This window comes from Mus caroli, chromosome 15, assembly GCF_900094665.2.
Source record: "Mus caroli chromosome 15, CAROLI_EIJ_v1.1, whole genome shotgun sequence".
Taxonomy (NCBI): domain Eukaryota; kingdom Metazoa; phylum Chordata; class Mammalia; order Rodentia; family Muridae; genus Mus; species Mus caroli.
Genome location: NC_034584.1, coordinates 43,054,262 through 43,107,187, shown reverse-complemented (window position 1 = coordinate 43,107,187; position 52,926 = coordinate 43,054,262). Strand labels below are relative to the sequence as shown.

At 37.5% G+C, this 52,926-nt stretch overlaps 1 long non-coding RNA gene and 1 pseudogene across 1 annotated transcript; one reads left to right on the top strand and one right to left on the bottom strand.

Annotated features, from left to right (window-relative positions):
* Positions 1-25,546: 25,546 nt before the first annotated feature.
* LOC110310605 lies at positions 25,547-33,162 on the top strand. The gene is made up of 3 exons (XR_002379854.2): positions 25,547-25,652; positions 32,230-32,359; positions 33,073-33,162. It is a non-coding gene; the product is annotated as an uncharacterized LOC110310605 (long non-coding RNA).
* Positions 33,163-34,083: 921 nt separating this feature from the next.
* Positions 34,084-35,785, bottom strand: LOC110310825 (annotated as a pseudogene).
* Between the last annotated feature and the right edge of the window lie 17,141 nt (positions 35,786-52,926).

Below are 52,926 nucleotides of genomic sequence, written 5' to 3'. Positions count from 1 at the left end.
GAGAGAGAGAGAGAGAGAGAGAGAGAGAGAGAGAGAGAGAGAGAGAGATGAGATGAGATGAGATGAGATGAGATGAGATGAGATGAGATGAGATGAGATGAGATGAGATGAGATTGAAGATTGCTCCCAATGGCATTCTGGTATCTTAAGAGAAGCTTCCCTCTGCAGCAGATGGGAAAAATAAAGAAATCTACAGCCAGACATTTCTCTCTCCTCTCTCTCTCTCTCTCTCTCCACACACACACACACACACACACACACACACACACATATATATATATATATATATATATATATATATATATATATACATACATACATACAGAGAGAGAGAGAGAGCACTCAACTCTAAATGGGATCTCCCCCTACATCACTCCTCTTAGGCCTCATAGAACCCTGGAGAACAGGAGGCAGAAAGAGTATAAGGGCCAGAGGGAATGCAGAACATGAAGAAAACAAGGTACATCTGAACTTACAGAGACTGGAGCAGCATACACAGTGCCCACATTGGTCTGCACTGTATCCTCTATATATTTCTATGGGATAGTGAGTGTGCAAAAAAGTCAGTCTCTGACTCTTGTGTCCTCTCTTGAGGGTTCTTCTTTCTGTTTGTTTATCTTGTCTATGTGATAGTCTTTGATTTATCTTATGACATTTTATTTGAATTTGTTTCATTATTATTCCTTATAAGGCTGTTCTTTTCTAATGAGAGACAGACAGGGAATAGCAGTGTGGATGAGAATCTGGGAAGAGTCAGGGGCAGGGGGGTAGTGTAAATAGGATATATTATGTAAGAATACTTTCACTTTTAGTAAAAGGAAAAAATATATAGTCTCAAAAATATAATCTGTAGTAAATATCAGGTGAGTACAGAAAACTGTAACGTAAGTGGTTTCATAAGAAAAATGACAGAGAATCACAGAACATCAATTACAAAACAATAAAAGCTCTACGGTTGGTAAATTTATTTTAATACTACATACATGATTTATAAAACATTAGAGCTTAAAATGTCAAAGTGAGACTTGCTTTTTTTCCCTTTCCCACGAAGGAAACACTGAATACCTACTTCATATTCACATACTCAAGGTCAATGAGAACTGGCTACCACAATTCTATCTTCAGGGTGACTCTGGGTACATAATGCAGGTAAGTCTTGCTTTGAATACTATTAAAAATGAATAGATTTTTTTTCATAGACATATAAAAATCTAATTAAAATAATGAGAATTTTTAAATGTCCCACTGGTTTTAAATACCCAGTTCATTTACTTGTTAAAAACACAATAATTATCTTGTTATACTTTTTTAAATAATAAAAGTAAATTGCATATGATTTTTTGTAAAACAATTAAAGATTCAATATATTCTTTCACATAACACCTATATACCAACCAAAGCTTTAGGTCCCATTGAATTAATTGCTTGAATTTAGGTAAAGCAATGCTGTGCTGTTAAAAGTTTTTCTGAATGAGCTAAAACTTTTTATTTTAATTTTTAAAAAAGATGCTTATCTCATCTTTTTCTATACAATATTTGAAGTTCCAAAGATACACATAATAAAATAGAAAGCATGATTAATAAATAATAAGCTTTTACCAGGGAAAATTAATAACTGGAAAAGTACTTTCATAGGATTTAAAAGTACTTATATGAACCACAGGGTGTTTTTATTAGAACAAACTTTGAGATTTAAGTTTGAACTTCCTCAAAGTTAAAGAAAAAAGCCAAAGTAGATGGTTACAAAATCCATACTGTACTTAGATGAGGAAATTACACTTTTTTTTTTTTTTTTTTTTTTTTTAGCTCTAAGGAACTTTACAAGTTTGGAATTATCCAAGGTTTAAAACCAAGTTTTAAACCAAGTGTTACACAGGATTGTTCAAAGTCTTTCAAAGCAAAACCATTCTGATCCATGCCTACCAGCAGATTGTGGAGGCAAACAAAGTACATGAAAGCTGTGGCCTTTCTTACTATGTTGTGCTAGATTGTCATGGTTAGTGAATAAAACCTTCTTGATTCTGGTAGCTTGCCTCATTGTCTTAAATTTTCACCTCAACTGCTGGAAATTGAGCAGGCAATTCAATGTCACTTTTCTCAGACTGGAATCTGAATTGTAGAGCCAATGAGCTTTTTGATTTATTGTACTTTTTTTGATTTGTTGTTTGATTTATTGTACTTGAGTACAATATTTTGAATAGGCAGTGAGTCAGTAACAAAGGGCCTTTTGTGAGTTAATGTATAGTAACAATGGCTAAAATTCAAGTTGAGCCTGCAGTGCTATCAAAGGTCTGAGGTTAAGAGGAACATTATGATGACTGTGATCAAAGTGGCACATTAGTATAGTATCAAACAAGTGACTCATTTAAGTTAATGCTAAAGCAAAAGTATGCAATGTATAGATGAAAAATATAGGCAAATATGATGGTCATAATTTGAATCAGGATATGAAGAGACCCTAGAAAGGTTTAGAATGGTATGGATTACATGATGAAAACAGTTTTAAAGATAGAATGAAGTAATGTAGATTATGCAGACCAGCAGCTACAAGGTGAGTCTGAAATGCTGGAGAGTGGACAGACCACACAGCCAGTGCCTGAGCACACTGAGTATTGAAAGGATTTCCACATAGATGTCTGTTGCAGATATTGTTTTGTTAAATTGCGATTTCAACGTGGCTACAAATAAGCGATATATATCTTATTCCAACTGATTAAGCTTTGTCTAAACCAATTCAAAAATGTATCTTCCTTCAGTGACTCAAATAGATTTGATACTATACTAATGGCCTTTTCTTTCTAGCCTCATTGGCAACCTTTCTCTAGGCTGCTCACAATGTATAACATAAATATGCACATAACATAGTTTCTATAGCACTCATTGGTCTGTTCAAAATTTCATGTGACAGCCCATGTTGGTGATGTTCCCATGGTAATCGAGTGCTTCTTTATGCTCTCCTGGGTACCATGTTCATTCCTGAAGTATTGCTCTATCTAGATTTCGGTGATGAAAGGCTCACTGAGATTAGGAAAGGGCACTTAATGATTGCCGAACACAAATACTTTTACCCTGACAACTTTGAATAAATTTGAAAACTTTTTTTCTGGATTTCCTAATGCAAGTTGCTCTTTCTGAAGTATTTTATGGAAGAAAATATAAAGAGGACACTCTACATTAATGTGATAAAGCTAACAGGAACACAAGAAGCTATGGGATAATGTTTTATATTTACAGGCTAATGAACCCACTTAACTCATAATTACTCACTCATTATTCATTCAAACTTTCATCAGACTCTAAATCATGCTAGGTATACTATTGGGTGCAAGAGACATGCATGTTTTCTCCTTTTTAAATCTCTGCATTTGTATAGTAAAAATGAAATAACTTTTAAGTTATAGGCATCTGTATAACTGCAAAATCTATGGTCATTACATTTCATTCCAGTGTCCTCATACACATTTAAAAATAACTTATCTAAGATCAATTGCCCTTTTAAACTCTGAGTAGGGTAATCACCCTTTAAGACTTTAAGTACACACTTTCCTCTTGAAGCATCCTGAGTCCCTTTCACATTTTGTCTGGATTGCTAATAAGACAAAATTTTTTCATAGTTAGTCCCCAAAATATGGGATATACATATTTGATATTTCTTCAGTGTATCAGAGTATACACTTTAGAATACATGATTACTTATTAATATTGTATCTATCATTAATTCTTTACATCTATTTCTTAAGGTATATAAAAAGTCATACTTCTTTAAGATGCTCAAAAAACTAACTTAATGTATGTATAATATTTAAACTGTGCATAAAATATGCAAGAAATTAATAAAAACTATACATGACTGAAATTCCTATGACACTACAAATAATATGGATATATGTTATTTTCCATCATTTGATCGAGTGTATAAATAAATGTATAAGATAAACAAGGAGGAGTCACTAGTTATTATCAGACTTTATAATAATAATAATAACTATTAGTTTACAAGTTTACTAAAATCTATTTCTGCATGTTAGTAACAAAAAAAAAAAAGTCAAGAAATGCTAAAGGAAAAACTCGGACTTCATAAACCCCAAGTATGAAGTTACAGCAATTTAAAACGTCAGGGTAAATATACCAAAATTAAGCTTAGCAATTTAATTTTAAAATTATTGATTACAAAAATAAATTTTAAAATTAGATAATAGAATTAATGGTAGGTTACTTCAGAAAATATATTTGGTTTTAAAGTCACAGCCTAGTGAGAATATTAGTTTGCATGATTTTGATGACACTATTTGTAGAACTCTCTCTGGGTAAGGAACTGCCTGGCAAGTGGTTGTAATTTTTCTTTGTGTAAATGAAGCATGCCCACCTTACCCAATAATGTATAATCACTCTGAAAATTCCTCCCCACTGCCCGAGATGTATGTAACCCTTGTTCATCCCAGATAAATTTGAGCTGTGTCACTGAAGCAGATCCAAAAGTCAATTCATTGGTACTCAGGCCTTCAGAAGCATGCCTACCTCCCCCTCCCCCCACTTCTGCTCCCTTTGTCCATGGATGGGAGCTGGTGGCAAATAGCCCCAGAGAAGAATCAAGGGCTGTAGAACTTCCTTTGCCCTCCACTAGTTTGAAACAAAAGATCTCAAGATTACAATCAAAAGATTACATACATCTCGGGCAGTGGGGAGGAATTTTCAGAGTGACTGTACATTATTGGCTAAGGTGGGAATGCTTCATTTACACAAAGAAAAATTACAACCACTTGCCAGGCAGTTCCTTACCTGGAGAGAGAAGGGATTTTGTTTGTTTGTTTGTTTTTGTTGGTTTGTTGGTTTTTTGTTTTGTTTTGTTTTGTTTTGTTTTGTTTTGGATACAGACAGGAAGGGCTAATTTGTCATAACACAGTACCTAATTAACATATGGTGGGAAGGGATGATCAGGATTTATGTGCTGAATCATGCTGCATTGCAGAAATCTTTGTGCAGGGTCATGTTCTAGACAAGATTAGACACCAGTGCTTAGAGCCACTTTCCAGACATGATCAGGCATAGAAGAAATTTTGCAGAGAAGAAAGTCCACTGTTTTACCTTGAGCTCAAAGAGCTTATCCTGGCATGGTGAACTGCTGTCTTAATCACCAGGTCTTCCAACACAAGTTTGTCATATTGCTTCACAGAGGATGCTTTCACTCTGCTTTCCCCATTATGGTGAAAACAACAGCGTCTTACTCAAGTATCATTAAGTTTAATAGTTCATGGTGATTCCTCTCTCTCTCTCTCTCTCTCTCTCTCTCTCTCTCTGTGTGTGTGTGTGTGTTTATTGTACACATGTGTTCTTGTCAGTGTGTGCATGCATGCATGAATGTGGTTGCACATGCATGTGTATAGCAGTAAAGGCCAGGGTTGGTGGTGGCTCTCTTCCTTGTTTACTTTCTATCTTTTATCTCTTTTTAAAAGAAAGGTTCCCTCACTAAATCTGGGTCTCAAGGGCTCAGCCAGTTCTGCAGGCCCAATGGCCTTCAGCCCCTTCTGGTCTCTGCCACATTACTACTGGATGTTGATGCCCCAGCTTTTATATGGGCCTGGGAATCCAACACCCAAGTGAGACTTCACCCTATCCCCAACGTTCTTTGTAATTATGCCATATTTTCTGAACTTCTTTACAGCACTGACTGTTAACATTCCTTTTCTCTATTTAGAATTCACATACAATGTTTCATGAAAGCCTTGGAAATTCCTTAATGTAGTTGATCATAATTTTTATCATTACTGAAATAGTAAATCACAAAGACATAATTACTGACATTGATAGAAAGGTAATGATTGAGTAGAACTTCTTCCGAATATTGACCTACCTAACTCCTTGAGTTAATTCAATTATTCACACAACTGTTATTTCCTGTAAGCTGTCCCAACATTACTGCCTTAAACCTAGCTTTAATAAAATGACCTTAGTTTTTATCAAAGTATCCCAATTCTAAATTTAAAAAAAAAGAAAGACAGAATAAAAATGGAAAACAGGTGAGTGGTGGTTGTGTATACCTTTAATCCACCACTCAGGAGACAGAGGCAGGTGGATCTCTGTGGTTTTAAGGCCAGCCAGGACTGCAGAGCTAATTCTAGGACAGCCATAACTACAAAAAGATACACAGTCTTGAAGGAACAACAAGAAAAAAAAAGATAGAAAGAATGAAAGAGAGAAAGAACGAAAGAAGGAAAGAAAGAGAGAGAGAAAGAAAAGAAAAGAAAAGAAAAGAAAAGAAAAGAAAAGAAAAGAAAAAGGAAGGAGGAAAAGAAAGAAAGGAAGAAAAGGAAAGAAAAGAAAGAAACAAAGAAGCAAAGAAAAAAGTCAAGGAAAGAAAAACAAATTCTAGCAGTAATCAATTGAATTATTTTATGTTATCTTATTTAATGTTTTTAAATTTATTTTTAATAATACTCTTTGTTAGATATCTAGCCCAGTTGTCATCAAAAAAGGCTTCCTCTCACAGCTGATGGGAGCAGATGCACATATCCACCCATATCTAATCATTACCCAGAGCTCCAGCAACCCCACAGAAGCAGGAGGAAGGTTTGGAGGAGGCACAAAGGTAGAGAACATCAGCAGAATTTGGCCCACACAGTCAACTAAGCAGGGCTTGTGGGGTTTCATGGAGACTGGAAGCAGCACACATGGAGCCTGCATGGGTCTGCAATAGGGACTCTGTATATGTTTGGCTGTGTAGCTTAGTGTTTTGTAGGACCCTTAACAGTGGGAGTGGACAAGTGTCTCTGAGTCCTTTGCCTGCTCTTGGGACCTTTTCCTCCTCTGAATTGTCGTATTCAGCCTTGACATAAGGGCTTATACTTAGTCTTTTTGTATCTTAGTATGCAATATCCAGTTGCTATCTATGACAGGCCTGCTCTTTTCTGAAGAGAAATGAAGGAGCAGTGCATCTGGGAGAGAGGGAGGTGGTGTGTGGCCTGGGAGAAGTGGAAAGAGGGGAAACTGCAGTTGGAGTTGTATTGTATGAGACAGGAATACATAATAAGAAAAATTAAAAATACATATCATTAAATAAATAGAAATATTTTAAAATAAAATAAAATGAAAGAAAAGAAAAGAAAAATTCATAGTATTCACTAGTGTGGCTTTAAATTGCCACTCATGAATATTGAGTAGTTTACTGATGCGTGAAAGGATTGAGTTTCTACCGTTTTATTTGTTTTGTTTTGGTACAATGAGACTTACTAGTATTTATCTGATCTGAAATCATTTATTTTTTTAATCTTTGAAAGAACAATAAGAGCTGTGTCTGGTACCTGATAAGCACTTGATCACATTTTAAAGTTTATGTGCAATTATTGTGAAGCAATCGAGGTCTAATACAAAAACTCTAAGAGAGTATCCAGGGATCCATCCCATAATCAGCTTCTAAACGCTGACACCATTGCATACACTAGCAAGATTTTGCTGAAAGGACCCAAATATATCTGTCTCTTGTGAGACGATGCTGGGGCCTAGCAAACACAGGAGTAGATGTTCACAGTCAGCTATTGGATGTATCACAGGGCTCCCAATGGAGAAGCTAGAGAAAGTACCCAAGGAGCTAAAGGGATCTGCAACCCTATTGTTGGAACAACATGATGTACTAACCAGAACCCCGGAGCTCTTGTCTCTAGCTGCATATGTATCGAAAGATGGCCTAGTCGGCCATCAATGGAAAGAGAGGCCCATTGGACTTGCAAACTTTATATGCCCCAATATAGGGGAATGCCAGGGCCAAAAGAATGGGAATGGGTGGGTAGGGAAGTGGGGGGCGCTATGGGGGACTTTTGGGATAGCATTGGAAATGTAATTGAGGAAAATATGTAATAAAAATATTAAAAATCAAAAAAAAAACTCTAAGAGAGGTTTAAAAGCTTAAGTTTTCAAAAAATCATTAAGCAATTTTCTATTTTGTTTACAAGACAATTAGTGCACCATTAATTAAGAGGTAATGTAAGTTAATTGTACCTCATTACAAAAGGATTACCAGACTGCACATATAAAACATTTATACATTTATTGCTGTTTGACAATTTTGGAGAAAAAATATGGAGAAAAGTTTAATTAGATTGAAGCTTGTGAGGAACATAGTTTATATGGAGTATTTTTATATTTTAACCAAGCTGGCTTTGTGATATTCAGAAAAATATCAAAAAGGTAATGTTTCCAACATAAAAAGCAAAACGTATGCTTCTCTGCTTTTAAAAGCTAATCCTGCAGACTGTATTCACTCACAAACTTGGTTAATATTTCCAAAATTCACAGAATCTAGTTCAGTTTACTCTCTGTTCTCGAAGAACTGAAGTATCGTTATATAGCAAATCATACTAGGGGCTTGAAAGATGACTAGGTGGTTAAGACAACATTGCTGTATTACTGTGTTGCTGAGAACACGAGTTTGATATGCAGCACACAACTATGATTGTTGACAATTACCTGTAATTCTAGCACCAAGGATTTTCCACTCTGGCCTTTGTGGGCACCTGCATGCACAGACATGCACACTCATGCATATGATTAAATATAATTAAAAGGAATCTTTAAAGTCATGTTGATTAGCCAGAAACTGTGCTTGTTTGTTCCTATTTCAGCATTATTTAATTCAATCCTTTCTTTAGCCATAATACCCTTACACAAGACTCATAGTTAGAAATGGCTTTCCTTTTTAACATGATAATATTTAGTAAGACAATGTCCTGCCTGACAATCTGTAGACTTATGTTTGTTTTCTTTCTATCCAGAATTATATTACTATTACAGAATAATGAGGTAAGTTCTAAATAAACTCAATGAAACCAAGTTTTACTTTTTAACTAGTTAGAAGTATACACCACTAGAAATGCCATTCAAAGAAGCTGAGACAGGAAGAATACTTAGATATAGGTATGTTAAGATAATTTGGATAGCATACAGATGTCTTAAAATAAATAAGCAAAAAATATCAGGACCATTAAAAAGATTCCATTCAGTCAACATTTCTTCTCCTAAGATGTCAGTAAGTGGCTTATAAGATTAAACTGCTGTATAGGCATCAAAACATGGTCCTCAGACAGAGAATAACGACTAGTTCCCTGTAGAAAGCATTTATAAAAAATGCAGCTCAAGGAAAAGAAACTTTAAAATACAAAGATATCAATAAAACAAGAGCCTAGGGCTTTAGCTCTGTAGTCGTACAATTCCCAATCAGGCAACAGGCCTGGGGTCCTCAGCACTATAATACAAAAGCAGCATGTGTTCCCAGTATGGTATGAGAACATATTTTTATACGACTGATCTTGTGTATGTGTGTGTGTGTATACACATATGTATATCAAAATATATATATTTTTTTAACCCATTCTGAACATGAGAGATTGGGACACTAATGGTTTTCATCAGGCAAATAATTGGGACTTATTACAGTTTGTACTTCTAAACCAATTGAACTTGTTTTAATCCTTATAGCATTGTAGAAAAAAAAAGAAAGAATTGATACTTTTTAAAATTTATTTATTTATTTATTTATTTATTTATCACTCCATATTTAATCCTCCCCCCCGCACCTGTCCACCCTCCTACTGCTCCACATCCCATACCTCCTCCCCATTACCTCCTCTCCATGTGGATGTCCCCCCACCCCACCCCACCTGACCTCTAAACTCCCTGAGGCCTCCAGTCTCTTGAGGGTTAGGTACATCATCTCTGAATGAACACAAACCCGGCTGTCCTCTGCTGTATGCGTGTTAGGGGTCTCATATCAGCTGGTGTATGTTGCCTGTTTAGTGGTCCAGTGTTTGAGAGATCTCAGGGGTCCAGGTGAATTGAGAATGCTGGTCCTCCTACAGGATCACTCTTCTCCTCAGCTTCTTTCACCCTTTCCCAAGTTCAACCACAGGGATCAGCAGCTTCTGTCCATTGGTTGGGTACAATTATCTGCCTCTGACTCTTTCAGCTGCTTGTTGGGTCTTCCAGAGTGCAATCATGTTAGGTTCCTTTTTGTGATCACTCCATAGCCTCAGTAACAGTGTCAGGCCTTGGAACCTCCCCTTGAGCTAGATCCCTCTTTGGGACTGTCGCTAGACCTTCTTGTCCTCTGGCTCCTCTCCATTTCAATCCCTGTAATTCTTTCAGACAGGAACAATTATGGGTCAGAGTAGTGACTGTGGGATGGCAACCCTCATCCTCACTTGATACTCTGTCTTCCTGCTGGAGGTGGTCTCTATAAGTTCCCTCTCCCTACTATAGGGCATTTCATCTAAGGTCCCCCCACACCCTTTGAGTCCTGAGAGTCTCTCATCTACCAGGTCTCTGGTGCATTCTGGAGGGTCCCTCCAACCTCTTCTATCCTGAGGTTGCCTGTTTCTATTCTTTCTACTGGACCCCAGGGCTTTAATCCTTTTCCCTCACCCAATATGCACCCCACTCCTCCCTTCCCATCCACTTTCCCTCCCAGGTCCCTCCCTTCCCTCTTGTAATTGCTTTGTTCTTTCTCCCAAGTTGGATTGAGTTGTCCTCACTTGGCACTTCAGCTTGTTGACCTTTTTGATTTCTGCAGATTGTATCTTGGGTATTCTGTACATTTTTTGGCTAGTATCTACTTATTAGTTAGTACATACCATGCATGTCCTTTTGGGTCTAAGTTATCTCATTCAGGAAGATATTTTCTAATTCCATCCATTTGTCTGCAATACTCAAGATGTCCTTGTTTTTAATAGATGAGTAGTATTCCATTGTGTAAATGAACCACATTTTCTGTATCCATTCTTCTGTCCTGGGACATCTAGGTTGTTTCCTGCTTCTAGCTATCACAAATAAATAATGACTGTTATTTATTTCACATGGAGTTAAATTTCCTATGCAAAGTAAATAGGATAATGAAAGAGCTGTGGCTTCATGGAATTGCAACACCAATTATCCCAATGCTGAGTAGCAATTGGGAATTTATTACCAGGCAGGTTATAACATCACTTCTTATGGGTCATTCTCCATAAGAGTCGCTGGTAGTATCAGACTATTGAACAAGCTGTATGTTTGTTATTCTGAGGATAAAAGACAAACTACAAGACTTAGTAATACAACAATATCTCTGCATTGTATCTAAATAAAAGGAAACAACAATGCAATAGGCAATGGCAATAATAACAAGATGAAAAATATATATGGAATCTATTTTTCACCATTCCATATGATGGCTTTACCAGTGAAATCTTATAACCATAATATTGATGAACACTGTAGGCAAAAATATGACTAAAAGACTTTATTTTTTTAATTAAAAATGAGAAAAATCTATCTCATTTGAATCTCAGAAAAGTTACAAGAAACATAATCTAAAATTTTCACAAGCATATCATGTTCTTGAGCCTGATCTTAGGAACCTCAAATCTTAACAATGAATCCAGAGAATGCTCAAATTGCCATGTAGAAAACATAAAAGTCATCTGAAGAGTGAGCATTGTAAATTAGACAGTTCTAAGACCACTAGATAATCTTTAAAATAATATGTACGGCATCCATTAGTATTTTTTAGTTTATGGAGAAAGAAACTGCTGAGATGAGTTAACTTGAAATACTGAGATTAAGCTCAGGGAATCTGTTTCCTGGTTGCTTGACTGCATTGTCCACATACTGTTCAACTAGGATTTTGTGATATATAACTTTTCAGAAAAATTAATTTGTAAGATTTTTGTGTAGTAAAAAGTTTGCTACACAGAATTTGGGGATAGGTAAAGATACTTACATATACTCAAAAGTCGTAATGACCAAACATGCTGAGTCCTGCATGGCCATACAAGGGACTTCGTGGCAAGGTCCCCACCTCTGCAACAGAGCTCGCAGAGACTGGGTCTCCATGAGTACTGATGGTTGCTAGGTATAAGGCTTGTTTTTATATTTTACTTTATGTTCCTCCTTTGGGGGAGTGTCCTCTCTGCCAAGGTTAATGACTCCAAAATAATCAGAGACAGAGCACATCTGTACCTTCAGGACCGCCCTTAAGGCTGTGAGAGAGAATTCTGAAAACCTGAGTTCAAAATGTGACTATGCAACTATGCAAAATACAAGGAATCAATCAATATGTATTGTATGAGGAGCTTCACAAAGCTAAAAAATACCAAAAAACAAAAACAAAGGCAGCTACACTATAAACTAGATTATCAGAAAAATATTAAGGAAGAGGCAAAGAGATTCGGTGAGTGGTGATAGCAGGGCAAAATCCCACTCAGCTGTTTATTGTTCATGCTTATGAGGGCAGGCAGATTTCTGAGTTCAAGGTCAACCTGGGACAGAGAAGTTTAGGCCCAGGTGTGGTGAGGATGGAAATCTCTAATCCCACCTAGGTAATTTATTGTCTTGAGAAGGCTAGGTTGGGTTCATGGAAGGCTTCAAATTGGTAGTTAAGGAGACAAGGCCTAAATCTCTGTTTCCAAGAACTGGGAAATTTCAAGTAAGTCCAGACCTCAGAAACTGCCTTGCCAACTGGCCTGAGGCAAGGACAATGCATCAGCAGCAGTTTCTAGACCTCCTCAGCAAATTTGCAGCTCCCCACAACCTACTAAAGGAATATCCATACAGAGGGATCCAACAAATTAACATAGAGGACACCTACCCTGGAATTCCCTAATGTGCATTAAATTAGGCCTGCAAGGTCACTCAGGTTTTTCTCTATTCTGGTAATGGAAGACCCCAGCATTCTGGACTTATGCAGAATAATACACTCTTTGTGTTTGCAAACTATTTGAGTGGAGGGTATCATTCTTAGGCAAGTCATGAACCTCACAGTCTGTGTTTTCAAAGTCAGACAGATGTCTGAATTCATTTAAAATGTTTTAAAAAAAATGTACTTGCTGTCTTTTCTAGAAATCAAGGGCCTAAGGTCATAAAATGCTGATTCATGGGATAATCAAAATGGAACCTGGAGTAAATGACTGAACTGATGTCTGAATAAAGACTGGGCTTTGGTCTGCAAGAAAGAGCTACCCAGAGGGAACTGATTGGAGAGCAAACACAGGTCTTTTAGAGTTTTTCTAACAACATTTTTAACTTTGGTCTGAAAATCCAAGAATTTTTTTTTCTAACAGCTTTTCTAGCTTTGGTCAGAAAACCCATGAGCTATCCAGAGAGCTTTTAGAATATTTTTCTAGAGAACACAGATAGCACTCTGCTCAAGACAGCTTGGATTTTTAGAGCAAAGTTAAAAATGTTGTTAGAAAAATTCTAAAAGAACTGTATTTGCTGAGTCCTGCATGGCCACACGTGGAACGTGAACACCTCTCTACTTAATGATCATTTAGTCAGGGAAGCAATAAACAAAAAAATTAAAGACTATCTAGAATTAAATGAAACTTAAGAGACAGCACACAGAAACTTATGAAACACAATAAAAGAAGTGATAAGAGGAAAATTCATAGCACTAAGTGTCTTCATAAAGGAATAGGTGACATCTCATACTACCAACTTAACAACATACCTGAAAGCTCTAGAGCAAAAAGATAAAAACAAACCCCAGAGTACTAGATGGAAGGAAATACTCAAACTCAGAACTGCAATCAACCAATTAGGAACAAAGAGAACAATACAAAGAATCAACAAAACCAAGAGCTGATTCTTTGAGAAAACCAACAAGATAGACAAAACTTTAGCCAAACTTCCTAAAAGTCTCAGAGACAGTATTCAAATTAACAAAATCAGAAATGATAGTGAGACAAAACAACAAAAACTGAGATTTCAAGTTACAGAAAGTAGGAACACATTTCCAGTAGGTCTAAATCAATTATCTTAATGAAAATAAGAAATATGTGATTCAGTGCAAATAGTAATATACGCCATTTTAAAAATCATTATTTGTGACAAAATCCAAACAACAATAAATGCTTTGTAAGTGTTAGAAAATATCAACTCCAAATCCTGTCTCCATTGAGGTTTTTTGTTTTTGTTTTATTTTTGTTTATATTCTGAAAAGTAGTTTTATTTTATAATAGATCTATGAAAAGATAAAGTTTGAGAGGTCTCTTCAAAATTGTAATTAAAATATTTTCATAATCAAATATTTTCATTGCAGGATATAAATCTATAGTACTGGATCTGTTTATTGGCAACATAAAAATTACTTTCATCTGTATTTTTTGGCATTATTAACATGGTTTCTCTAAATGAACCTCTATACCAGCCCTTCTCAATCTGTGGGTCAAGACCCTCAAATGAATGACCCTATTACAGGGTTTGCCTAAGATAATCAGAAAACACAGCTATTTACATTATAATTCATAACACTAGTAAAATTATATGTATGAAGTGGGAATGAAAATATTTTTTAGAGTAATCACAACATGAGGAACTTTATTACGGGTCACAATATTAGAAAGATTGAAAACCACAGTTCTATATATTTAGAGTAGGCACCCTCAAGATGTTGGACTTCATGTTGGGTTTTGCACTTTCACATCAAATATACTTTTATGGACTTATCTACCTCCCCCCAAAATGAAAATTCATTACTTAGTTGAAACTAGAAAAACAGTTAAATTAAGTTTCTTATGTCTACAATATTGATTACCATATTCATTCCTTTTTGATTACCTAATATTTACCTGTTATTGTTTTTTCTACATTTTGCACTGTTCATATAAATATAGAATAGGCTTGGTACATGGGGAACAACATGCATATTTTTTTTCTTCTGATATTGTGGGCCATGGTTTAATATTACACAGTTTGTGCCCATCCATTCCACATTTCTGTTTCAAAGAGAAAAACAGAATCATTGCATGGTGAATCAGTATGGTGAATACAGACAAGATTGATTCTCACTCTTACAAGTCAGCCATATTGTCATAGTCACATACAGTCTTAGTCCATGCATATTATATGATCATTATTGAAACTGCATCCAAAATAAAATAAGAGTTTTTTTTTTTTTTAAGAACTCTTGATCAAGTTGGATAATAAAATCTTCCTCCTGACCTAGGCTGTTTGGTGTTAGTCTGCACTTTTTTTTTAATTTAAACTACTTTATTGAGAACTTGCAGCTAAATATCATAGTTCACTTGGCTGGAGAAATGGCCCAGTGACCAAGAATGCTGGTTGCTTTTCCAAAGAACATGGGATCAATTTCCAACACATGTCAGCTAACTCTAACCGCAGAGGATTCTATGCCCTCTTCTGGCTTCCAAAGGCATTGCACACATATGGTGTAAAGAAATACATGCAGGCAAGACAACACACACATAAATAATTTTTTTGAATTTTAAAAACATCACGCAGTGATATTAATTAGACCTTGTGAATATTAATGTTTTTCTCTATGTTTTATACATGGCAACACATAATGGGTTTTAGAAAGTTGCTTCAAAATATTTTACAGTTCTTGAAGACATCTGTTACTATTACAAAGATAATAGGACCCAGGAGACGCCAAACTGGAACTCCTCACATTTGCATCTATATGGATTCCAGTATAGGAGTGAAATTCTAACGTGTGTGGCACTAACCAGCTGGTATCTTCCCCAGTTAGTGTGAGATTAAGCATTTTTATCAGCCTTGAGACTATAATAATAATTGCCTCCATCAGTCCAATTTTGTCAAAACTTCATTTGTAATTCAAATGACAAAAATGGTTTGCTCTCAAAAAAGTACATTCAAGGGCACTCACTTAAACTTTTAAGGGATTTCTGTAACAACTCACACTTTTTATCATATACTTTTAAAACATAATAATGATTTTTCTTTTTTTTTCCCTTGACTTTTGGCTTCCTACTTCTATTACTTAATATTATCACATTCATGATTTAAGCTCCTATGCGGGTCTGTTGTTTTTCATAATGAAATCATATGTGGTGTCGAATGTCCTTTCTAAAAGTATTTGCCTTAGAGAAAATGTGACATGTACTGTCAATGCGTATTGATTTATGGATCCTAGGATGATGGACATGAAATTTAAGTGTATTTCCACTGGAAATAATATTTGCATTTTTGCTAGCAGAGCATAAAACCATTTATAGCCTAAAGAAATGATATAAAGAAATCTTGGAAAATGATAATTTTATTCAATATTCTCTGGAAGTAATGACATATATTCAATGCAATTTAAAACGATGAGATTCTCTCTGAAGAATATGAAAAACCAGGCCATACTATAGACACAAAGTACAGTTTACATCATCTCTGTCTTCCTTAGCTGATGCTTTCCAAACAAATATGGAAATACTGGTGTGACATTCATATTTTCTCACTGATATGATGAAGCAGCTTTATTCCTGCACAGTTCGTTTCATAAACATCTGTTTATATGCCAGCTAACTTGCCACCAAACTTGCTTCTAAACTTGACCCCTAAAACACAAGTTAAATTTACAAGTTCTGAATATCCAAATCCCATGTTCAACACTCAGAGGTTAAGAATCTGATTGGAAATATGACAGTAGCATGTCTACAAGATCCGCTGGATGACTTTAATGTATATTTCTATATATTTTGGAATGCATTTATTATGAAATATCAATAACCACCGATGGAACCTACAACAAACACAAAACAATAGATCATGTGCTCTAACCTTTAACTTCTGTATTGATCAATCTTGATAATTATCTCTCTAACTAGAGACTATAATAATATCACAGAACAAAATCTATAGTTTTTTTCTTATCTTTTAATCAATATGCTTCTTAAGAGGCAAATAACTGCACTTATGTTTCCTACAATACAAAAATAATTATGTATTTGTACTATTTATAAATACTGCTTTTGTAAAAGGACACTAATATGAAACTACTACAAATAGGAATATTATAGAAGGGAGGGTTGAAAGAAGGTAATAGAGGGAAAGTGAGAAAGAATGTTGATAAATCCTGTCTTCTGGACATACCATGATTGTTGCATAGATGACTACAAAACAACAATGTTACCTGTGCAAGACTCAAAGAAGATAAATCCAGTTGAAAAAAAGTCCAACATGGATCAAGGTGTGGCTTTTATGATACAATATCCAACTGAGCATCTTTTGCTCAGTGAAAGTTACTTTTCTTGGGGGCATGACTTAAAGGTTACATGTGCCTCAAGGAAAAAATCCATATATATATCAGGCATTAATTGGGCTCTTACAGTTATTTAAAAAGTAAAAATATTGAGTGGGTATGAAGTTAGAAGTGAGATATGTTGGGGATGGGACTTGAAGGGGTGATTGGGTAGATATGTTCAAGACATGTTATATACATATATGAAAATTTCCAACAAAACAATACACACAAAAATATCCATGAACATGAAGAATGACCTAGTCTTTATTCATTATACATTTTACTCTCTATATTTCCCTGTCTGTGGTCAATATTCTTTTTAAAACATTAAATGAATAATTTAAAAAAACAGTTCTGAAGAGCATGACCAAATCTTACAACAGCCTGTTTCCTACAGTCTGGGACCAGAATCATCCCTTTGTTCAATAGTTCACATTGCATATGATTCCCCCCTCAATCACTTAATAGCCAGCAGGCTCAGTTAACAAATTGTTACACTATAGCTGTGATGGTGGTCAATAAAAATATGGCATGATAGATTATATTCCCTGAGGCTAAGAATGACTTCAGTAATATAACTGCCCATACAACAAGGTATAAATCATAGTATGTCGAGACAATGGAACATTAATCATCAAAAATAAGAAACATGGGGTGAAGGAACTAAGTTCAGAGCCAGGCAGACTCCATGACAGGCTACAAACTAATTGTTTTGAAGACTAGGCCCAAGTCTGTTTTCCAGACATGAGAACCAGGATTCAGGAACCTGTATCAGCCAACTATAGCTATAGGTAGCCAACCCAAGGACACCTTGTCTTCCTGCCTGGAGTAAGTATAGGTAGCTTGAAAGAAGAAGCAACCCTCCAGTGAGGCCTGCAGAGCCTAACTAATTGTAGAATTAGTCAGAACCCCAGAGATAGAGCTAACCAACCAAGGAAAAGTGCACATTTGTCTCCTTAGAATTCCCCTAACTGACAAAGCTGGGCCTGCAAACCCACTAGATGTCTTCATTCCCAAACGGTGAGAGCCCTGCATGCAGGTTAAAAAGCTCTTTGCTCTTCCTCTAAGGGGTTGCAATCCCCTTCACCTCTTTCAGGACTTCCCCTAACTCTTTCATTGGGGTCCTTGGTCTCAGTCCAGTGGTTGGCTGCATCTGTTTTATTCAGGTTCTGGTAGAGCCTCTGAGAGGATAGCTATACCAGCTCCTGTCTGGGGTATCATTTTCTAGCAATTCTTGTGCCCTAACACATATAAGCGACTTGACTCATTAGTGAAAGTACTTGGTTGACCAGCATGAAGACCTATGTTAAAATTTGTAGAAATGACCTACATTAAAGGGCAATTATGGTTGTATATGACTGCACAACATTTTGAGGGCAGTGACTGGTGATCTAAAGAAGTCACAAGTCAGATATCCCAGCAAAGAGGTGGACTTCTAGGTTAGTGATGTACCTTCTCTTAAATGATAAAGCCAGAAACAGTAGAGGATGATATATACTGAGCCCAGGCTACCACATGAACAGGCATTAGAAAATGCACATGCACACTTATGTGCACATAGCAAAATACATATAATATAATATATGCACCAAAGAAGAAAGAAGAGAAGAAAAGACAGGAGGAGGAGAAGGAGGAGGAGAAGGAGGAGGAATAGTGGGAATAGTGAGCTTTCAAATCACAAGCATGAAGTAAACATAAAAGAAAGTTAAGAAGCCAGTCTGAAAGATTATATTAAAATTTTAATTGGACAATTTGTAAAAGGTAAGCAAAATAGAAAAAAACTAGCAACAGTTAAGCTTTGAGAGGGATAAAACTGTGGGTCATAACTGAAATAAAGAATTACTTAGGTATGATTAAACTATTTAACATGATATGAAAATAGCATACATTACATTATAAACAAAACCTTTACATCATAAAGTGTACATCATAAAGAGAAATTCGCTTTTTGTGATTTCATCTATTGAAAAACATTTTCATGCAGAATATTCTGATTATATATTTTTCCTTTCCAACTTCTCACAGATATTATCCATTCAGCTAAATCCATGGATTTTGTTAATATAAATTATTAACTCTAATTAATAATAATCAGATGTCTATATTGGATCCATATTGAGTTTACACTAATTCTACCTGTTAATAGTATGAGGAGGTTGAACATGTGAAAACTTCTTATTAGCCATTCAACTATTCTAGCAATCAAAACCAGATCTAAACATAGAATCTATTAAATGAGTTCTAATGTTGGCCATCCTATATCTCTTGCAGAATACCATTACTTATTGCCTGTGATAAATAGAGTCAAGGTATGCGTAGCAAACTGAAAACAAAAAACAAAAACCAAAGAATATCACTGTAACCATCTCGGTGCCCTTCTTCCTACTCTGTCCATTACATGGTTTTTCTTCTTTGCTGTCTAATCTCATCATTACTGTCTACCATCAGGATAATAAAGTCCTGCTTTCTATGCCAATGACAGAACTTATGTCACCCCTGATATCTACTGACAGGACTGACATCACAAGTGACAGGCTCAGACTCTGATGGTCATATACACATAAGAGGATATATGCCAGTTCTGACTGATTCAGACTTCTCTCACTGTCTCAGAATTGAATGTCCTGATGTAACACAGGAAATCCATTTTTTTCCTGTCATTCTGGGATTTGAGATGTATTTAGACATTAAATCTCCTGCACACTTAACTCTTCGACAATGATAGTGATTATATTACCAAAGTAATTAATAACATTGACTTAGTATTATATAATTAAGGTATAATAATTATCCAAATATAATTATCATCATCATGACATTCAGTAGTGTTAATGACCAGTTATTATATGACACATAGTATACTTAGTTTTTTTTAAACCAGTAACATCCTTTATAATTATAGAAATTGAATGTTGGTTATTCCTGATCAGTCCCCATTTTGCATAAAAAGAGAAAAAAATTTAAAAGGTTATATGTTGTCCAGAATTTCACAACTATTAAGTTATGCTGTCAGGTCTTAAACTAAATTAGTATTTAAAACTTTTAGCTTGGATTTTGTTGTGTTATATTCAGGGAATAATTCTTGGATATTATACACTTCAATGTTTATACACAGTGTTCTGAGTCATAGTGGAGACTAAAGAAGAAAGCATAGCTGTTGAGTTATTTCTTAAGTAGCATGTCATTTGAGGTACTGGGAAAATTCAGTTATTTACTAATTGGTAAAATCTAGCTAAATCTAAGACAGTATTAAAAATACTTTAATAACTATAGACATTCTTGAACATTAAGTTCCAGTTGTGAAATAAGCTCTGGAGCATCACCCTAAAAAGTATTTTTTTGTTCTTCTTTCCTTGCCTTTTTCAGAAATCACAACATTCAAGTTCTTAATTTCATCAACATAGAATAAGATTATCTGTAATTTGAAATGCAGTTTATCTCATGAGTAAATTTGCTCTATAATTCATATATTCTTGTAGATATGATTAGATTTGGTAATTTATTTCATCAAAAAATCCTTTCCCTATGAAAATATGTATTATGTGTATGTATTTATGTGTTTTTACCTGATTAGGTACAGGCACACCCAAGTATGTGGAAATCAGTGGTCAAATTCAGCTGTGTTATTTGTTTCCATCTTATTTTGTTGAGAAAGAATCTCTAACTGAACCTACAACTGACTATGTTTGCTAGCATTTTTGTGCTGCAATTTTAAGGGATATGCCCATCTCTGTACTAGGAAGACAGGAATGTCATGGACCTGACTTGGTATCTCGATAATAGGGAGGTAAAATCAGGCCCCAGCGCTCACATGGCAGTCACTTTTCATTGAACTATCTACACATTTTATATTTCCTTCAATTTCTAAGTGGTGTTCCATGGTACAGAAAGACAAATTTCAAATTTTGTTTCCAAAAACTTTGGCTGAAAAATATTTTTCTTATAATTACATTGTATAGTGACAAAAGCAAACTAAAGTAAATATTCATTGATATTATCCTCTTATGGACTGTAGACTCTTCCTTCAAGAATTAGGGATTGGAATTAAAGGGTCATGGGTATTTATTTCACATTAAAAGATATTGACAGTCACAAGTCCCTTCTGGTTCACGCCAGCAACAGGGCACCTTTGGCACGGAGTCTGAGGACACCCCCAAGGTCCCCACAGGACTCTCCACGGGATCTTAGGATCTTTGGTGAGCAGATCACAACTTCTGCCAGGAGGCAGGTTCAACACCAGATATCTGGGCACATTCCCTCAAGAGGAGAGCTTGCCTGCAGAGAGTACTCTGAACACTGAAACTCAGGAGAGACCTAGTCTCCCAGGTCTGCTGATAGAGGCTAACATAATAACCTGAGGAACAAGCTCTAACCTGAGACAACTATAACAACTGACTCCAGAGTTTACCAGATGGTGAAAGGCAAAAGTAAAAATCTTACTCACAGAAACCAAGACCACTCACCATCATCAAAACGCAGCACTCCCACCCCACCCAGTCCTGGGCACCCCAACACACCCGAAAAGATAGTCCCTAATTTAAAAGCATATCTCATGATGATGGTAGAGGACATCAAGAAGGACTTTAATAACTCACTTAAAGAAATACAGGAAAACACTGCTAAACAGGTAGAAGACCTTAAAGAGGAAGCACAAAAATCCCTTAAAGAATTGCAGGAAAACATGACCAAACAGGTGAATTGAATAAAACCATCCAAGACCTAAAAAGGGAAGTAGACACAATAAAGAAAACCCAAAGTGAGGCAACGCTGGAGATAGAAACCCTAGGAAAGAAATCTGGAACCATAGATGCAAGCATCAGCAACAGAATACAAGAGATGGAAGAGAGAATCTCAGGTGCAGAAGATTCCATAGAGAACATCGGCACAACAATCAAAGAAAATACAAAATGCAAAAAAATCCTAACTCAAAACATCCAGGAAATCCAGGACACAATGAGAAGACCAAACCTATAGATAATAGGAGTAGATGAGAATGAAGATTTTCAACTTAAAGGGCCAGTAAATATCTTCAACAAAATTATAGAAAAAAAAGTCCCAAACCTAAAGAAAGAGATGCCCATGAGCATACAAGAAGCCTACAGAACTCCAAATAGACTGGACCACAAAAGAAATTCCTCCCGACACATAATAATCAGAACAACAAATGCACTAAATAAAGATAGAATATTAAAAGCAGTAAGGGAAAAAGGTCAAGTAACATATAAAGGCAGGCCTATCAGAATTAAACCAGACTTTTCACCAGAGACTATGAAAGCCAGAAGATCCTGGACAGATGTTATACAGATACTAAGAGAACACAGATGCCAGCCCAGGCTATTATACCCAGCCAAACTCTCAACTACCATAGATGGAGAAACCAAAGTATTCCACTACAAAACCAAATTCACACATTATCTTTCCACAAATCCAGCCCTTCAAAGGATAATAACAGAAAAAACCCAACACAAGGACAAAAACCATGCCCTAGAAAAAGCAAGAAAGTAATCCCTCAACAAACCAGAGCACTTTCTGCAGGCAAGCTCTCCTCTTACAGGGAAGGTGCACAGATATCTGGCGTTCGGACCTCCCTCGGGCCAAATATGAAGGCCCAAAACAGGACCTGTCCCAGAAGCTGTGTTGCTTTAACCTGTCACAGAAGCTGTTAGCTTATGTAGTCCACACTCTCACCTGTGCAGACTAATTTCGGTGGAGTCTCAGAACCAAGATGTCTTCCGCCTATGCTGGCTGGGAAGGTGCCCACATGTCTGGAGCCCAAATAGGGGGCTGTCTCAGAAGCTCTGTGGCTCCTGCCTGTCCCAGAAGCTATTAGCTTCTGTAGTGCACTCTCACCTGTGCAGACTACTTTGGCAGAGTCCCGGAACCAAGATGGCTTCCACAGATGCTGAGGCAAAGCCTTCCAGGGCCGAACGGACACCTATCCTCTGGCTGGGAAGGTGGCCAGGTGTCTGGAGCCCAAAAAGGGGGCTGCCTCTGAAGCTCTGTGGCTCCTGCCTGTCCCAGAAGCTGTTAGCTTCTGTAGTGCACACTCTCACCTGTGCAGACTACTTTGGCAGAGTCCCGGAACCAAGATGGCTCCCTCAGATGCTGAGGCAAAGCCCTCCCTTGCTGTGTGGACCCCTATATCTGAACATTACTTTAAGTACTTCTCAAACATTAAAGATTTCCCTTTTGTGAATTCTCTGTTTAGTTCTATATACCATTTTTTGATTGGGTTGTTTGGTTTTGTCACCCTGCACAAAGTGCAAGTCCAAGTGGATTAAAGATCTCAAGATAAAGCCAGATAAACTGAATCTAATAGAAAAGGAAGTGGGGAAAGAGTCTCTCGAACTCATTGGCACAGGTTGAAATTTCCTAAACAGAACTCCAGTGGCTCAGGCTCTAAGATCAAGAATTGATAAATGGTATCTCATGAAACTGGAAAATTTCTGTAAGGCAAGGCCGATATTTAATAGGACAAATCAACAACCTACAGATTGGGGAAAAAAATCTCCACTAAACCCACATCCCATAGAAGGGTAATATCCAAAATATATAAAGAACTCAAGAAACTAAGCACCAAAGAGTCCAAACAACCCAATTAAAAACAGCTTTTCAATCTTTCATCTTTCTTTTTTATACACTCCAGTCCTTATCCCCCTCCCTGTCTGCTCTCCAACAATTTCTCATCAATTCCTACTCGTCTTTGTCTCCCAGAGGATGTCCCCACTCCCCACCACCACACAGCATCCTGCCAGGCCTACCCACTGACTGGGGTCCCAAGTGTCTCATTTCTCTTTCAGAGATGTGCATCTTCTCTCACAGAGGCCAGATCAGGTAATCCTCTGCTGTATATATCAGATTTACCTTCAAGAGGCCTGTCTAATCCATCCTCCTCTTCTTGCCTTCATGCCCATGTTCCGTGGGGAGACTATTTTTGGAGGGTCTTTTAGAACCACCATGTTGTTTTGCATCTTCCAAAAAACTTGTCCAAACCAAAAGAATCTTCCTCAAAGTGAACTGGTCCTTCTCCACCCCTCTGTCTAAGGCAATCTGAATCAGAAAATGCCTTATTAGGAACAAATCTGTTGGCCCTTATCCTGGTTTCCAGGTCATTGCCTAATATGGGTTTTTTGTCTGTAGATATATCTGTAACTACACACATGCCTAGTGCTGGAGGAGGCTAGAAAAGGGCATTGGATCCCCTGTAAAGAAGCAGATGTTTGTGTGTCACCATGTTGGTGTTGGGAATTAAACACAGGTACCCTTGGGAAGAGTAGTCAGTACTCTTAACTGGTCTCTACAAGCCAATACAATCTAATTTTAAGTGACTTGCCATAGGCAATGGTTTCCTTTCGTTATGTGGGCTGTGGGTTTGCCTCACTTGCACTGTATTTTCTTGAGTTTCCCTACCTCATCTGCTTCTAGATTTTGATGTTACCTAAGTTGTCTGTGTTTCAGACATGCACCCACAAGCAATTTCCAAAAAAGGGGGGGGGGAGAGAGAGAGAGAGAGAGAGAGAGAGAGAGAGAGAGAGAGAGAGAGAGAGAGAGAAACCGGAAGACCTAACTTCTCTCTGTCTCAGTTTTAGCCCCTTAAATTTGTTAGGAAGTTGAAGCAGACCAGTGCTGAGAAGGAGGTTGCTCAGTCAGTGTAGTACTCACTGCTCAAGCAGGAGGACTTGAATTCAATGCAATAAATATATATATATGATTTATGTAAAATGAGCAAACCCCACTAGCATAGCTTTGGTGTGCTTTAATCAGCTCACTAGCATTAGTTCTTTGAACAGGTTGACTGGCCCAGCAGAGGACACCCAGAATAACAAACACCACATGTGCAGTGTGTCTGTGCTAGAAGGTGCTGCAGGTGTTAGCAGGTGGGAGCCTCAAAGATGTACAGGCAAGTAAAGCCTGAATTCTCTGCCTGCCAAGAAGCAGCAGACAACAACAGTCATAATTTGTATATGCTTGGCCCAGGGAGTGGCACTATTTGGAGTTGTCGCCTTGGAGTAGATGTGGCATGTTGTCTAGGGCTTTAAGACCTCATTGTAGCTGCCTGGATGTTTACATTCTTCTAGCAGCCTTCAGATGAAGATATAAAAATGCTCAGCTCCTCCTGCACCATGCCTGCCTGAGGTTGCCATGTTCCTGCCTTGATGCTAATGGACTGAACCTCTGAACCTGTAAGCCATGGTAAATTGCCCTGAGAGACTTTAAGGGGTTTTCCAGTCCCACACCTTCCTTATAGCTTCACCCTCCCTCCTGTAGTCAAGGCTAGCCCAAGTTCCATTCTCCACCCACAGGAACATTCTTGAGTAAACATTTACAGAATGTACTGACTGATTGTTACCTGACCCTCTGGAAAGTCCCAGGCAGAGTTCAAATGCATGTCATGCTTGTTAACCAGTAGGTTTAAAGGTCAGTATGCTTAGCCAGTAAGTTTGAACTGTAACCTTGCTGATGTAACCTGTGCCCCTAAAAAGTATAAAAACCGCCTGTAATAGCCCTTCGGGGTCACCTTCTTGTCACTCGCCTAGAAGGACTGACTGAGGTTTGATCCGATGTGAGCCAGAAAATAAACTCCTTGCTTTTGCATCAATCTGCGTTTTGGTGTCTCACTCAGGGGCATCACAAAGTAAGTTCCACTGACCAAGGGTCGGGGTCTTATAGGCCAAGCTCTAGAGGGACAGGCAGAACATTTTCCTCGGGAGTTTGAGTGATGATCTCTTCTCAATCACTGCTAATTTCTTAGTTCCAGCTAACCGGCATCAATTGTTCCAGTAGTCTCCTTAACTATAAAAGCCCAGTATCTCTTGACTATAAAACCAGAGCCACATGGCCAAAGCTGCCCAGTTCTGCTGCTTTCAGTAGCTGGTTCAAGGTCCCTTTGTTCTGTTATCATTAGCAATATCACTAGCTTCCTGTTTTCCAACTCCTTCTCTGCCTAAACTTGGAAGTCCAGGATCTTGCTTTACAATTTGACCTTTAACTCAGATATCTGTATGTCTATCTCCTGGGATTAAAGGTATGTACCACCATGTCTCTAATCAGGGTTAATAACAGGCAGAAAAGGAAATACTTGAACTTGGGAGGACAGGTTAAAATAACTTATTTATTCATAAGTAGCAATAAACAAGTAAATGGTGAAATGGGATCACACTCCTTCAAACACACACACACACACACACACACACACACACACACACACAAACTTCACTAACCTCTGATGAGGCTGATGTAGCCTGGCTTCTAGCTGCAGAGCGCTGTGGCATCTCTCTTGGGCTCCAGGGTTGAGGGAGTTTCAGTGCCAGACTGGGGGCTTTAAAACTAATTTCAGCCAATCATAATTTAGACATCTACACATTACCTCCCTTACTGTAACCTTCGCACATCCACGCCCACACACACTCAATGCTTGGTTTCCTTGGAAGCTGGAAGCAGCAGACAGCTTTGCCTCCTGTGTCCACAAGTTCCTTACACACCATGCCTACATTTAAGCTTTTCTTGACCTAGAACTTGCTTTATCTCAGGCTGGCCTTTAACTCAGAGATCTGATTGGCTTTATCTTCTGGGATTAAAGTTGTGTACAACCACAGCTGGATTTAAATTTAGCTGGGTAGAATCTTGCCCCAAGGTCACCTCCTCAATTCAATTTAATGTCCTTGAACACAGGATTTAGCTCCATTTCACTTCCCTCTGCCTCTTTAATACTCGAACTATATATTTTATATTTTTCCTTTCTAAACTTGCTATGCTTATTCAAAATGCTCTTCATGAGACTTAAGCAGAGAACAAAGTCCACGGTGGGCATTTCTAAGACTTCCTTTGTCAATGCAATTAATCTGAGTCTCTTCACCTTAGCCTCAGGCAGACTCTTCAGACAAAGGTAAAACGCAGCCATGTTCTTGACCAAAATACTACAAAAAGAGTCTCTTGGCAACATAACTAAAGTTCTTCACCACTGAAAACTCTTGGTCCAGGTCTGAGCAATTCAAATCACTCTTGGTAACAAAGTCTTCCATATTCCTACTAAAATAGCCAATTATGCCCCATTCAAAGCATCCCACTGCTTTCCAAATCCAAAGTGCCAAAATCCACATTCTTCCAAACAAAAGCAGGGTCAGGACTATCACAGTAATAACCCAGATACTGGTACCAACTTCTGTCTTGGATAGGGTTTTTACTGCTGTGAGCAGACACCATAATCAAGGCAACTCTTTTAAGGACAACATTCCCTTGCCTTTAAAAGGAGGAGTTCTATTATAGATATACCAGTTTGTGTTTGACATCCCACAATCCATTGTTCTCTGCATTCTGACTAGGTGTAGTTTTTTGGCAATGATCTCTATCTGCTGTAAAGAGAGGTTTCATTGAAGAAGGATGAAACTTACCCTTATCTGTTGGCATAAGGATCATTATTTAGAATGCATTTAGGTCTTTTTGTAAAGTTACAGGAAAAGACTCTCTTCTGTGTTCCATGGGCTCACAAGCTCAGTGAGTTAACTAGATTTACAGTAGCAGGCATAAATGCCCTTCTATTGAGGGGCCCAAATGATCATTTAGAAAGCCATTTGTTATCACTAAGATTTGAGTTTCTCAATTGCATCTGTAGAGATTTCTTGTCATTTTGATCATTTTTGAGGTTCATAGGCTAGATCAGATTATTTATTGTTCCTCTCCCTTTGGAGATTATATTGTGCTTTGCAGCAATATGATAGCTAGTCCTTAAAGAGGAAGCTTTCAGGTCAAATCCAGCTCACATCCAGAATTCTGTTTTTAAAATATATAGTTTCTTCAGCACTTGGGACTTACTGCTCATGTCTGAGACATAAACAAGGGCAGCATCCGTCTTCCATGTAGTCTGACATTGTACACCAAGACCCTGGTATATCACTCCTTGGAATATCCCCAAGTAACTCAAAATCATACCCCACAGATACGTGCTCAAACATGTTCATTGATGCTTCAAGAACTGAAAACACTATTTTTCCTTTTATTGAAAATAGGTATTTTCTTATAAAATATATCCTGATTACAATTTCCTTGCCTCCCCTTCTATCTGTATTCACTGTCTTTCTCTCTATCAGTGAAAAACAGACAGGCTTCTAAATGATAATAACAAAATAAATATAATGCAATGAAATTAAAACAATCACATGTTGAACAAGACAAGATAAAATAAAGAAAATACATTAGGAAAAGAGCTCAGAAGAGGACACAAGAGACATATTCAAACTCATGTGGACACTTGTAAATCCCATAAAAACACTAAACTGTATGCCATAATACATATACATAAAGGACCTAGTGCAGACCCTTAAAGGCCTTGTATATGCTGCTCCTGGCTCTGTGTGTTGATATGTGCTTTGATCATGTTGATTACAGAGCTTTGTTTTCTTGGTGTCCTTGATCCCCATTGACTCTTATGCTCTTTTTGCTTCTTCTTTCCCAGGGTTCTGTGAGCCCTGAGGGGAGGGATGTAGGGAGATACCCCATTTAGAGCTGAATGTTCCAAGCTCTCTCTGTCTCTGTCTGTCTCCCTCTATCTCTCTGTCTCCCCCTGTCTCTCTCTGTCTTTCTCTCTCTCTCTCTCTCTCTTTCGTGTGTGTGTGTGTGTGTGTGTGTGTGTGTGTGTGTGTGTGAGTGTGTATAATGTCTGTTTGTGGCTCTTTGTATTTGTTCCCTTCTGCTACAGGAAGAAGTTTTTCTGATGATATAGTTAAGAAGTTTTTCTGATGATATAGTTAAGATACAATTCTGATCTATCAGAATTGTAGAATGTCATTAGGAGTATATTTATGTTATTGCTACATGTGTTTTCCAAACAATAGAATTCATTTTTACCCTGGATTCTTGGTCACCTAGGCAGTGTCAGGTATGCATGTCATCAATACTAGTTGTCCTTAAGTCAATTAAGATATTACCTGCTTACTTCCATATGTTTTGTGCTATCATTGCCCTAGTATGTTTTGCAGGTAGGAAACTATTACAGACCAGAGAGTTTGAGGCTGTATTGATGTTTGTATTTTTCTTTTTGTAGCAGAAAGACACTCTTCCTGCAGCAGAGACTCTAGCTATGAAGGCTGTATTTGGGCACCCACTCAACTTCTCTGTTTAATGAGTTGTGTTAAAGTGTTGTCTTCAGTTGTAGAGATGAACTTGTTGCCTTGGCAATTGCCTGGGTTGTTTGAGGATTCCAATGGGACTTCTTTGGCCAACTACTTAATTAGATGTAATTCAGTCATGGTACTAGAAGCTTCATTTGGTGACAAGAGCTGGTCAGTTGGGACTTCTTTTCCCCATTATTTGGTGATTTCATTCTGTTCACCTTCATATGTGAATATATTTTAGGAGGCTTCTACTGTATTATATTTCCATAATGTCCCTCAGATGGCCCTTAATTCTAGCTGTCTCTCCCCGCAATCACTCACCATGCCCCACTCCACATATTCTCCTCACTTGATCCTTCCATTCTAGCCTTTTCCTCATCAATCCATAACTATCTATTGTATCTATTCCATTTCCTTTTCCTAAGTATTTTACTCTATACCTAATCTTTATGAATCTATGATTGTAGCTTGAGTATAATTAACTTAACAGCGAATATACACATATACACAAGTAGATAACCTTATTTTTCTTTTTTGAGTCTAGGTTACCTCACTCATTCACTCAGGATGCTATCTCTATATTTCCATCCATTTGCCAATGTGTACACATGCCACATTTTCTTCTTATACTTTATTTTTGAGGGACATCTTGGTTGTCTCCATTTTCTGGGTCTTATGAACAGAGAAGCAAAAGACATGGTTGAGCTCATGTCCCTCTGGTAGGCTGAAGTACCCTGTGGGTGAAAAAACTGGATCTTACGATAAATTAATTGCCACCTTCCTGAGGAACTTCCCCACCAGTTTCCATGGGAGGTATAAACATTTGCATTCCCACCAGCAATAGATGAATGTTTCCCTTTCTACATACATTTCCTAGCCTGAGTTGTCACTAGTTTTATTGATCTTAACCATTGTGAAGATATATCTAAAAGTACTTTTGATTTGCATTCTCCTGATGGCTAGGGGTGTGGAATGTTTCTTTATTTCTCACTCCTTCAAGCTTCTATGGAGAATTCAATTTTTGATTATTTTAATCATTTTATTGAAATCTGATATTTGAGTTCTTTATATATTTTTGAATATTAGCCCCCTATTGGATATGTACTTGGTAAAAGTCCTTTCCTAATCAGTAGGCTGTTTCTCTGTTTGAATGACCATATCTTGACTGTGCAGAAACTGCTCAGTTTCACAATGTTTCAGAAATGGAAAAAAATTTCAAATCCTTCTTTTGATAAATGGATAATAAAATATGGTGTATACTCTGCTGTAAGAAAAATATAAAATAATAAATTGGCAGATGAGTGGATGACTATAGAAAATATTGTATTGAGTAGGGTAATACAGACTCTGAAAAACAAATGCCATGTGTTCTTTTTTTATCTATGATTTCTAGCTGCAAACATTTCTAATGTGAGTAGGTAAGCTGTATTAACCTCAGGAACCAAGAAAGTTAAAAAAGATTCCATAGGAAGAGGGAAGCCTAGAGAGGGCAATAGCATAATGCCAGGAATGTGAATGGGGAAATGAGTAAGCATTAGGGGGAGATTAGGGATTTGGATAGGGAAGGGAAATGAGGTCTACACAAAAAAAATGAAAGAGAAAGAAAGAAAATTAACACCAAATATATATTTTAAAACCCATCAGAAGTCATGCTGTTTATGTAACTAAAATTATATGTAAGTGTATGTATATACAGATATATGTACTTTAAATGAAGTTATGTCACTTATGCTGACAAAAGTCCCAAAAAACACAGACTATCCAACAAAACTTCAGAGCCAAGCATGAGAAACCTTCTTCAAGATGATAATCAGAATAATCCAAGAAGATTTCTCCAAAATATTTGTTTTTATTTGCTTGTAAGTAAACACGATAAGCATTTGCACAAAGGACTGCTTTACAATGGAGTTTGAATTAATACTAAAAGTCTTATACAATGTTAATTCTAGCTAATATTAAAAATATTGTACAATGTTAGCTCTAAAATTTTCCTTATCTTATATTATTTAATTCTCCCTTTCCTCCCTGTGCATTATCCTCCAACACCACCCCTATTCAATTGTAAAGAAAAATGAAATCATGAAAGTTTCAGTTAAGTGGACAGAAGTAGAAAATATTAAAATGAATGAAGTAATTCAAAAGTGATAGACTCTCCTATTTGAATTTCTTTTAAGGAGCATGACTCAATAATAAATTTCAAAAGTAGCTTTTGAAATAGATAACTATGGCTTAAAGGAAAATAATGTGTATGTATCGGCATTTTCAATACATGCATAAGATATCATACAAACGTTATATGATAATCTGTGCGTCTAAACTATAAGGGCAAATTTTATCAAATGCCTCATGTTTCCATTTCAAATTTGGGTCATGCCAGTAAAACTGGCTATATTTAAGAAATGTGTATGTTTGAAAGCACCTTGGATATAGCATCTTCAAATGTACTTTAAACACCAATCTATAATACACATGCAAAATGAAGTAAGTAAACAAGAGTACTTGCCATTTTTTTTTTGGTCATAAATTCCATTTTGTTTTATGATCATTGCTACTGCTTCATTTAACCAACCAACATTACATCCCCAACTCTTACACATTAGCAAAAGCAATCTGATGGTATGTGCTTTATTAAGACAATAACTGAAAGTAGAATAGGACAAAAAAAAAACCATGAAAACATTTTTTATAGGTCTGATAGTGATAGTTAAGTGTGCAATCTTTGTGTTTTGGTTTTAGTATTGTTTTATAATATCAAGACCAAAAATAATCTTGCTTTATACCTCTTCAGCTGAGGAATTTATGAGGAAATATTATAAATGCAAAGAAATTACATTATAGTTGCCATGAAGAATGATGAGCAGGAAACCTAGCTGTCATTTTGCTTGGCCTGGAAGTGTCTTTGCAGATGAATAAGGAGTTCAGGTTCAAAATTAAATGGATACTAAAAAGGAGTGAAGTCTTTGCATGTTATCAATGACACAGTTATGCTACCATTTCAGCTTTGGAAATTCTATCTTGGGTACATATTCCAGTTATTTTAACTGATGCCTTTTACTTGAATCAACTTTTGAATGATTTACAATAACCTCTTCTTATGCCCAGATCCAAGATTCTCTGAAGACCTGCTTGAGCCCAACTTGTATGCAAAAGCAGAGTCTTCATTCAAGCTGAAGCTTGGACCCTCAAACCCCTTTGGTATACTGGGGCAGTGCAGAAGACCCAAGAACCTGAGGTTCAGACATTTTATTGCAGTTACAGCAGGCTTAACAATTTGGGAGTTCAATGATTGGTTAACGATTTCAGTTGGCTTAAGCAATCTATTTAGCCTATGGAATGTTAGGTATTTTTATGCTGGTGGCATGTCCCGAGCTATCGTTCTTGCCGGCAAGAACACACTCGGACAACTGGATTCTTCTGCAGTAAGCTTTATTGCTTCTTAAGGAAGGAAGACCCAGACCCGGAAAATGGTGTTACTTATATAGCCCTCAGCCATGGAGTGTCAGCTCCTGATTTGTTGCTCGCCCATAACCCCATTACTACGCCCCGAGATAGGCAGTGACTAGGCGTGAGTTTACTCTCGCACCTGCATACAAGGCTTGTTTACTAGTTAGGCACAGCGGAGGCCGGCACCATCTTATAATGGCGATTGCTTGCGGCAAGACTCTCCACAGTGGCAGATGTCAGGATAATTCTTTCCTGGAACATTTTGTTGTTTCTTGAATAATTAGAGTGTAACCTGAGGACAGACCTGTAGAAAATGGAGTCCTGGTTACAAGATGGTGTCTGTCTTAGCAAATTGGGGCCCTTCACTCTATCCTTTTGCCTACATAGTATCTGAATTTGTTTAACTTCATTGCTTTTTGTAATTTTCAAAATATTCTAAATAATTTTGTGGTGTTTATTATTACTAAACTGTCTATATATCTTTTAATGTTATTTCCACAGTGTCTTGGTTGATGTTTTGTGAACTTGACAAAAGCTAGATTTATTGTGGAAAAGAAATTTCAATTGAGAAATTTCTCAATAAAACTATCCTATAGGTAAGTTTGTTAGACAGTTTATTGGATAATGATTGATACTGTGGGACAGCACACCTGAGATAGTGCTAACCCTGGGAAGTTGATCCTAAGTGTGTAAGAAAGTGATACAGACTAATAGAATAAAATTGAAAATGGGAACCATTCTTTTGTTACATCCAAAAATACACCTCATTATCAAAGATAGATATTACCTCAAAGAAAGGGGTTGGAAAAAACATACTCCATGCAAAAGAGCTTAAGAAGGAAGCTGGTACTGATATTTTAATACTTAACATAATAGACTTCAAAACAGAGCTATATCCTAAGCAAAGAACACTACATACTCATCAAAGGAAAAAAAAAATCTCATCAAAGGGAAAAATCTACATGACATTTCAATTCTTAATATCTATGTTCCAAACACAAGGACACTCAAGTTTCAAAAAGAAATAATGTTACATATTAAAATCACATATTGACCCTCACACACTGATAATGGGAGACTTTAATACTCTACTTTCACCAATGGACAGATCAACTAGATAAAAAGTAAAAAAGAGAAATACTGGAGTTAACAGTCATTGTAAACCAAATGGACTTAACAAACATTTACAGAGCATTTTACTCAAACACAAAGCATATACTTTCTCCCCTGTATCTCATAGCACTTTCTCCGAAACTGAATCCACACTTTGACACAAAACAAGACTCAACTAATGCAAGACAATGAAAATAACTCCCTGCATCTTATCAGAATACCATAAATTAAAGCTAGATATCAACAATAATAGAAACATCAGGAAGCTTACAAACACATGGAAACTGGTCAGCTCTCTACTGAATAAAAAATGGGTCAAGATAGAAACACAGAAATTATACACATTTTAAAACTTCAATGAATATGAGTATACAGCACACATACACTTTTTTGTTTGTTTGTTTTGTTTTGTTTTGTTTTGTTTTGTTTTGTTTTACACTGGTTGCATTCTGTTCTCCAAGTGAAGTTCTGGTTTCCACAGCCCATATTGGGACACTGCCAGTCTCCAGCTCAGTGCTGGACATTTCCTCCTCCAGAGGGTTTTTCTCTGGAGCCTCAGGGCCCTCTGGAGGGAAGCCTCCTCTGTCTCCTCCACGGCCTCCCATGTGACCCATGGGTCCTTCAAGGCTTCCTGGACCACCAGGACCTCCACGAAGTGGTGGTGGCATCCCTCTGCCCTCACGAGGTGGCATGCCACCCCGCATGCTGTTCATTGGAGGCTTCTTTTGGGCAAGAGAAACTTTAAGTTTGCTTCCTTGAAAATCTTTTCCATCAAACCATTCCACAGGAGCCTTGGCAGTTGGTGGATCTTCATAGGACCCTGTGGCGTCACCTTTAGGCTTTCCTGTCTCCTTATCCAGGTAGATATGGATCATGGGTTTTCCAGTTCTCTTGTTCTTCTTGACAACCCCACACTGCTTAAAGAAGTCTGCCAGATCATCCAGAGTCACATTGTCATTTAATCCTTGCACATAAATTGCACTGTTGTCAGAGTCTTCATCGGGATCTATAGGAAGGCCTAGATCAAGATCTGGTCCTTCATCCATGGGTCGACCAGGCTTATTGAAGCCACCTCGCTCTCCAGCACTGCCCATTCCACCGCATCCTCCTCCCGCCCACCTCTGCTCATGCCTCCACGGTCAAATCCCCCTCTTCCCCTGCCCCAGTTATCAATGCCACTCAAGCTCCGGTTCTCTCCTGGTCCAGAAAATCCTTCAGACTCCTGCCCATAAACACCTATGCTACTGGAATGAACTGTTGGAATGAATTCTGCTGCCTGTAGCTGCTGCTCTGTTGGCTATATTGACTTGGAGCCTGGCTGTAGGATCCAGTCTTAGGAGGGTAACTAGTAGTAGGCTGCTGCCCATAGCTGCTTTGTTGACCATAGCTACACTGTTGTCAATAGCTGCTCGGTTGCCCATATGTGTTCTGCTGAGAGTAACTGCTCTGATCTTAACTAGTAGGCTGTGAGAGTAACTAGTAGGCTGTGAAGATGAGTAACTGGTAGGAGGATAAGATGGAGGTGTGGTGACTGGCTGCATTGGGTAGCTCCCAGGTACCTGGGGATAACTAGTTATTCTGTCCATATCCTAGGCTGGGTTGGTTATAACCGCTCCCCCCCTCCCCCGGGCTAGATTGAGGTTGACTAGTCTCAGCAGATTTGTTACCATCTTGTGGTCTGGTAGGTGAGGTGGCTGTTGGCTGCTGGCCATAGGTGGGGTAGGCAGGCTGGGTGTCATATGCAGTCTGAGCTTCATAAGAGGCCTGTGTTGTGGTGACTGTAGCAGTGGTGGTGTCATAAGCACCAGAGCCATATCCTTGCACAGGTTGGCTGTATGCCTAGGGGGCAGTTGGAGTGGTATAACCAGTAGGAGACTGTCCGTAAGAAGTTGCATATGCAGTCTGCCCGTAAGTGGCAGTGGTCTCAACCTGGGTATAGCTGACATCAGTAGGCTGTCCATAGGTTCCATAGCTTTGTTACCAATATGCCTGGGTGGTCTATGCATATCCTTGAGTTGGCTGTGCGGTGTAAGCACTGTAGCCCTGCTGGGCTGCAGCTTGACTATAGGTACTGTAATCTGTGGATGCCATTTTCTCGCCTTCCTCAAGGTGGCCCTGGTGGCATGCGAGGAGGAAGAGGAGGATTCATGTACCATGGTGGTCCTGAAGGAATGTTCAGAGGTGGCAGAGGTGGAGACAGAGGAGTCTTCCAAGGTGGCCGTGGAATGGACCGAGGTGGCTTTGGTGGAGGAAGATGAGGTGGTCCTGGGGGGCCTCCTGAACCTTTAATGGAACAGATGGGAGGAAGAAGAGGCAGACGTGGAGGACCTGGGAAAATGGATAAAGGCGAGCACTGCAGGAACGCAGAGACCGGCCCTACCAGAGACCTGCAGAGCTGCATTGACGACCAGATTTATTTTTTAAACCAGAAAATGTTTTAAATTTATAATTCCATATTTATAATATTGGCAACAACATTATGATTACTCCTTGTCTGTGCTTTAGTATTTTCACCATTTGTGAAGAAACATTAAAGCAAGTTAAATAGTAGTGTGCTGAGGTGTTTTTTTTGTTGTTTTGTTTTGTTTTTTGATTTGTTTTGTTTTGTTTTTTCCTTTTTAAGATGGTTGTTTTAAGACTTAACAATGGGGACCCCTTGTGAGCATGCTCAGTGTCATTGTGGAGAACCAAGAGGGCCTCTAATTGTAACAATGTTCATGGTTGTGATTTTTTTAAATAAAATTCCAAATGTTAAAAAAAAAAGGAGTGTTCTCATACTAGCAACTTAATAAACCTGAAAGCTCTGGAACAAACTGAAATTCTCACACTCAAAAGGAGTAGATAGCAAGAAGTGTCCAAACTGAGGTTTAAACCGAACGTAAGAACACATCAAAAGGATCATCTACCAATCCCCATCAAATTATAGATCCCTTATCCCATTCCCCCTTACCCTGCTTCTATGAGGGGGCTCTTCCACCCACCTACCCACTCCAACCTCACCGCCCTAGCATCCCATTACACTGGGGCATCAAGCCTTCACAGGACCAAGGGCCTCCATCCCATTGGTCCTTATCCTATGCCAGATAAGGCCTCTTCAGATCCTTCAGTCCTTCCCCTAGCTCCTCCACTGGGGTCCCTGAGCTCAGTCCAATGGTAGGCCGTTAGCATCTGCATCTATATTGGTCAGGATCTGGCAGAGCCTCTCAAGAAACAGCAGTATCAGTCTCCTGTCAGGAAGCACTTCTTGGCATCTTCAGTAGTGTCTGGGTTTGGTGTCTACATGTGGGATGGATCTCCCGGTGGGGCAGTCTCTGAATGGCCTTTTCTTCCGTCTCTGCTCCACTCTTTGTCTATGTATTTCCATTAGACAGGAAAAATTCTGGGTTAAAATTTTGAAAATGGGTGGGTGGCCCCTTTCTTTAACCAGGGGTTTGGGAGGGGGGCTTGCCTAACCTCTGGATATGGTCTCAACAGGTTCTCCCCCCGCCCCTTTGTGAGCTATTTCAGCTAATGTTATCACCATGGGGTTCTGGAGGTTCTTGCTTTCCTGGCATCTGGGACTTTCTGGTTGTGACTCCCACTTCCCATCTCCCATTGCTACACATCTTTGTTAAATTTCCTGAACCTGTGTACTTGTCCTCCATTTACTCCCGTACTATATTCTATCCCTTTTCACCTCCCCCTCTTCTCTTCCTCCCAATTTCCTCCCAACGTCTACTTCCTTTGATTATTTGGTTTCCCCTTCCAAGCAGGACTGAAGCATCCACTCTTTGTTCTTCCTTCCTCTTCAGCTTCATGTTGTTCATGAGTTGTATCTTGAATATTCCATGCTTTTTGCCTAATATCCACTTATCTATGTGGCCTTTTGTGACTAAATTACCTCACTCAGGATGATATTTTATAGTTCCATTCATTTGCCTGAAAATTTCATGCAGTCATTGTTTGTAATAGCTGAGTAGTATTCCATTGTGGAAATGTACCACATTTTTTATATCCACTCCTGTGTTAAGAACATCTGGATTCTTTACAACTTCTGGTTATTATAAATATGGCTGCTGCGAACATAGTAGAACATGTGTTCTTATTACATGTTGGAGCATCTTCTGGGTATATACCCAGGAGTGGTATAGCTTTGTCCTCAGGTAGTATCATGTCCAATTTTGTGAGGAAATGGCAGACTAATTTCCAGAGAGATTGTATCAGCTTCCAATACCACCAGCAATAGAGGAGTATTCCTCTTTCTCCACATCCTCGCCAGCATCTGCCATCACCTGAGTTTTTGATCTTAGCCATTCTGACTAGTGTGAGGTGGAATCTGAGGGTTGTTTTGATTTGCATTTCCCTGATGATTAAGGATGTTGAACATTTTTAAAGGTGCTTCTCAGCCATTCAAGATTCCTCAGTTGAATGATCTGTTTAGCTCTCTTCCCCATTTTGTGATAGGGGTTTTTTGGTTCTCTGGAGTCTAACTTCTTGAGTCTTTGTATATATTAGATATTATCCCTCTATCAGATATAAGATTGGTTAAAAAAATGTTTTCCCAATCTGTTGGTTGCCCTCTTGTACTATTTACAGTGTCCTTTGCCTTATAGAAGCTTTGCAATTTTATGCGGTCCCATTTGTCGATTCGTAGAGCTTAAGCCATTGGTATTCTGTTCAGGAAAATTTCCCCTGTGCCCATGTGCTTGAGACTCTTCCCCACTTTTTTTTCTATTAGTTTCAGTGCACCTGGTTTTATGTGGAGGTCCTTGATTCACTTGGACTTGAGCTTTGTACAAGAAGATAAGCATGGGTCAATTTGCATTTTTCTATATACTAACTGCCAGTTAAACCAGCACCATTTGTTGAAAATGCTGTCTTTTTTTCACTGGATGGTTTTAGCTCCTTTGTCAAAGATCAAGTGATCATAGGTGTGTGGATTCATTTCTGGGTCTTCAATTCTATTCCATTGATCTAGCTGACTGTTACTGTATCAATAACATGCAGGCTATTTTTTTTATCACTATTGCTCTGTATTACTGCTTAAGGTCTGAGTTACTGATTGCTGCAGAAGTTCTTTTATTGTTAAGAATCATTTTGGCGCCGGGCGTGGTGGCGCACGCCTTTAATCCCAGCACTCGGGAGGCAGAGGCAGGCGGATTTCTGAGTTCGAGGCCAGCCTGGTCTACAAACTGAGTTCCAGGACAGCCAGGACTATACAGAGAAACCCTGTCTTGAAAAAACAAACAAACAAAAAAACAAAACAAACAAACAAACAAAAGAATCATTTTGGCTATTCTGTTTTTATTGTTGTTGTTATTATTCCAGATGAATTTGCAAATTACCTTTTCTAACTCTATGAAGAATTGATTTGTAATTTTGATGAGGATTACATTGAATCTGTAGATTGCTTTCAGCAAGATGGCCATTTTTACTATATTAATCCTGCCAATCCATGAGCATAGGAGATCTTTCAATCTTCTGGGGTCTTCTTCAATTTCTTTCTTCAGAGACTTGAAGTTCTTGTCATACAGATCTTTTACTAGTTTGGTTAGAGTCATACCAAGATACTTATATTGTTTGTGACTATTGTGAAGGGTATTGTTTCTCTAATTGTTTCTTTCTCAGTCTGTTTATCCTTTTGGTATAGGAAGGCTACAGATTTGCTTGAGTTAATTTTATATCCTGCCACTTTGCTGAAGTTGTTTATCAGCTGTAGGAGTTCTCTGGTGGAGTTTTTGGTGTTACTTAACTATATTATCATCTGCAAGTAGTGATAGTTTAACTTATTCCTTTCCAATTTGTTTCCCTTTGATCAAGAACTATATTGAGTAGATAGGCAAAAAGTGGGCAGCCTTGTCTAGTCACTGATTTTAGTGGGATTGCTTCAAGTTTCTCTCCATTTAGTTTGATATTAGCTACTGGTTTGCTGTACATTTCTTTTACTGTATTTAGGTATGGGCCTTGAATTCCTGATCTTTCCAAAACTTAACATGAAGGGATGTTGAATTTTGTCAAATGCTTTTTCAGCATCTGATGAAATGATCATGTGTTTTTTTTTTTTTCTTTAAGTTTATGTAATGGATTACGTTGATGGATTTCCATATATTGATCCATGCCTGCATCCCTGGGATGAAACCTGATTGTGGTGAATGATTGTTTTGATGTGTTCTTGGATTCCATTTGTGAGAACTTTATTGAGTACTTTTGCGTCAATATTCATAAGGGAAATAGGTCTGAAGTTCTCTTCATTTATTTGGGTCTTTGTGTCATTTTGGTAGCATAACTGTGGCTTCATAGAATGAATTGGGTAGTGTTACTTCTGTTTCTATTTTGTGGAATAGTTTAATGTGTATTGGAAATGGTCTTCTTTGAAGATCCGGTAGAACTCTGCACTAAACCCATCTATTCCTGGGCTGTTTTTTGTTTGTTTGTTTGTTTGTTTTTTGTGTTTTGGTTTTTTGGTTCAGAGACTTTTAATGTCTGCTTCTATTTCTTTATGGGTTATAAGACTGCTTAAATGGTTTGTCTGACCTGAATTAACTTTAGTACTTCTTGACTGTCTAGAAAATTGTCTATTTCATCCAGATTTTCCAGTTTTGTTGAGTATAGGCTTTTGTAGTAGGGTCTGATGATTTTTTAAAATTTCCTCAGTTTCTGTTGTTATATCTACCCCTTCATTTCTGATTTTGTTAATTTGGATACTATCTCTTTCCCCTCTGGTTAGTCTTGCTGAGGGTTTATCTGTCTTGTTGATTTTCTCAAGAACCAGCTCTTGGTTTGGTTGATTCTTTGTATAGTTCTTTTTTTTTCCACTTGGTTAATTTCAGCTCTGAGTTTGATAAAATCCTGCAGTCTACTGCTCTTGGGTGTATTTGCTTCTTTTTATTCTAGAGCTTTCAGGTGTCCTGTGGAGCTGCTAGTGTAAGCTCTCTCCAGTTTCACTTTAGAAGTACTCAAGAGCTATGACTTTTCCATTTAGCACTGCTTTCATTGTGTCCCATAAGTTTGGGTATGTTGTACTCATTTTCATTAAGTTCTAAAAAGTCTTTAATTTCTTTCTTTATTATTTCCTTGAAGAAGTCACCATTGAGTAGAGAGTTGTTCACCTTCCATTTGTATGTGGGCTTTCCAATGTTTTTATTTTTACTCAAGACCAGCCTTAGTCCCTGGTGATATGATAGGATACTTGGGATTATTTTAATCTTCTTGTATCTGCTGAGGTCTGTTTTGTGACTGATTATATGGTCAAATTTGGAGATGGTACCACGAGGTGCTGAGAAGAAAGTATATTCTTTTGTTTTATGATGAAATGTTATATAACTATTTCTTAAAACCAAATTTATCCATTATTTCTGTTAGTTTCACTGTGACTCTGTTTAGTTTCTATTTCTATGATATGTCCATTGTGAGTCTACCATTATTATTGTGTGATGTGCAAGGTGTGCTTTCAGCTTTAGTATAATTTCTTTTATGAATGTAAGTGCCCTTGCAGTTGGAACATAGATGTTCAGAATTGAGAATTCATCTTCGTCGATTTTACCTTTGATGAGTATGAAGTGTCCTTCCTTACCTTTTTTGGTAACTTTGGTTGAAAATCAATTTTATTTGATATTAGAATGGCTATTCCAGCTTGTTTCTTGGGACCATTTGCTTGGAAAATTGTTTTACAGCCCTTTATTCTGAGGTAGTATTGGTCTAAGTCACTGAGGTGCATTTCCTGTATGTAGCAAATGGTTGGGTCATGTGTACAATCCAGTCTGCTAGTCTATGTCTTTTTACTAAGAAATTGAGTCCATTAATGTTGAGAGATATTAAAGAATAGTGATTGATGCTTCCTGATATTTTTGTACTTAGAGATGGACTTATTTTTGTGTGGCTATCTTCTTTTGTGTTTGTTGAAAGAATATTACTTTCTTGTTTTTTGTAGGGTGTAGTTTCCCTCCTTGTGTTGGTGTTTTCCATCTATTATTCTTTGTAGTGCTAGATTTGTAGAATGATATTGGTGTAAGTGTAAATTTGACTTTGTCATGGAAGATCTTAGTCTCTCCATCTATGGTAATTCAGAGTTTTGCTGGGTATAGTAGGCTGGGCTGACATTTGTGTTCTTTTAGGGTCCTAAGATCTGCCCAGGAACTGGCTTTTATAGTCTCTAGTGAGGAGAGTCTGTTGTTATTCTGATATTGTTTTTATATGTTACTTGAACTTTTTCTCCTACTGCTTTTAACATTTTGTTTTGTACATATGGTGTTTTGATTAGTATGTGAAAGGAGGAATTTCTTTTCTAGTCCAATCTATTTGGAGTTCTGTAGGCTTCTTGTATGTCCATGGGCATCTCTTCCTTTAGGTTAGGGAAATGTTTGTCTATAATTTTGTTGAAGATATTTACTGGCCCTTTAAGTTGGGAATCTTCATTCTATTCTATACTATTGTCCTTACATTTGGTCTTCTCAGTGTCTCTTTGATTTCTTGGATATTTTGGGTTAGGACCTTTTTACATTTTGCATTTTCTTTGATTGTTGTGTCAATGTGTTCTAGTGTATCTTTTGCACCTGAGATTTTCTCTTCTGTCTCTTATATTCTGTTGCTGATGCTTGCATCTATGGATCCTGATCTCTTTCCTAGGTTTTCTATCTCCAAGGTTGTCTCTCTTTGTGATTACTTTATTATTTCTACCTCCATTTTTACATTCTGGATGGTTTTGTTCAATTCCTTCACCTGCTTGGTTATGTTTTCCTATATTCTTTAGGAAATTTTTGTATTTCCCCTTTAAAGGCTTCTACTTATTTACCTGTGTTCTCCTGCATTTCTTTAACGGAGTTATTTGTGTCCTTCTTGAAGTTCTCTATCGTCATCATGAGATCTGATTTTAAATCAGAGTCTTGCTTTTCCAGTATATTGGGGTATCCAGGGTTCTCGTTAGTGGGAGACCTATCTTCTGATGATACCAAGTAGTCTTGATTTATGTTTCTTATGTTTTTGCCCTTCCTCTTGCCATCTAGTTATCTCTGATGTTAGCTGTTCTTGCTTTCTCCGACTGTGACTTGTCACTCCTGCAAGCCAGTGTGTCAACACTTCTCCGAGAACAGTTCTCTCCTATCTGAATTTGGGTCTGGAGAGCTGTGGCCCAGGTTTGCAGATGGAAACTGGAATGATCCTGTCCCTGGCTGTTCCTTGGTTCCTGTGTTCTGATGACTCTGGGTGGGGACCTCTTGGGCCTGAATATGAGCCAAAGTGATGGTCTCACCTGTGCTCTCAGGTATGTCAGCACTCTTAGCAGACCAGCTCTTCCAGTGGGACCTAGGCATGGAGAGCGGCAGCACACAGTCAGTTCCAGGGTGCAGATGGAAACTGGAAGGATCCTGTCCCAGGTTGTTCCTCAGTTCCTGTGTCCCGAGGGCTCCTGGGTCTTTTTCCTGGGTCTAGCTTTCTCCCAAAGAGACCCAGAAATGGAGAGCTGTGGCACAAGGTCAGTTCTGGTGTGAAGGTAGAAACTGGAAGGATACTGCCCCTGGCTGTTCCTTCGTTCCTTTGTCCTGAGGGCTCTGGGTGGGTCCCTCTTGGGCCAAGAATTTGAGTAGAAGTGATGGTCTCACCTGTGCTCTCAGGTGTGTCAGCTATCTTGGGAGACCAGATCTTTCCAGAAGGGATCTTAAAATTACAGATCATAAAAAGAACTATTCTCAATTTCACATGAAAAAACAAAACAAAACAAAACAAAACAAAAAACTCGTAATAATGAAAAACTATCCTGAACAACAAAAGAACTGCTATAGGACTTAAAATTCCTGATTTCAAAATGCACTAAAGAGCAAAAGCCACATGGTTATTGGCATAAAAACAGACAAGTTGATCAATGGAATCAAAGATCAAGACAAAAAAGGATACAACTTTGGCAACCTGATTTTTTGATAAAGAAGTCAGAAATGCACACTGGAAAAAGGATACGCTTCTTCAACACGTGGAGCTGTTCAAACACAGAGAATTCAAAGACCTCAACTTAAAACCAAATACACTGGATCTGATAGAAGAGAAAATGGGGGATAGTCTTGAATGCATTGCCATTGGAAACAACTTCCTGAACAGAACAGAGCAGGCACTAACATCAACAATTAGTAAATTAAACCTCATGAAACTGAAAAACTTCTGTAAGGCAATGGTTAATACCATTTTACCAAAACAGCAATCTACAGAGTTGGAAAAGATGGTTACTATTCAATACAAGGCTGATATCCAAAATATATAAAGAACTCAAGAAATTAGATATCATAAAACCAGACAGTCCAATTTAAAAATGGGAAACAGATCTAATCAAAGAATCTTAATGTTAGGAATCTCAAACGGCTGAGAAACACTTAAAGAGATGTTCATATCCCATAGTCATCAGGGAAATGAAAATCAAGAGTCCTTCCAGATTCAATCTTATGCCTGTCAGAATGACTAAGATCAATAACACAAGTGAGAGTTTATGGTGGCAAGGGTGTAGAACAATGATAACTTGTACAACATCTATGGAAATCAATATGGCATTTCCTCAGAAAATTGGGAATCAATCTACCTCAAGATCCAGCTAAACCACTCTTGGGCATATGCCTAGAGGATGTTCATCAATCATGGTCATTGTGGATTTATTCATAATAACTTGTAACTTTATACAATGGAGTATTACCTGTAGCTTTTAAATGACATAATAAAAATTTCAGGCAAATGGATGAAACTAGAAGAACCTTTCTGAGTGAGGTTACCCTGACCCATAAAAATATTGTATATATTGACATATAAATTGATATTTGCTGTTAAGTTAATGAAGTTACAATCCATGGACATAGAAAGTTTAGGTAAAGAAAGAGGACTAAGAAGAATGTGTGGACCTCCCTGGGAAGAGGATATAAAATAGATTTTATGGGTTGACTAGGTAGAAGTAGAGGTGGTAACAGGGGCATCAGGTGTAAGGTGATGGATAGAGGGAGAATGCAGAGAGAGATGGCTAGAATTGGGAAGTATTTGGGCAATGGTGTAAAATCTTAGTACACTATCACCCTCCTGGAATCTATGAAAGTGATTTTAATCCAAATAATGTGGAATATGAAGTCTTAATTGGTCATCTCATTTTTCCAAGGGAGTCTTCCAATGGGGGAATTGCATTGCATTCAGTTAAGTTGCCCAAAGCTGTGTCATGGAAATTCCAAACAACCTAAGCTGTTGCTAAGGCAAAGGGTTGAAATTTGCAAATTAACAGTGGATCCAGATAGTCAAGGAGATCACCCAGACAACTCATTGAACAGAGAGAAATAGAGGTGGTGACTGCATGGAGCAGATCTAGAGAATTTAGTTTTGGAAAGCACTCTGTAGGCTACCAAAAAAGAAATGTTGCATATTACTACCTGAAGATCCAGCAATACCTCTTCTGGGCATATACCCAGAAGATGTTCCAACATATAATAAAAGCACATGCTTGACTATGTTCATAGCAGTCTCATTTATAATAGCCAGAAGCTGGAAGGAACCCAGATGTGCCTCAACAGAGGAATGGATACAGAAAATGTGGTACATTTACACAATGGAGTACTACTTAGCTATTAAAAACAATGAATTTTTGAAATTCTTAGGCAAATGGATGGATCTGGAGGATATCATCATGAGTGAGGTAATCTAATCACACACACACACACACACACACACACACACAAAAAAAAAAAAAAAAAAAAAAAAAAAAAAAAAAAAAAAAAAAAAAAAAAAAACAAAAAAAAAAAAAACAAAAAAAAAAACACACACACATAATATGCACTCACTGATAAGTGGATATTAGCCCAGAAACTTAGAATATCCAAGGTACAATTTGCAAAACACATGAAACTCAAGAAAAAGGGAAGCCAACACGTGGATTCTTCATTCCTTCTTAGAATGGGGAACAAAATACCCATGGAAGGAGGTACAGAGACAAAGTTCAGAGCTGAGACAGAAGAAAGGACCATCCAGAGACTGCCCCACCCAGGAATCCATCCCATATACAACCACCAAACCCAGACACTATTTCATATGCTAGCAAGACTTTGCTGACAGGACCCTGGTATAGCTATTTCTTGTGAGGCTATGCCAGTGCCTGGCAAATACAGAAGTGGATGCTCACAGTCAGCTATTGGATGGAACACAGGGCCCCTAATGAAGGAGCTAGAGAAATTACCCAAGGAGATGAAGGGGTCTGCAACCCTATAGGAGGATCAACATTATGAACTAACCAGTACCACCACCACCCCAAACTATGTCTCTAGTTGCATATGTAGCAGAGGATGACCTAGTTGGCCATTAATGGGAGGAGAGGCCCTTGGTCTTACAAAGATTATATGTCCCAGTACAGGGAAATGCCAGAGCCAGGAAGAAGGAGTGGGTAGGTTGGGGAGCAGGACAGGGGGAGGGTATAGGGGCCTTTCAGGATAGCATTTGAAATGTAAATGAAGAAAATATCTAATAAAAAGGAAAAAAAGAAAAGAAAAGAAAACCCACTCACAAAACCTTTGACCTGCAATCTGTCCTGTTTAAAAAAAAAGACAGAACTTGTAAAGTCTTATATTTATATATCTTGTGGAAAAATTTTTGAGGCAAATTTTTTCTGGTTTTGATATATAAATATAAGACTTTACAAACTCTGTCTTTTTTTTTAATTAGATATTTTCTTTATTTACATTTCAAATGTTATCCCATATCCTGGTTTCCCCTCCGAAAACCCCCTATCCCATCCTCTCTCCCCCAGAACACCAACCCACCTACTCTCTCTTCTTGGCCCTGGCATTCCCCTACCCTGGGGCATAAAGCCTGCACAGGACCAAGGGCCTCTCTTCCTATTGATGACTAACAAGACCATCCTCTGCTACATATGCAAATGGAGCCATGAGTCCCACCATGTGTACTCTTTGGTTGGTGGTTTAGTCCCTGGGAGCTCTCTTGGTGCCTCTCTTTGTCTGACTATATTCTGTTTGTCTCTGGAATATATGCAGATGGAAAAGTTTTACACTTCTAAACAATTGTCAAAACAGTTGTTCATATGTGACCTTAAGTGCATAAATATATAGTGAACATATATTGATGTTAGTTGGAAAATGCAAAAAATGGGAAAAATTTTCACGGAAATATTTCAATTCTTAATACTTCTAGTTGGACAGTGGTAGCAACTAAAAAAAAAAAAAAAATTGTCTTTCTCAGCACTTAGCCTGTTAATGTCATGTCAAATGCAAAGGATTTGTAGTGTCAGCACCTGATTAACCTAGGTTGTCTGTATTATAATCTCTAAGTGTCTGCTGTGTTCTGATTTCCTCTCTAAGAATAAAATGTTCTACTTTTGGTGTGTCCAACTAATTTTTTGCTGTGGTCATACATAGATTCAGGTCATCTATAGCTATAACTTAAATATCTCTATTATTTAGTTTCAAAAGAACACTTACTGTGTTAGTATTCTTCCATTACTTCTGTGGTATTTCTTCTAAAGACAACCTTCCTCTTAGTTCAATGAGAGGACTGAACACCACAGGCAATCAGTGTCTGACCAAATTACAGAGAGCTAGTGAAGTAAAACATATAAATTTAGTTCAACAAAATACCTCACCCAAGAGTACAGGTGTTTTTCTTTTTTTTTTTTTTCAGATCTTCTGATGTACATTGTTACCATCACTGAGGACTAATTTGTATGAACTTAACGAGAATTGTAATTCTTCTTATGAAGAAAACTGTTCACATAAATTAAGTAAAATTTTAGTGTGTTCTTTAAAAAATGGAATGCAGTGGATATTCTTTCCCCACAAAGGAGAATTTCACACACTGAAATTCCAGTATCTGTGCTTATTTTGTTTTGTCTTTTTTTAAATATCTATTGCCTTTATGAAGCATTTAGAAATAGCTATAAAAAGAAATTGGTAGTACTAAATCAAAATGGAAAATTTATGACCAATTATAGTGTATCTTAAAATTTTGCAAGTTATTTTAGTGAATAATTTTTAGTGTTGTAATTCCCTATACTTAGTTCCTTCTATATTTAATTCCACTCTTCCCCAAATTGCTCTGTTTTCAGAATGCCCTCTTCTGACGGATAGTAATGTCCGGGATGTGATTCAACTTATTTCGATCTCCAAATCAGCTATATCTCAGCAGTTCTCTATTTATACTGTGAATAAAATAAAAAAAAAAAAAAAGTAGACAGGAAGTGATGGACCTCAGTGGAGCCTGAGTGATGTAGGTTAGATAGGAAGAATTCCTGACAAAGGATTTTAAAAACTTGGACTGTGTTATAGAGAGAAGTTATGCAATCTCTCTTAGATTGAGGCCTTTAAAAATAAAATGCACTTGCTATTTTTAGTGAATGGTCTAAGTCTTTCTTGCTGAATACAGATGGTCGTGAATGTGCCCTCCAAAGCTACAGAATTTTTTTTAAGTTATATTTTGCGATTAACAAGAGTGAATTGGCCTTATTACCTCCACTAATGGTTATGTTTGTGAATAACATGATAGAAAATACCATTTTTTTTTTTGGACAGTAGAATTTAAACTGAAAACATATCTGACACTTTTAACTGGACTAGTTCTTTTTTAAAAGATCCATTTACATCTCAGAATTACTAGTATGAATTTTATACTCTTTCATAGAAAAATATAACTCATAAGCCATGGGAATTGTCCACTGTGTTTTTTGCAAACCGTACACGCTGTGAATGATTTACATAACATTATTTAATAGATACTGTCATGCTCTAATAGAAAGTGAAATAACTATAGTAGAAACTTAAATGTAGTAGAGATATTTTCTCTGCTATAATATTTTTACTTAGAGTATAGCCAACCTCCTATAATTTAACAACATACACTGAAAGTGTTGTTGGGTAAGGTAAACTCTAAATACCAGTTAATTTCCATGATGTTTTTGCTATTTAAAAGTACAGAGTTAATGCATTTGTAGAGAGAATGAAAATTTGAACTCTTCCATTTTATTTCCTCAATGCATGCACTGTTTCATATTGGAAACTCAAAGATATGCATACAAGAAGTGAATAACTATAGATAGTTCTTCTTCACTCCCCACAGAACATAATGCCATATAGTTGAGTTTATGTACTATAGAAACTATGAAAATTAATGTTACTTAAGTCATTAATTGCTAGCTGCATTTTTTAATCCTGCAAGCATTTTTAGATAATTAGAAATTTCCCAAAGTGTATTATTTAATGAGTAACTCAAGTGTAGTAAAGAATAATTAAGCAATACAAAATTTAATAATAAATACTCAGAGACAGTACAGTATCTTTTTGTTCATTTAAGTTTCGAAACAAATCATACTTCATTTTAACAATATATCCACAGTCATATGCTTTCATAATTTAACATGGAATGAATGGAACAGGTAATAAGCTTGTACCTACATTTATGCATTCATTCCCAAATGAATGCAATGCACAGTTTTGAATTGCCAGTAGTAGCAACTAATTTATTAGTATAGTAATTAACTTCATGTTGTAAAACAATTTTTATAAAATATATTCTGAGTAGTTTCTCTTCTTCCATCTCCCTCAGGTCCTCCTTACCTCTGCACGTGCCTAAATTGATAAGTCCAAGTCGATAAGTCCAAGACTTAAAATATCACATTTTGAAGTTCATAAAAAAAATTCATATTTTATAAGAAAAAATAATAATTTAATTATTATTTATTAATTGCATTTGCATAGAGTTTCATAATGAACTTTTTATGTGTATCATGTGCTTTCATAAGAATAACAGCCCATTACCCTCTCCTTTCCCTTTCACTTTTCCTCTTATACTTTACAATTAAAGCCTCTTCTCTTTTCAGTGTGTGTGTGTGTATGTGTGCGTGTGTATTTATGTTTCTGTGCCTTCATGGTTCCATATATGGGCAAAACCATGTAATTAAGAGAGAACTAAACAAGGTGCTCAGTCAACAAATCAACCAATATGAACTAATTATTCCAAATCTGGGTAAATTTTCTAAACATTAACAGAACAAAAGTGAAGGAAAATATGCTAATATAATTATTAATAAGAGTATGAAGGAATATATTGGGAAAAGGGTAACCACTTAAATCAATGGTGCTGATTAAATTAGGCATGCAAATGTAAGAAAAATAAAATTAGATCTACATCTTCATGTATAAAAATCAATTCAAAATGGACCTTAATGTAAGCCATGAAATCTACTAGAAGAAAATAGAAAAAAAAAAGCTCAAGGATACAAGGTACATACCTAAACATAGTAAAAGCAATGTATAGCATGCCAATAGCCAACATCAAATTAAGTGGAGAGATACTTAAAGAAAATCCACTAAAGTCATAGACAAGATAAAGCTGTCTACTATGTACAAACAGAGTACTTGAAATTATAGCTAGAACAATAAGACAACCAAAGGAGATGAAGGGCATACAAGTTGAAAAGAGTAAGTCAAGATATTACTATTCCCAGACAACATGATAGATACATCGGTGATCCCCAGAAGTCTACCAGAGAACTCATAGAGCTGATAAATACCTTCAGTGAAGTGGGTGTATACAAATTTAACTTAAAAAAAATCTGTAGCCCTCTTTTGTACAAATAACTCAGCTCAGAAAGAATTCAAAGAAACAACACCCTTCACAATTGCCATAAATAATATAAAACAAGCAAATGAAAGACCTGCATCACAAGAACTTCAAGTCTCTGACCAAAGAAATTGAGGAAGATATGAGAAGATGGGAAGATTGCCCATTCTCATTGATTAGTATGATTAAAATAATGAAAATGGCCGTCTTACTAAAGGCAATCTACAGATTTAACATAATTCCTATCAAAACTCCAACATAATTCTTTATGGACCTTGAAAGAAAAATTCTCCACTTCATGTGGAAAAGCAAAATTGTTTTAGGATAGCTAAAACAATCCTGTACAATAAAAGAATTTCTGGAGATATCACTATCCCTAATTTCAAAACGTAGTACACCACACCAGTAATAAAAAGTATATGGTTATGGGTGAGAAAAATAGGCAGGTTGATGAATGGAATAGAACTGAAAACCTAGAACTGAACACACACACCTCTGGACATGTGATATTTGACAAAGAAGACAAAAATGATACAAAGGAAAACAGAAACTATCGTCAACAAATGGTGCTAGTCTTACTGGATGTCTCCATGTAAAATAATGAAAAAAATCCATATATACTACCCTGCACAAAAGTCACATCCAAATGGACCAAAGACCTCAACATAGAACAGGACACACTAAATCTAATAGAAGAGAAAATGGGGAACTGCCTTGAACACATTGGCACTGGAGACAAAATCTTAAACAGAACATTAATAGCTCCAGCACTAAGATCAACGATTAGTAAGTAGGACCTCATGAAACTGAAAAGTTTTTTGCAAGGCTAAGGACATCATCAATAGGACAGAATAGGAAAAAGGTCTTCACCAAACCTATGCTTGAAAGAGTTCTAATATTCAAAATATATAAAGAACTCAATAAATTAGACACAAACAAACCAAATGACCCTAATAAAAATAGGGTTCAGATCTAAACAGAATTCTCAACAGAGGAATCTCTAATGGCTGAGAAGCACACAAAGAAATGTTCATTGTCCTTAGGGAAATGCAAATCAAAATGACTCTGAGATTCCATCTTACACCTGTCAAAATGGCAAAGATAAAAACCTCAAGTGACAGCACAGTCTGCTGAGGGTGTGGAACAAAGGAAATATGCCTCCTTTGTGGTGGGAGTGCAAACTTGTCCAACTACCTTGAAAATCAATTTGATGGTTTTTAGAAAACTGGAAATAATTATATCTCATGACCCAGCTCTACCACTCGGGCATATATCCAAAAGATGTTCCACGATACTAGAAGGACACTTTAACTACGTTCATACCAGCTTTTTTTTCCTAATAGCCAGAAGCTGGAAACAAATTCGATATCCCTCAACTGAAGGATGGATAAAAAGAGGCTCCTATAACTCAACGCTGATGACCTTAGCCGAAATTCCCAACAGTGGGAAGACGGAACCTGAAGAAACTACTTCCAGTAGATAGAAAGGGTCCCCAGTGGAGAAACAGGGTCAAAACCCACCTTCAAATTTTTGACCTAGAATTGTTCCTGTCTAAGAGAAATGTAGAGACAAAAATAGAGCAGAGACTGAAGGAGAAGTCACCCAGTGAGTCCAACTTGGGATCCATACTATGGGCAGGCATCAAACCCTGACACTATTACTGATGCCATGTTGTGCTTGCAGACAGGAGCCTAGCATTGCTGTCCTCCAAGAAGCTCTACCAGAAGCTAACAATGATAGATGCTGATACTTATAGCCAACCACTGGGCTAAGGCCAGGGACCCCTATGGAAGAGTTAGGGGAAGGATTGAAGGATGGGAAGGGAATGGCAACCCCATAGAAAGACCAATAGTATCAACTAACCCCTGAGAGCTCCTAGAGACTGAGCCCCCAATGAAAGAGCACACATGGGCTGTTCCATTGCCTTGGGTATATATGTACCAGAGGACTATCTTGTGTGGTCTCAGGGGAAGAGGATGCACCTAATCCTGTAGAGACTTGATGATCGAGAGAAGGGTGATGTAGGAGGTGTGTGAGGCAGGGCTTGGGGAGCACCCCCTCAGAGGCTAAGGGGAGGGGGGTGAAGGACTTTGGGAGGGGGGACAAGGAAGGGGAACAACATTTGGAATGTAAATAAATAATTTAAAATTTTTGGTACATCTACACACTGAAATACTCTTCAGCTATTGAAAGTAAAAACATCATGAATGTTGAAGGCAAATGGATGGAACTAGAAATATTCTAGGTGAGGTTAGCACAAACCCAGAAAGACAAGTATGGTGTTGAAAAAACTGGAGGTAACCAGCCTTGTCTCAGCATTAATCCTTGGCATTCCTCTTCCCTCCCCTTCCCCCTCCCCCTCACCCCTTTCCCCTTCCCCCTTCTCCTCCCCCCTCTCCTGAGGGCCAGCAGAAAGAATAGAACCAGACAACCTGAGGAGGTAGGAAGTGGGGGGACCCTCTTGAATGTACCAGAGACCGAGGAGGTGAGAGAATCCCAGGACTCAAAGGAAGGGACTTTATTTTATTTTTTTTTAATATTTTTATTACATATTTTCCTCAATTACGTTTCCAATGCTATCCCAAAAGTCCCCCATAGCGCCCCCCCACTTCCCTATCCACCCATTCCCATTCTTTTGGCCCTGGCATTCCCCTATATTGGGGCATATAAAGTTTGCAAGTCCAATGGGCC